Here is a 56,634-nt window from a genome sequence, read left to right on the forward strand (position 1 = left end):
GGAGGGATGAGGCAGTAAATGCAGCCTGACGAAGCAGACAGTGGCCTTGTCCCTACCACTGGGAGTGCCGCCCCGTGAGGACCAGCCCCAGCCTCGGAGGCCACCCCCACCCCCACTCCCTCCCAGGCCTGGCTGGACAACTCCAAAGGGCCAGCCCAGGGTCAGGGTCCCGGGTGAGCTGAGGCATTTTGGTGGGAATCCAGTATTCCTTCCTGGCTGGGCCTTCCAAGAAAATGCAGAGTGAGCCTGAGCTGAAAAGCAAACCTTGAAATCCCTCACCAGACCTTCCTGGAGAGGGACAGGGAAAGGCAAAGATCCCTGAAAATTCTATGCCTTTGGCAATGGCCGGATTTGGATGTTCTTTGGGAGCCAGTTTGTGCACATCTGGACAACTAAGGCTGTTTCCTCCCTGGATCCCTAACGCCCAGAAAGCGTGTCTGGATCCTCCCCCAGCTCCTGGCACACAGTAAATACACCCTCCAAGATGAGTAAATAGCACTCAGGGATCTAAGTATGAGAAGCTGCCAAATGCGACAAGCTCTCGCAGAAGCAGCTGGTGGGAGGAAGCCGTGGCGCAGCCTGGCCGGCCGTCACTGGTGGACACGAGTGGGGCAGGGTCGCACAGTGCCAGAGGGTTGCAGGAAAAATCACGTTTGCAGGCAGAACTCCAGGTGAGGCAGATACAATTGCCTTCAGACCAGAGATAAACATGGGGCTTCCAATGACAGTCCCCACTGAGGTCACTGATGGTGCAGGACGTGAGTACGTTGGGTCCGACGGGAATATAGACAGCGCACCCGGGATTGAGGATTCAAACCTTAGAAGAGAAACAGGATTTCTTGGTAGAATTTTCTCTGAGGCCAGGTTATACTGCAAGTAAGTTTATAGCATATTTTTGGTGCTTGAAAACATAAAGCAGACATTCCTCAGGCCCCACTATCACTGGCGGCTGAGTGATAAATGAAAGAACTGGTATAATGAGCTCTCCCCCGACAGAGATCCTTGGGAGAATCCAAACGTGACTCTTCCGAGAAGGGAAGCCGTCCCCGCCGGCCTCACACACAGAGGTCGGGGATCAGAGTTTTCCCGAGGTCTATCTGCAGGGGAAGCCAGCTGGGTGTCGCCTGGCCCTGGGACCATGCATGCTCTCCCTGGGCGGCCGTGTCCCAGCCACAGGGATGGCCTCGTGCCAGGTGAGTGCTCCCTGAACACCCCACCCCACGGGTGAATTGGACCAGTGGTGGAAATCTGACTCGGGCTGGTCCTAATCTGCCTCCTTCTGTCCTAAGAATTTTGCTTTGGGACTGTCAGAACTGAAGCAGCCTTTGCTTAGGGATGCAATTGAAGGAAAAAACTAAAAAATGAGTTTTCTTGCTATGGAAGTAGAGCAGTAGCTGAATCTGGCAACCCGTCCCATCACGGCTGGCCCTGAGCGTGCCCATCAAAGGGCCCTCACGTTGACCTCACTGAGGTGGTGACAGTAGGGAACACAGATTCAGCTGTGATGGGCCAGCTCGGGATTCGTATCCAAAGTGAACACCAGCCCTGTGTGTTGCCCCTCGCAAACCCACCCACTCTCTAGAGACTTCTACTGGAGCTGAAGTCCCTGTAACTCCACCAAGAGGTCATCCCAAGGTGGGGAAGGGGAGCCCCGGGAGGCTGCAGTAGCCATCAATCCTGCCCCCTGGAGCTGCCCGTGCAAAGTTAGGTCAGAAGAAGGTGGCCCACATCCTCCGTGACCAGGAGCTGGAACTAGCATGCGTGCAGGACACGATAATGTGGCCGACTTCATTTTCAATAAAAGGCGACGAGGAGACTGGGCACCAGAGCAGGCCTCCAACACTTGCTCCCTGGCCTCAAAGAACACTTGAGAACACTCAGGGAGGCGCGTTAGAGATGGAGGCGTCCGGCGGGAGCCACTTCAACGGTCAAGCCAGGTCGGGCAGCTAACACTCCAAGAAGTGTGCATTTTCACACATGGTCGGCTTGTGGTGAGGGCACATTCCTGGAGGGGCCCAGGCTTGCCTGCTAGAAGGGCACATGGGAGCAGGGGAGGTCCCAGCCCCCGCGGTGGGGGTGCCTTCCTCCTGCAGGTCAAGTCCCCCTAACAGTGGCCCTCTCACAAGGCTCGGGGACAGCTGCGCCGGGGCTGCCCACCCTCCCGTGCACCTCCTGTGACCTGGGACCTCCTGATACCGCTCTTGGGGAGACAGGCATTTTAGCCTTCGGTTAGGGAGAAGGCTTAGCCCTACTCCCGGGAAGAAATAGTCTACCTCCAAGTGCAGATGCCGGTCCTCCAACGTCCTGAGAAAGAGGAATTAGACACTGTCCAGTCTTTCCATTGGATTCGCGTGTAAACACGCATGTGATGTCACAGCCAAGCACCAAACAGGTTGGGACAGCTTTTGTTCTGGTGGCTGCAGTAGTGCTGCCCCCTGTGTGCACGGAGTCGTCAAGGTGGCGGGTTTGGACTTTGCTGGGGAGAAGCAGGCAGGCCTCGGATGGGCGCCCCACCATCAGGCATCCACGCTCAGAGGAGCCTCAGCCGGTCAGCTGATCGGAGCTGACTTCCCCCCATCTAGCTGGTTTTGGGGAGCCACACAGCTCCCGCTCAGCCACTCGACCTGAGACGGTGGCAGGGGATGGCCGGGTCTGCCTCAGCACAGGTGCGGGCGGTCATCGTGAGTGCGCTGGGGGTCATGAGGAAGTGAACCACGGTCTCATCTATGTCACATGGGGGGATCCTCACGGCAAGTCCTCTCCTGGGGGATTTTATAACCGGCTTTGTGCTCCCATGACAAACAGTTCCGTGTTGTCACTGAAAAACAACATATTTTACAAAGGACTGTGAGGTTGATGGGGGGCTTTCCTTGCTGCCCAAATCCCAGATAGATGTGTAGACTCACGGATGAAAGTGAAGGTAGGTGAGGTGGTAGGAGAAACAGGTAGCTTGGCAGTATATCCGGAGTTCATCATTTGTGCGATAAACCCAGCCCTGAACTATGCTTGCTCCCTCGCTTCCCTCATTGCCTACCAGCTAGGGAGTAACAGGGTAAACACTGACACACACACACACACACACACACGTGCATGCACACACACACACCCATACATGCCCATACATACACACATCGCCTCTCCTGGAGGCACATATGCACACACTTTCATGCAGATGTGCACACACAACACCTATGTGCACACACACATGCACAATACACATGCATATAGGTGCATGCATACACACCCATACATGCTCAAATGTACACACACCTATACACACATCTGTGTGCACACACTCATACATGCACATGCACATGCATAAACATCTGTGCATGCACACACGCATCTGTGTACACATATTCATACATGCATGCACACCCTACACATATGCACGTGTGCACACACATGTAAGTACACATACACACGTAAGCACACACATAGAGACATGAATACACACACCTATCTTTATTCTTTGGGGGTGGGTCTGAAGGACAAAAGACAAAGTTTCAGAGACCCCTCACTAAGATGAAAGAGAAGTTATAGCTGCTTAGTTATTGAAAGCGTGTGGTAATAAGGAAGAGCTCTGGTAAGCGACACCAATCCTAACTTAGGATGCCAGAAGCACAGGGGCTTGCAAAAGTTTCAATAAATTGGCTCTTCTGGACACCAGGCCACATCAGTAAATGACTTTATAGTGAAACTCACAGAATGTTCAGTCCCTTCTGGGAAGGTTACGCTCACAAGTTATGCATTCTCTTATTCTGGTAGAATCAATGTTCTAAATCCAAAAATATTTACTGCATGCAGAGTATAAACACAGGGCCAAACGCCGGTCAGACCCCAGGCCCCCTGGCTGCAGATGGCCAGACCCCGGGTGCTCCCCAGCTTCCCCGCCTGGCCCCCTGCAGAGTACCCACGGCTCCTCCAGACGCCAGAGCCCCCATGGGGCTGCAGGACGTGCGCGGACATTTCAAGCCCCTGACCACCTTGAGTGCAGCAGGGGAAGGCTTTTCTATGGGTTTATTTTAAACTGTACATCGTATTTTCTGCAGTAGACCTGGAGGACCAGAGGCTCCTCGGCACGGTGACGGCACCAGTGGGTGCTCAGTAAAGAGCTGCTGAGAAGGGGTCAAACATGCAGCTCTCTGAACACAAAGGAACCGCCTTGGGGAGGCAGTGAGAGGGCTGCTTGGCCCATCCAGTCTGCGGAGGGGCAAGGGAAAGATGCAGGTAAGAAACTTGTCTGAAGGCCAGGAGTGTGACTGCCCCTTAAATCCCTGCTCCGATCCCACTTCACAAAACAGAGCTCAAGCCATAGCCACCAGGGATACAGCAAATACCATGACATAGGCTGAACATAACATGTTTAAAAACCAAGATATTAGGTATTACTTGGAAAAACCCAATTTTGCTTGTAGAACCCCCACACAGCTCATTTTCCCAAGAAAATTCGGTCCCGAGTCCAGGGGCCGACCTGCTGTCCAGTTCAGAAGGCCAGCCGCCCCAGCACCCTCTCTCGGCTGGCTAAGAACTCTCAGGAGACGTCTCTGTGCAGAGGTTCTTGGGTTCACACCAGCTGGGCATCCTCCTTGGGAACGCCCGTCATGCGGCCCCACTGGTCGAACCCAGGCCCACGCTGTAAGCACAGAATCCTTACTCACTTTGTGAGTCACAATCCCTCCCAGTTCTCAAAACACATCATCAGCCTGATTTCTCCTCCATGGAGCAAAAGTGCACTTCCCCACCCCGTCGTGGCCTGCAGTCCCACTGCGCGTCCCTGTCACAGAGGAGCAGGAGCTGCTTCTTGACTGAACAGCATAAGTAGGGACATGGTTTATCTCCCAGACAGGGGGGCTCTGGTCCTCGGGGGTCAGAAAGCACCATCTGATCATGCCGGCCACCCCTGAGAGCAGGCCCCAGCCGTCTGGGGAGGGGGCCCTGTCTTCTCTCCACCGCACGTCTGTCTGTGGCCAGTGCAGAGCAGGACTCAGAACAGTAGCAGAACGCGGGGAGCCCTCTGCACAGCTGGCTGCCAGGCTGCCTCCAGGGGCCCAACCACACATCTCACTTCTTTTCAGCTTAGCACAGACAGGCCAGGCTCAAGGAGCTGCTGATCCCGTGTGGGACCAGCTCAGGGATAAGCGATCACGGAGCAGCAGGGTCACAGGGGCAGGATTGCCTGCTTCCAAAGGATGGCCTGCTCGGCATGCAGGGCAGGGCAGGAGAGTTAGGCTCGTTTGGAAACACAGGAAGCGTGAGTAGGGCTGCTGGCAGCTCTGGTGGTTTCTGGTGGCCTGTTTACATTTGCTTTGTAAACCACTGGCTTGGGGAGCAGGTGGGGCCTGAGAACATTCAAGAGAAGCTAAGAGGGGACTAGGTTAATGATTAAATCAGAGGCCTAAATGTAATCTGGAGTTTTAGTTTAATGTTTAGAGGGTTTTTTTTTTAAGATTTTATTTATTCATGAGACACACAGAGAGACAGAGACATGCGCTGAGGGAGAAGCATGTTCCCTGCGGGGAGCCCCATGTGAGACTCGATCCCAGGACCCCAGGGTCACACCCTGAGCCAAAGGCAGACGCTCAACCACTGAACCACCCAGGTGCCCCTGTTTAGAGTTCTTTATAACAAAATTTCTTTATGTAAATCCATTTTCCTTTAAAAATCTGCGTTCTTTTTAAAATTAAATGCTTTTTCTAAAAATACGAGAATAGTATACAGGTGCCTCCAATACAGGACACACACTCCCTCCTTCCACACTTCTATCGTCCAGAGAAGGGTTTGTGTTGTGCCCAAGATTGTGAATCTGAGAAACCACCAAGGAGCCGACACCGATGCAAGCGCACGAGGGTTTATTAGCAAGCTTGAGCTTGGGTCCAAGTGTACCCGACACAGCAGAGCAGGGACTTGGACCCCGAAGTGGTTTACAGCTGGGTTTTTTTTTATAGGCTGGTCTAGGGGATTTTCAGAAGGGGTGGAGGAATTTCTCAAGTTCTGTTTGCATTCTGATGTGGGGCTTTCAAGGGCATTGAGCTCTGTTCTCATTCTAATATGGGACTTTCTACCACGGGTGTGGGCTCTGTTGTCTTTCTGAGACAATGGGATTACCTGCTGAGGACATTGAGGACATTCTGCAGTTTTTCCCATAAAGTTCAGCTCTTATTCACAGGGGCCTAAGATGGCTGTATTTGTGCTAATGCTAAACTTTAGGTGGGATGGCCTTAATTTTTCTCGGCCTCCACAGTTTGGTGTGAGTCTGCTTGTAGACTCACTGTACGTAGGTGTGCACATGTATGTTTCTGTGTGTTTATATTCACATACACATATCCACATGTGTGTATGCTTTTTCCTTTTTTTAAACTTTTAATTTCTTAATTTTTTATTGAAGTATAATGAACACACAGTGTTATCTTAGTTCCAAGTGTACAATATAGAGAGTTAACACTTCCATATGCGACACAGTGCTCATCTCCATGTGTGCACCCCAACTCCCGTCACGGCCTCTCCCCCTCCCTCTCCCCCTCCCCCTACCCCACAACCACCAGTGTGTCTCTGCAGTTCAGAATCTGCTTGCTTTCGTTTCTTTTTATTTGTTATTTTTTTGTTGTTTCTTAAGTTCCACGAGATGACTTTTTTTTTTTCGTTGAAATGAGCTTATGCTATTTTTGTTTGAAAACTAAGACTTCAGTAGGAGTCTTTATAAAATGTTCTCAGCCACGCCAGGCTCTCTCCCAGCCTACCTTTCCAAATCTTGCTGGCAGATCTTTTCCCTGAGAGTCAAGTAGTTCCCAGATAAGCAGCCCCAGGGACTTGTCATTTGCAAACAGGTTGTGTCACTTGCAGAAGCGAAGGAGGTGTTGTGAATGATTTCCCAACACACTCACAAAAAGAGCAAGCCTGGGAAATGTCCAGCACTCTCCGAGATCTAAGAAGTCCTATGCCACAATGATGACGGGGACCAAGGAGGCACAAAACTAGGTAAAATCGACACGCGTGGCATTACTTAGTCTGGGGACGTAATTCAAGCTTTGTGGATATTTGTGTGTTGTGGGATCAAAGGCACAGAATTATCTTTGGAGATTTACCAAGGTAATTTTTAACATCCCTGCAGCATTACCTGTGCAGACAAAGTAATGGGTTGAAAACTACCCAGAACATTCAGGTGTAATAACCACTTGGCCCGAGTTGGGGAACTGAGGTCAAATGTGTGTTTGGCCCTCGGCTGCCCCAGGGACAGGTCCAGCTGTCTTAGTGGCTCCCAGGGCTCAGAGAGATGGACCCGGTTCAACCAGAGGGCGTCGGACTCTGGTCCCCTGGGCTCACAAGATGCCAGGCTGGAACTTTCAGTTTCTGTGGGGATGAGGTGGGTCTGGGTCAGCACCTGTGGAACCGAGCAGCTGTGTGAGTGGCACCTGCCGTCCCATCACCTTCCCCATACGTTCTATCATGTGAGCTGTTTTATTTGGGGGACAGTGTGCACCCCCCCCCCCGAACTCATGTGATTTCTCTATTTGCTTCGTGGTTTACTATCTGTTTCCTTCAGTGGCTTTGAACTGTTGAGGGAACAGGGGCCCCTGCCCACTGTCAGTGTGGTGGCCGTAGCACCCAGAACTGTCCCTGGCACAGGCCAGGCCCCAGCAAGTAGCTTGACTGCCTGCAGAAGGTGGCCGGGCTACTCAACCGGCAGAAGGGCCACTGGACGGAAAGGAATGTGGAGAACAGAATGCTTGTGTGCGTGTGCCGGAGTGTGCACTAACCCAGCGCCTCCCTCACCCCACCCCCTCCCAATATGCAAGTATGGCATGAGGACTTCCCCTCTCTGACTCAGTCCATGTTGCAGTGCTGGCAGGGCACGTGAAGGGCGTTCCCAGTGCTCGCCACGGCCCGCTGGTCTCCTGTTTGGGACAAGATGAAGGGGCTTGGTCTTTCCAGGTGCCCTGGCGCAGAGGGTCTGCAGATTCCTGCCACAGATGCAGGCTGCAGTCAGGCCGCTTGTGTAGCCCAAGTGGAAAAGCATGCGAGGGACCCCAGGGACAGAGAAGAACCAGGATCTCACCACGGCTCCCAGGGCTGATGTGCCTCGGGAGCACTGTGAGTATAAAAAAATTTTGGAATATAAGACCAATATTTTGGTCTTTCTCTGGGCTGATTCCACTGAGTTTGTCCTAAGGAAGGTCTGCGATCTCTCTGATAAAGCTGAAGGGGCCTCGGCTGAGGGAGGCCTGGATCCAGGAGGACTTCCACTTGCCTCCAGAGGACTGTGGCCAGGTGGATCCTCACCCGTGGGCCAGCAGGCTGGCCAGCCCCTCCAAAGCTTCAGCTACTTTGAAACACTTGCTACAAGATTAACAGAATGTTTGCTGAAGCCAGGAAGAAGAGAATATAAATTGCTCTCACTTAAAAAAAAAAGAAAAGGAACCAAATATATTAATCTTCAAAGTGTAAGAATGCCAAATGTGAGCAATAATTTGCTCCATTCCTTACATATACATTGCTCATCTTTACTAGATGAAAGTATAACTAATGAATGGGACAAATTTGAATTTGTGTGGTGCTGTTTTTATTAACAAAGATATCAGGTCTAAATGTCAAGAAAATTGATATTAATTTGCTTATCTGAGTAAGTTCTTCAAAAGAGCCGATCACTGAAGAGACTTCCCTGGAATTGAGAGTGATCTTTAGCTTCTCAGCAGGAGGTTTTTGCTGATGTTAACCTGTGATCCTCTAGAACTCACACCTCTGGGAGCTTCTGATGAGCTCAGCGTCGGCGAAACAGCGGCATCTAGTGGCTGGTACTATCCCCCACCTGCCAAACTCCTGAGTCTATCTAGAACCTTCAATCTCAGCCTTCAGCCAGACACTGGGTCTTTCACTGAATAACCAGTGAGTGGTCATGAGGATTCAAACAGATCTACAAAACCATCTTTTTTTCATCCAAGTGATAAGGTATTGATGTTAAATGTAAGGCATGAAGCGCTTATTGGTATTTTGAGCCATTTATACCTAGATCTTCAGCCATTTGAGGCTCCCGCTGGCCCAGGTTCACATCTCCAGTTAGGCGTTGCCATTAATGCTGAAGCTGGCCAACAAGTCAAGACAGCTTTCGGGTTTCTGGAATTCCCCATTCTCATCTCGGTCCCAACCACATATCTGCAGGAATGTGTCAATTAGTGGGCACACACGTCTGAGGCTGGGGCCCTCTGGTTATGAGGAAAGCATTGTGGCTGCAACTAAACTCGTCCTCATCACATGAACAGTTTGGGCACAGTCCTGGTGGACATCTCTTAAGAAATATTTTGGGAGAGTGACATCGCTAAGATGACGACATAGGTCGTCCCTGTCTTGGCTCCCTGTCACAAGAACAACTTAACAACTGTTGGAGAACACTCCTGAGGGAATCCTAGAACCCGGGGTGAGGCTGATGCACTGTCTGCTCGTCACAGGCCAGGACAGATTGCATCAGCCAGGTAAGAGAAGCGGCTACACAGCCACATGTTGACCACGTCGCCTCTTCCCTAGGCCAGCAATGCACCACGCGGAGAAGTCTGGATCATCCAGCAGGGAAAGGGAACCTGGGGTAACAACTAACCTCCCCAGCACTGTGGGTCATTTTGTGGGCATCTCTAATCTGGTTTCATACTGTGGGGATTGCAGGGAATGTGCAGGGCTGGACCACTGGAAATCTGACCGTGGGACGGGGGGGGGGGGGGGTGCGGCTTGCCACAACCAGCACTGGGACCTCAGCAGACCATGCTCGTGCGTACAGTGCCCAAGTAGCGATCTCCACAAGGGTTTTGTTCGACTGCAAAACCAGGTCAAGGGTACGGTGTGACCAGGGAACTTGGTAGGGTGCGGATCTGCGGGATTTGGAGCCTCAAATCAGGAATTCTTCCCTCCCTCAAGTCCAGTTTGCCCCTGCCCAGGCAAGGTGCTGAGTCACAGCTCCACTCACTGTGCAGAGTGCCTTCTAGCCCCATTCGAGCAGAAGGGCTGGCAACAATTCCTGGAAGCTGTGCAGGCTCGAGCCAAGAGGCGGGCAAGCAGAGCTGATGGCCCCCAGAACAAAGCCAGTACTGAATGTGGATGCTTCCTGAGCTGCACACAAGCAGGGGAATTTATACACAGCCAAGTCCCAGGGTAGCTCTCAGCCCCTGCCAGCCAGACAGCTTGTTTGGGAAATTGAGAGTAGTCTGGAGCAGCTCCTTCCCAGGCACAGGGGTTGAGACAGCCCCACCCCCTGCAAAGAGTGCCTTCTAGCCCCATCTGGCCAGAAAGACTGGCAACAACTCCTGGAAGCTGTGCAGCACAGCTCCGCATGAGCTGAGAAGCAACCAGGCAGAGCTTTTTGCCCCCAGAGCAAAGCCAGTACCAAGCACAGATCCGTCCTGCTGCACATAAGCAGGGAAATTAATACGTGGTCAAGTCCCAGGGTGGCTCCCAGCCCCTCCCAACCAGAGAGCTTGTTTGGGAAATTAAGAGCAGCTTTTCCTCTTCTTATCAAGGCATGGTGTGTGGGGGGGGCGGGGGGCAGGGCTGAGACATTGCCACATCCACCTTGAAAAGTGTCTTCCAGGCCCATTTAACCAGAAGGCTTAGTGACAACTCCTGGAAGCTGTGTGACCCAGCAGTGCTAGAGTGGAGAGAAGGGCAAGCACAACTGGTAGCTCGCAGAGCAAAGCTAGTGGCCCTGTTCTTCCAGGGAACTTGGGGTGTGGGTTGGCTTGAGTTAAGACAAGAAACAAAGAACTTAACCAGCTTTAGAGCTGCTTCTCCTACTGTTCCTGGCCATCCCTGCCACTGAATTCACAGCCCAGCTCGTCACTGAGTACAGCCTTCAGCCTGTTGGACCAAGCAACTTAACCAAAGCACCTGGGAAACCGCATAGCCCTCAATAATCCTACATATAGTGGCACTTGAATGGAGAGCCCAGTCAATGACTTCCCCGCTGACAAAATAAAATCAGGGGCCTCACATGACTGGGGAATTCTGGCCTGATTCAGGTCCCCAAATCATGAGCTATACAGGCTCTCATCCTGCTGTCCTGCCAGGACTAATTCATAGCCCTACCTAGTACTGAATATACTACCCAGTCCTGACCATCTTGTAAACCCAACCAGAGAATCCAGTCAACCGTGGAACCCATCCTACGGCTTCTTGGATAGGGAACCAAACTAGCAGCCCTATTCAACTTTTCTCAACCAATAGCACAACTTCAAGTCTCATCCGCAGAGCTGGAAACGTTGCCTTTCCAAAAATAGACCATAATATCAGGGCTCATCTGCCAAGGACATTACCAGCAGACACACCCAGAAACCCAAACTGAACTGACTGGAGAACTGTCTCTGCCAAAGCAAACCTGTGACATCTAGAAGAGGAGCCTATTTACTCAAATGTATAGATACCAACATAATGAATCAAGGATCATGAAAAATCAGGTACATAGGATAACATCAAAGGAAACTAATAAAGATCCAATAACTGACCCTAAAGAAATTAAGATCTATGAAGTGTAAGACAGAGAATGCAGAATAATCCTCTTAAGGAAGTTTAGTGAACTGCAAGAAAACAGACAACTAAACAAAATTAGGAAAACAATGTATGAACAAAATAAAAAGTTCAATAAGGAATAGCAACCATCAAAACAAACAAACAAATGAAATCCTGGAGTCAAAAAATACAATAACTGAACTGATGAATTCAGTAGGTTTTAAAAGTAGACTCAACCATACAGAATAAGGAATCAGTGACCTGGAGGAAAGAACATTGGAAATTATTCAGTCAGAGGAGCAAAAAGAAAAAAAAATGAAAGAATGAAGAAAGCCTATGAGTATTATAGAACACATTGAAGAAATAATGCTCACATTAGGGAAATTCAAGGACAAAAGAAGGAGAAAGGAACAGGAAACATATTTAAAGTGACAATAGTTGAGAACTTCCCAAACCTAGGGAGAGAAATGGACATCCAGATACATGAGGTCCAAAGGATACCAAATAGGTTGAACCCACTTAGGATTACACTGAGAAACACTATAATTAAACTCTCAACAGTCAAAGACAAGAAGAAGAAGAAGAAGAAGAGGAAGAAGAAGAAGAAGAAGAAGAAGAAGAAGAAGAAGAAGAAGAATTATCATTTTAGGAACAGCAAAAGAAAAGAGAGAAACTACATACAAAGGAAGCCTTGTAAGAGTAGAAGCAGATTTCTTAGGCCAGGAGAAAATGGGATGACATATTAAAAAATACTGAAAGAAAATAACTGTCAACCAAGAATTCTATACCTGGTGAAGTGATCCTATAGGAACGAAGGAGGAATAAAAATATTAAAGAGATTCTCTGAATGGAAGTAATGGAATGCTAATTAACATCAGTAAAAACATAAAAAGATAGTGCAAACCTCACTGGTAATGGCAGATATACAGCCATAGTTAGATTCTGCAATATGGAAGGAGTGGTGCATAATTCACTTACAACTCTAGTTTAAAAGTAATAAAAAATGAAAGTATTAAAAAATAACCATAACTATAATAGTCTGTTATTAGTTATACAATAAAAAATGTAAATTGCAATAGCAATAAGCTAAAATGTGAAGGAGAAGAGAAGTAAGAGTATAAAGTTTATGACTTTTTTTGAAGTTGAGTCATTATCATTTTAAAATAAGATGTTATAAATTTAAGATAATTTATGTCAGCTTCATGATAACCACAGGGGAAAATCCTGTAGTAATTGTACAAAAGAACATGATAAATAAATCAAGGCATACCGATATCAAAAGACATTAAAACACATCAAAAAAGATAGCAGAATAGGAAATAAGAAACAACTGATCTAAAAAGCAACCAGAAAACAATTAACAAAATGGCAAGAGTAAGTCTTTATTTATCAGTAATTACTTTAAGGTGATTGAGTTCTCCAAATAAAAGACATAGAATGGCTGAATGGATAAAGAACCAAGATCCAACAATGTTTTCAAAAAGGAATTCACTTTAGCCTTAAAGACACATATAGAGAGTAAAGGGATGGAAAATGACGTTTCAAACAAATGATAACAACACAACAAAGCAGGAGTAGCTATACCTACACTGGACAAAATAAACTTTAAACTAAAAATGTTAAAAAAGAGATAAAGAAAATTATTAAATGATTATAAAAGGGTCAATACATCAAAAAGATATAACAATTGTAAATATTTCTGCAGTCATTATTGGAGCCCCTAAATATATAAAGCCAAAAGGTAACCGAGCTTAAATAAGAAATCAACAGAAATACTATTATTATAGCTGGGGAATTTAATGCCCCCCTTCTCAACAATGGAGAGATCATACAGAGGATCAATATGAGAACAACAGATTTGAACAACACTATAGACCATATGGCCCTTAAGGACATATGCAGAGGATTCTACCCAACAATAGAATACACATTCTTCTCAGGCACATCGATCATTTTCTAGAATAAACTATCTGTTAGACCACAAAACAAGTCCTAGTAAATTGTAAATGATTGAAATTAAATCAAGTATCTTCTCTGACCACAATGTCATGAATCCAGAAATCAATAACAAAAGGAAAACTGGAAAATTTACAAACACATGAAAATTAAACAACACTCTCCTAAACAAGCAATGGATCAGAGAAGAAATTAAATGAGAAATAAAAAGTATTTTGAGACAAACAAAAATGGAAACATTACATATTGGAACCAGTGGAGTGCAAGATCCCAAATAAACAACAAAATTTTATGCCTTAAGAAACAAGCTGAACAAAAGTTAGAAAGAAAGGAAATAATAATAAAGATTAGAGTAGAAATAAATGAAATAGAGAATAGGAAACCAGTAGAAAAGATTAACCAAAGTAAGACTTGGTTCTTTGAAATGATAAACAAAATTTACAAAGCCCCACCTAACCAAAGAAACAAGAAAAAGGACCCAAATCAACTAAATTATAAATGGGAAATGAGACATTATAATGGATACTACAGAACTTCAAAGGATCTTAAGAGTCTATGATAAGCAACCACATGCCCACAAACTGGACAACCTAATAAAAATGGAAACTTTTTAAGAAACCTATCAACTACCAAGACTGAATAAGGAAGTTTAAAAATATGAACAAAAAAAATAAAAATAAAAATAAAAATATTAACAGACAAATTAGGAAGGATATTGACTCATTAATCAAAAATCTCCCGGAGATCCCTGGGTGGCTCAGCGGTTTGGTGCCCGGGATTGAGTCCCGCGTTGGGGTCCTGGCTTGGAGTCTGCTTCTCCCTCTGCCTTTGTCTCTGCCTCTCTTTCTCTCTCTCTATGTCTATCATGAATAAATAAAAAATAAAAAAAATAAATCTTTAAAAAAAAAATCTCCCAATAAAGAAAAGCTCAAGACCAGATGGCTTTATCAGTGAATTTTACCAAACATTCAAAGAGGAATTCACACCAATTCTTCCCAAGCTCTTCCAAGAAAATCAAAGGAGGGGGGCCATTCTCAAACTCATGAGGTCAGCATTATCCTGATACCAAATCCAAAAAAGGTCATTACCAAAAAAACAAAAAACAAACAAAAAAATCTTCAGGCCAATATCCCTGATGAATATCAATGCAAAAATTTTCAACAAAGTACTAGTAAACGAATTCAGCAGCACATTAAATGGACCATTCACCATGAGCAAATAGGATTTTCTGTTTGGAATGTGAGGATGGATAGTTTGACATATATAAATCAAGCATAGTGATACATCACATTAATAGAATGAAAGAAAAGAATCATATAATCATTTCAATAGAAGCAGAAACATTTGACAAAATTCAGTATTTATTCTGGATAAAACTCTTAGCAAATTAAGCATGGAAAAAAAATTTTCAACATAATAAAGGCCATATGTGACAAGCCCATAGCTAATATCATGCTCAATGGTGAAAGGTTGAAACTTTCCCTTTAGGTCAGGAAAAAGACAACAGTGCCCACTATCACTGCTTCTATTCAACACAGTACTAGAAGTCCTGGCTAGAGCAATAAGGCAAGAAAAAAGAAATAAATACATAAAAATTTAAAAGGAAGAGGTAAAATGTCTCTATTTTCAAATGACAGTATCTTATATATAGAAAATCCTAAAGGTTCAATCAAGAAACTATTAGATCTTATCAATGGTTTCAGTGAAGTTGCAGGATCAACATATGAAAATCAGTAGCATTACTATACACCAACCACAAATTTTCAGGAAAGGAAAGAATTGAAATTGGTCCCACTTAAAATAGCATCAAAAATAATAAAATATTTAAGGATAAATTTAAGGAGATGAAAGATCTGTACTTTGAAAACTACAAGAGCTTGATAAAATACATCAAAGACACAAATAAATGGTAAAGTATCCCATGTTCATGGATTGGAGGAATAAATATTGTTAAAATGCCAATACTACCATAAGCCATCTATAGATTTATGGGAATCTGTATCAAGATTCCAAAGGCATTTTTTACAGAAGTAGAAAAAAAACTTTTAAAATTTATATGGAATCACAAAAGACCCTCCAAAAGCCAAAGAAATCCTAAGAACAAAGCAGAAAGTATCATGCTTCCTGATTTCAACCTAAACTGTAAAACAATAGTCATTGAAAGAGTATGGTACTGGCATGAAAGCAGATGAATAGAACAATGGAACAGAAATGAGAACCCAGAAATAAACCCAAACATTAATTAACTAATGTTTGACAAGGGAGCCAAGAATATTCAATGGAGAGAAGACAGTCTTTTCAAAAAATGGTGCTGGGATAATTGGATATTCACATGTAAAAGAATGAAATTGGGCCCATATTTTACTCCACTCACAAAAATTAATTCTAAATTGTTTAAATACATAAATATAAGACCTGCCACCATGAAACCCCTAAAATAAAATAAAGAATAAAGCTCCTTGACATGAGTCTTGGCTGTGAAGTCTGGATATGACACCTACTACACAAGCAACAAAATCAAAAAATAAATGAGTGCAACTATATCAAACTAAAAAGCTCTACACAGCAAAAGAAACCATCAGCAAAGTGAAAAGAAAACCTATGAAAGGGGGAAAATATTTGCCAACCATATACCTGATAAGGGGTTAATATCCAAAATACATAAAGAACACGTATAACTCAACAGCAAAAAACAAACAAATGAACAAAAAACAATTCAAAAATGGGCAAAGGACCTGAATAGCAATTTCTCCAAATAAGATACACCAAAAGCCAACAGGTACATGTAAAAATGCACAATCTTTCGAATCATCAGGAAAATATAAATCAAAGCCACAAGGAGATATTACCTCACACCTGTTAGAATGGCCATCATCAAAAAGACAACAGGTAACAAAAGCTGGCATGGATGTGGAGAAAAGGGGCCTTTATGCACTGTTGATAGGAATGTAAGTTGGTGCAATCACTGTGGAAAACAACATGGAGTTTCCTCAAAAAGTTAAAAATAGGGGCACTTATTTTTAGGTGGCCACGGGGTGGCTCAGTGGTTGTGCATCTGCCTTTGGCTCAGGGTGTGATCCTGGAGTTCTGGGATCAAGTCCCACATCGGGCTCCCCGCATGGAATCTGATTCTCCCTCTGCCTATGTCTCTGCTTCTCTCTCTCTCTCTGTGTCTCTCATGAATAAATAAATAAAATATTTTTTTAAAAAAGTTTAAAATAGAATTACCATATGACCCAGCATTCTCACTTCTGGGTATATATCCAAAGAAAATGAAAACACTAAACTCAAAAATATACCTGCACCCGCATGTTCATAGCATAATTATTAATAATAGCCAAGATATGGAAACAATCTAAGTGTCCATTGATGGATGAATGGGTAGATAAGGTGTGTATATAGGTACAATGGAACATTATTCAGCCATAAAAATTTGGAACTCCTACCATTTGTGACAACATGGATGGACTCTGAAGGCATTATGCTAAGTGAGATAAGAAAGAGGAAGACAAAAATTGTATGATCTCCCATATAATCTTAAAAAATAAGATTTAAAAACTTAAAAACCAAATTCAAAGGAAAAAAGACTTGTGGTTACCAGAAATAGAGGATGATGGGAAAATGGAGAAAGGTGGTCAAAAGGTACAAACTTCCAGTTATAAGATAAATAATTACTAGGGATGTGAGGTAAAGCATGACGACTATAGTTAACACCGCTGGATTTATGTCTTGGAAATCTAGGAAAGTTTTTAAATTCTAAGAGTTCTCATCACAAGAAAGTTTTTTTTTTCTCTTTCATTTTCTTTTTATTGTATCTTATATGAGAAGTTGGATGTTAGCTGAATCTATTGTGGTAATTATTTTCCAATAGATGTAAATCAAACCACCATGCTGCATACCTCAACTTATTTTTTTTAAGATTTTATTTATTTATTCATGAGAGACAGAGAGAGAGAGAGAGAGAGAGGTAGAGACACAGGCAGAGGGAGAAGCAGGCTCCATGCAAGGAGCCCGACGTGGAACTCGATCCTGGGACTTGATCCTGGGACTCCAGGATCACACCCTGGGCCAAAGGCAGGCGCTAAACCGCTGAGCCACCCAGGGATCCCTATGCCACAACTTAGACAGTGATGTATGTGAATTATTTCATGAAAACCGGGTGGGGTGAGTCTTTTGTTCTGCTAAAGAGCCAAGGCAGATTGTAAAATACTCTTCATTTAAAAAGTCACTATTATAACAGATAAAAGGGAAGAACTAGGAGGGAAAGTAGAAGCAGATAGGATTAAAGCAATTATTTTCCAGCGAATTCCTGACTCCCAGAAAGACAGCTAGAGGGACAGGGATGGATGTGGCTTGCAAAGACGGAGCACAATGAGGCTTCGCTGCAGAAGCACAGACAGAGCAGAAGGGTAGCTCCCTGGGGTCGCTCCCCAGAGTCCACAAATCCCAGAAGACGGTTATGGTACATTTCAACAGTGGGTAACAAAAGAAAACCTCAGTTGTGTCTTGTAAGATCACAGTGGACATCAATGGCGAATAGTTGTAGACAGGCCAGAACTGAAGTAAGCTAGAATGTTGCTGAAAATAAAGAAGTCAGAATTCATTGATCTGTAGGATTGGTGTGAAAAAGTCCATGTTATGCTAAATATTATATTTTTTAAAAAACTGACGCAAGTGATATTTTCTCTGAAAGTTAAAATGTCATCTTAGCCAATTAACATTTCCACGTGATGGCTCTGTGTTAGGGATATTCCAGGGCTTTCACAATGATTAGCTTCTTGAACTTTTGCAACTCTCCTTTTTCAAGAGGAAGCAGGTTTGGAGAGTGGTGTGATTTCCTTGAGACTCCCCAGCAGAGAGGTGGCAGGTTAGTGTTTGAACCCACAGGTCTCATTTGTTTCCATGTTAGTGTCCTTTACTGGCCTCTGCTGTTTGCATGTCTGTATTAAGCATGACTATCCACATTTTTTCAGTACATAAAACCATTATTTTCCTAAAGATTTTATTTTCACAAGAATAAATTAAGCTGCAAGGGCTTTATCATGTTCTTCAAACACAATAACATGCTCCCATGAGTGGCATCACCAACACGTTATGTTCACCAACACCGCGAGGCTTTTCTTATGGGTCCAAACTAAATAAAAGTCACCGACTTCACAGAACTTAGGAAACAATCTTCAAACATAAAGTTCACTAACAATTGAAAAAAACAATTGAACATTTGATTGGATAAACCAGTGATTTGGCTTATTAGCTGTGAGATACGGGTAAGTTGTTTAAAGCCAGATGGGTGCTGCCCAATATGGTAGCCACTGCCAGGCAGCTATTTAAATTTAAATTAATTAAAATTAAGTGCAGTGATGAGTGAGTTCCTCAGTAGCACTAGCAACATTTCAACTGCTCAATAGCCACATATAGCCCGTGGTTGCCATGGATCGTGCAGAAAGTTGTCTTGAACAGCACTGCTGTCTTCCAAAAATCCAAAATCTGTGACCTGCTCTGAAGCTCAGCTCCCTGTCTGGTAATATCCGAGAGTTCCAATGATAATTATCACAGCTCTACTTTGGGGCAACACAAAACGATGCATGTAAAGTGCTTTGCATATTGTAAAATGTTATACTCAGGAGGTGTGGTCTTTTTTTTTTTTTTTAATTATTGCAGTGTTGTAAAATCATGCAGTCTTTGAGATACCCATATTTTGGCCCTTGGATCTCACAATCATGTTAAGTTGTTTTCAGAAGTTGAGCTATATATATCTTGAAGCTGACATTTCTATTTTGTTCTTTAAGACTGAAGTATATCCACATTCTGCACCACTGACCATTTCTTTTAATACGAAAAGGTACCACTATATGTATAATATAATGTAATTATATTATACATGTAATGTACTATATTGTATGTCTATAATATGAAAATCATTGTTTCACTGTAAGGATTATATCTTCTAGAAATTAATAGGGAACAAGTGCAACTACTTACAAGCTGATAAAAGTCCTAATCTTTTGCCCTGTTAGAGAGTGGTTATTGCAGGTTACAGAGAAGGTGAATGAATAACAACCTCCATGGTGCCTCATGGTGTCAGTGATAACCAGGTTTATTAACTCACAGTGGCCCTACTGACCTGCACGCCTCTCACTTAGATGAGAGAGAGAGAATGTCACTTCCTGGGACTTCTTGGGATGGATTGCTTTTCCTGTATCCCGACTGGTTTCTTTCAGGGAGCTCTGAATCTACGTGCCCACTGATGGTTGAAACATTTAATCAGCATAATGGAAAGAAGCCTGAAGAATGTCCTCGTGGTTTCTTTTGGATTTCTGCTTCTCTTTACAGCCTACGGAGGTCTGCAGAGTCTGCAGGTAAGTGAGAACACTTCTGAATGGACATTTGTCTCCTGGCCTCCAAGAATCTCCTTGGTCACAGAAGATGAGGAATGTAGGATTTCTCATTAACCAATTCACTCCCAAATCCTGTCAAACAGTGGTTTTTATGTGCGAGCTTGCAACGCACAGCCCCACCCATTCCAGCTGACTGTGTGCTTGACCCTTGGATGAGGGGTGTGGGTCCTGGGTTAGTGATGTGATAAGGTTTTCTTTGCCTTTGGACAGTTAAAGGAAGAGACACAGGATCAATCATTGTGAATTCTATGGTTTCATGACTTTGGCTTTGTGGTTTGGGTAATAATGTGAATTTATCAGATTTCATCAGACTATATAGATTTAGGCCAAACAGTGAACTTGGCCAAACTGGTTTCTGTCAGTTTGAACTCCATGGCATTCTTTCCTCCTTGGGCCTCTCTAAATGTCTGCAGCAGAGGTCACATGTGCCTACTAGAAGATTTGCTATATTTTCCCCAGACGGTTACTTTTTTTTTTTTCTGAAGTGTAGTTGCTGTGGGGCAGAATCCCAGGGAGAGCAGATGCTCCCTACCCCCTTCACACCCAGATCCTCCCCAGTGCACCTGGGCTCCTTGGGTATAGAAGCATGTGTGACCATTGCTGAGGTCCCCTCTTTCTTGGAAGACCAGAGAAGTTCGAGAACCAGACCTCCAGCTCTGGCATGGAACAATCTCACCCATCCACTTTCCCTACCTTCTGTCCCAGCCCTAACTTGCCATATTTCTTTGCTTGCTAATCCAGAATATGTCAATATGGTTTCACTGGGACAGTTGTCTCCATCAGTCAGGACTGAGCTAAGCAAAAGAAGGCAATGACGTGGACAGAAGTGACCTTAGGCCTGGCTGTGTCCCCACGATGTTGGGAGCATCTGCCTGTCCCTGTCATTTCCTTCAGCTCTCATCTGACTGGCGCACATGGTCCCAGGATCCCCAAGGTCCCAGCCAGACTCGCCCCAGGACCCAGGCATGCACTTACACAGCCTCCCCCTACAGCAGCTGGGCCCTCTCACTCCTGTGGCTAGTGACCTCCTACTAGTCATTCAGATCTCCACTTGGATGTCACCCCCTTCTCCCCTTCCCTGACCCCTGGAACCAAAGTCTCTGGATGTGTTGCCTTGGTGCTGTGGCAGGCACCGCATTATGCCTGTGTGAGTCCATGATGCTAGGAGGATGGCCACCACTCCATGACCATGTCCCCCTGACAGCACATAGGATGGGTAACTCTGTGAGTGAAAGTCATCGGCTCAGGCTAACCTCCAGTTTAACCCCCTTCCCAGGTTCTCCATGGGTTTAAAGATCCGACCCTACTCCCCAGGATTGAACTGAGACTACTCGTGCTCTAGTCTGGCAGGCTGCCCAGCCTCACTCCCCCAGAAGAGCTTAATGGCTCTGGCCAAAGCAGCTCAATGTTCTCTGCTGCCTCTCAGCTTAGGACAAGGCCCATGAAAACTCATCACCTCCCACCCTTCCTCAGGTTACCCTCTCATCCTCCAGATCTCACTTGGCCTTCACTCCCTCTAGACAGTCTTCCTGACTCCACTGGGGTGGCCCCTGAGCTTCCCTTGCAGGACTCAGGCCTATTGCAATGGCCTGTTTGCTGGTGTTACTGACCCCTGTCGGCTCCTGTCCACCATGTACTCCCGGAGGGCAGTGGCTGTCATAATTTCCTGTTTCACTAGAGCAGTGCACAGAGCCTGTACTGGTAAGTGCTTAAGGCTACATTTGTTGAATGACTTGAGTGAATGTCCTACTTGCTTATATAAGCAGGTCTTGCATGATCCAAATTCCACATGCACACATCCTTATCCTCATACATGTGTTTTGCAGGCCTGCTCCCCTAACACATGCAGATACAGGCAATTGAACGTGCCCATTTACATAGAAAAGATCTTTGCTTTTAAAATTTGATTCCCACTTTGTCTACTGAGATCTGTCTTCCTTTGCAGTGGTTTGCAGTAGAATTAGATTATAAGTGACTAACATACCTTGCCGATTTGCAGCAGCACCATGCCTAGAAGAGAAATTCCAGTGCACAGAAGTGCTGCACGGTTGTCATTAACATGGAGGAGCTGAGCTCAGTAATACAGGATTTCATACGTTTGTGTTAAGGAAACAAAAGGCTCAGGCTGAACCAACTCTCACTCCACACTTCTGGCAACAAGAATCATAAGCAGAAATTTCCAGATAACCCCCACATCATGGAAAATGAACACTCAATTTCTATCTTCTAACAAGATTTCAGAATTTTCATGGGATTAGCTGTTGTTACTTTCAGTTTCAACTAATCCACAAATACTGTTATGTACCTGCTTTGGGCAAGGCATGGGGAGAGATTTGGAAAAAACAGAACAATTTCCCATGTTCCAAGGGATCTTTGTCAGCTGGGGTGACATCTTGGGTCACAAGGGTGTGTGTGCTAGGCGTTAGATGAAATTCTAGCTACAGGATCAAAGCTGAGGTCTCCATGGACCACATTATCCATGGGCCCTTGGAGACCCTTTATCTGCACTTGAGCACCCTTTGGAAAGCGAGGACAAGAAGGAAGGTCAGGGCACCCCAAGGGGTGGGGCAGGAAAGGAAGAGAGAAAGAAGAGAGAAGCCTGGAGTGTTGGAGTGTCCAGCACCTGGGCCTCAGGCTTCCCCTCTTCGGAGTCTCTGGCAGCAGCTGACCCTCTGTTGGGACTGTGGTAGTTTCCACTCTCGCCGCACCTGTCAGCTGGGAAGCCGCAGGAAGCCTGTCGTGGCTGTCTCAGGAACCTAGTGGTGACCCAGAGCTCTTCCCCTTGGCGGCGGACCCCTCTGACCAGGGTGGTTTTGTCCCCACAGAGCAGCCTGTACAGAGAGGAAGGCCTGGGCGTGACAGCACTCAGCACGCTGTACGGCGGGGTACTTCTGTCCTCCATGTTCCTCCCGCCGCTCCTGATTAAGAAGTTTGGCTGCAAATGGACCATCGTCGTCTCCATGTGCTGCTACGTGGCCTTCTCCCTGGGCAACTTCTATGCCAGCTGGTACGGCCCACACAGCTCACGCCCTGCTTCTGGGTCATGCCTCAGGCTCAGCTGCTTGGGTGCACATGGCTGGACGTGCCCAATGACACCTTGCTCCCACTTCAAAATGAGCGCCATTCCCTAAAATTCCTCTCTGCTTCTGGGATAGGAAACTGTGGAGGCTTTCCCCCCATTTTTTCCCATCAAGATGTCTCTGTCCATTTTGCTGTGCCCATTTCCTCCCCTAGGTCCCAGCCTGCTTCCCTCAGGCCTGTTCTGGGCCTTGAGCTTCCCTCTCTGCCCCAGGGCCCTTTTGTGACCACAGTGATGAAAGCTAGATGTCCAGGGTGCATTTCAGGAGACTTAGCAGAATGTGACCAATGGACCCACCACCACACCCTCATCATCACAGAAAGTGGATGTGGCAGGGCTGGAACTAGACGTGCAGGGGCCCATGAGAGGGGTTCTCAGGGACCAAGCTCTAAGGGTACTGGCCCCACACTCTTATTCAAAAGAACACACCTGTCAAGCATCTCTTTGGAGGGATGCCCATTGACATCCCAGACATAAGATTATGGTGACTTCACATTCTTCTTTTTCTTATTGCCATAGAGTTTTCACCAACCAACCAATCAATGTTTCAATAAATAAATAAATCATTTTTTAAAGGTATAGCTGTTAGAAATACTCAGAAACCATACAGCCTTACTTGTAATCCCAGTTTATAGGTAGTTGCTTTCAAATGCAAAGTTCACAGGCATTGAATTTCTCTCTTGCAAATGAACCTGAACCAGAAATGGTGCTGGGTTTGGTCATTTATCTGAGTCTGATGGATGGTGAATCCATCAATCTAGCCAATCCATAAACATAATAATGCTTACAGGGGACTAAGCATGGTGTTTCCTTCTGCACAGAGGTAAGCATTTTGTCTTTCAGGTACACCTTGATTCCCACCTCCATACTGCTGGGCCTTGGGGCTGCCCCTCTGTGGTCCGCCCAATGCACATACCTCACAATCATGGGAAACACAGAAGCAAAGAAGGTGGGAAAAGTTGGCAGAGACGTGGTGAACCAGTATTTTGGCATCTTCTTTCTCATATTCCAGTCATCCGGTGTTTGGGGCAACCTGATCTCATCACTGGTGTTTGGCCAGACACCCACTCAAGGTAAAAGAAAACGGTGGTCAGTGATGGCACCTGAGAAGGTCCCCCATCCCATTTACACACATCTTTATTCCACGACCAGAGCAGGTGAGCCACCTGAGGACGTGATTCTCACTTGCCTGTGGCCCAGCCTCTCCTGGTTCCCAGCTGTTCTCCAGGATGGTCCATGTAGGTCTGAGGGTCTGTCGTCCACAAGGGCCCCAGCCATTCTGGTCCTGCCCTCCCAGGGCCAGGGGGAAACCCCTGAAGAGCAGAGCCCAGAGGAAACAGAGGGTCACTGCCAGTGGAACTCGGGTTCATGGAGCCATCACTATCCTTTTAGACTAAGAATGAGTTTGATTGATTTATCATCCCACTGAACTGATCCACTTTCCAGAGTCTTAAATGTTTCACATAAGACCAGTTGACCCTTAACTGATGTCAACATTTGACAGCTGGTGACTTAACTCACGTCTTTCCCTGCCCTTGGCCAGACACAGATATAAGGTGTGTATCTGTTTTATGTCTGCACCCTTGGATGTCTGAGGATTTAAACCAAGGGCAGAGGAAATAAATCTCTTCAGTGCTCACAGGCAACCTTTATTCTTAGGGGGACGGGGGGAGAAGGGGAAGGTTCTGACTCCTGACTCTCTTTTTTTCTTTTTTAGAGTCATTTATTCCATTTTTATTTTTATTCCAACTCCTCATAGTAGAAGTGAGGCCTTTGTACACTAATGCTGTTTCATCCATATGAACAGTTAGGGAACATCTATTTGTTGATGATTACTACTATTCAGCACCTTGGCCTTTCATAAAATGTCTTAGACAATACAAAATGTTACATTTATCTTTCCCATGATATCAAATTATTATAATTCTAATCTCTCAGAGTTAATAAATAGATTTGTAATGTGTATGAATATCTATAGGATTCCCAAACATGTGATTTATATTGGTTCTAATCAAAAGGATTTATTTTATTCTTTTCTCTACAATGGATTATTACTCATCCATAAAAAAGGAACAAAATCTTGCCATTTGCAATGACATGGCTGGAGCTAAAGAGTATTATGCTAAGTGAAACAAGCTAGAGAAAGACAAGTATCATATGATGTCACTCATGTGTGGAATTTAAGAAACAAAACAAACAAACATGGAGGTGGGAGGAAGAGAGGCAAACCAAGAAACAGACTCCCAATGTTAGAGAACAAACGGATGGTTACCAGAGGGGAGATGGGTAGGGATATAGGTTAAATAGATGATGGGGATTAAGGAGGGCACTGGTTGTGATGAGCACCGGGTAATGTGTGGAAGTGCTGAATCACTAAATTCTACACCTGAAACTAGTATCACACTGTATGTTGAATAACTTTCTCCCATACTGACTCCTGACTCTAATCAGGATTAGTCCTATCTCTGCATCGTGGTCCTTGGTCTTGCTCTTCCCTATAAAGTCCACCTTTAGGAAACTCCAAAATCCTCCCTCCCATTTTTCTCATGTGATGCCATCACTTGCTAAGTGCATCTGAAGAAGGGAAACCATTGGGTTGATGGATACCTGGTTTTTTACTAATTATTGCTATCAATAATCCAACAGAAACTGAGATTAAGGGTAAGTCTACAACACACCTGGCGTGAAACGGAGTGAGCAGATTTACTTTTAATGACATTCAGGCAAGTGAGCTTAATTCTCCAAGTGATCCCAGGACACAGACTCAGAGGAGTGAGGCATCCCCAGAGCCCTGCAAGCCTCCTTCGCCTCCCTCGACCTCTGACCTCCCTCCAAACCACCTCTCGTTCTTTGGGCTGTGGCTCTCACCAGTTGAGGGGGACTTTCAGAGTTCTATGTGATGAGATTTCTATTATGACAAGTGCTCTTTCTTCCATGACATCTTCCTCCCTCTCCCCAGCACCTCAGACATGGTCTGAGAGTCATTGGCAGTGCACATTTTATTCTTTCAGCAGATAGGGAAACTAACACTCAGAAGGGGTGTGAAATGACCTACCCAAGGTCGTGGAATCTGAAAGAGAACCCAGCAGTTCTGACACCTATTCTAATGTACCTTATTTCTTCTTGATTCTTCTGGAAACGTTGAGCATGTTCATTATGTCCAGAAAGTAATATAACAAGCAACTAGCATTTACTACACATTTGTCCAGGGTCTTAAAATGTGTGCCTAAGGGGAAGGGTGATTTGAGGTAGCTGGTCAAACAAACCCATGTCCCATGCTCTTGACCTATGGTCACCCTTGCCTTGAGCGTGTCCAGGCTCTTGTTAGCTACGTATTTCATTCCTCCCGCCCTTCATCCTGTCAGTTTCCCACATTCTCACATCATCTTTTTGCTTCCAACTGCACAGAGGCCATCCCAGAGGAGCAGCTTCTGTCCTGTGGGGCCAGCGACTGCCTGATGGCCACAGCGCCCACCAACAGCACCCAGCGTCCTTCGCAGACTCTAATCTACACCCTGCTGGGCATCTACACGGGTATGTGCTCACAGAGGGTGTGGTCCCCAGGAAAGCAAACCTAACTCCTTCCTGTGTTGAAAAAGAGTATCTTCCCAAAGTATAAATATTCCTGCAAAATGAGTTCAGCTGGGTTGTACTTAGGTATTTTTCGTACGAAATCCAATACAGCAGAACAGGGCTATCTGACGGTTTCCTATGATGATAGAATCGTTTTTCTCTTTTGCGAAGCCCAATACAGTGGCCAGTAGCTACATGTGCTTGCTTATATTTTTATTAACTAAATTAAAAATACTGTTCCAAAGTCACAATGGTGAGGATTGAGACTGTGTTGTGGTCTCAAGGCACAGCTCAGGCCACAGAAATGCATCTTCTGCACTCTAAGCTCCTGTGTGAGATTCCCCTCATCAACACGCAGCCCTCTGAGCGTCCCCCTGCATGAAAGCAATATCAGTCCCCCTGCGGTTCCCGGCAGCCACCCCAGACCCAGAGCACATGATACCCACCTTCTGGTTCACACAATCCAGCAGCTTAGGGGAGCGCGGTCTGGACATTTATGTGAAACAGGGACCATGCCTTTGTTCCGTGCAGAAACTCTTATTATTCAGATCCTGGCTTCCTTGCAGAGTTTCATGGGTCTTCTTTCTGCAAGCAAGGCCATGTTACCATAAAGACACACACATACAAGGAATGGAGAATCAGGGAAAGAGAATTCTACTCCCCAGGGTAATTTTCCATGATTTCCTCTGTCCTCAGGATGATATTCCTTGCAAAGCCATTCACTTTAGTATATTCAATGAGTGACACCAGCACATTCATGCCCCTTCAGCAGGTTCTGGGTCACAGGACAGCTCTGGACACACACACATTTTTACTTTTCCTAGCAAAAATGTGGTTTCTGTACCATGATCCACCCCTCGTGACTGCCTTGTGGCTCTTGTCCTGGGATAATGCGTGTCCTGAGGGCTTCGTGTGCCTGCCCACGGTGGGAGGCCATGGTCCTGAGTCCCTGGGGAGCTGACACGACTCCTCCACATGATTACGCATGACCTATGGATGGGCTGCTCTGGAAGCTGCTTCACAATTGAGGTGCTGGAGGCCCCATGAGGGCGACTCTAATGATTTGGTGGCACTTATGGCTCTCGAGAAAACTAGTGACAACGTGTGACCTTGGCACGAGCTCAGCAGACCTCCACGTGGTGTTTAATGAGCATCGTTAAAATGCAGTTGTACCGACCTGGGGAGAAGGATTGTGTTTAGCCGGGAAGACAGTGGCTGCAGGACAGCAATAAGGCTGAGAAGTCAGCTGTCACATCTGTGGGGGGAGCCTGCTGAGGGGCTATGGGGTCCGGCTTCACCAGCTCTGCCCACCACCTGGCAGAGAGCTGCTTTGTAGACCTGGCGGTCTCAGGGACGCCCGGCCCATGCGCTGCAGCGGGACGGACCTTGTGTCACATGAGCTGGTGAGATGAAGCAAAGAGAAAAAATAATTCAAGTCACCTTTAGAGACTGACAGGTCTGAGCCATCGGACTAGACATTGTGGCTGAAAGCCGTTCTGAAGGGTTTCCACTGCCTTTCAGAGAAAGAAGCATCAGGCTCTTGAATGAACCTGTGGCTCCTGGAGCGCTGGGTGTCATTCGCGTTGCCAGAGAGGAGGAACCAGGGACAGATACGCAGCTATCACGAGACCAGTAAGGAATGAGATGGTTTCTTGGTAAAGATGAAAAGGAATAAATAAACACTAGCCCTCCATCCAAATAACCAAGGGGCGTAAGGCACAGAAAGAGGTGCGGTCGCACCTCCTGGACTGTGAAGGCGCAGGGTCCCCTCTACGGGGACATGAATCTTTGCCTTGAATAAAATGTGTTTGCATCGTCAGCCCATCCATGTGGTTCAAAGCACACCCACCGTGAAAGGGAAAGCCCCCCCCCTGCATCCCTCCCCACCCTCCCGGGCCCCCAGTCGCGCCCCCCCCCGCCCCGTGGCCTGCAGTTCCTGGACACAGAGCAGCACGTGTGACTGCGCTCCCCCCTCTGCCTTCCCCTCTGAAAACAGCGCAGCCCTGCACCCTAACTCCCCAGCTGCTCCCCATGGGTGCCCCTTATAATTTAGAGCTGCTTCGTCTCCCATCTTCGAATGTGCAACATCCCCTCACGTTCGGGATGCCCCGCAATGCATGTACCCAGTTCCCACCGCAGGACATTAGGGGAAACGCATTTGGAATAAACACAAAGCTTAGCAAGGGATAACCTTTTGGGACTCAAAATCCTGAGAAGGGAGCCCGGCTGTTGCTGGAAGTTACCTGAGGGTGAGGACAAGGGAATAGCTCGGTTGAGGGCGCCGAGGACTTCAGGGCCTCGCGGGGTTTGAGCTGCAGGCCAGAGGCTCTGGTCAGGCTCGGCAGCCTCGTTTCATGGCTTAAACGAGGATATTTGAAATCGATGCCCCAAAGGGGAGAAGGAAGTAAATCAGTGCCACGTAGCCAGGACTTCCCTGCTCCTGTGAGCACCCCAGCACCCCCTCTCTGTCCTCCCTGCAGGGAGCGGTGTCCTGGCGGTCCTGCTCATAGCCTTATTTCTCGAGCCCATCAAAGATGCTCAACAGAAAAGCGGAGGAGAGAAGAAATCATCTTTCTGGTCCACCCTGCTGTCGACCTTCAAGCTCCTTCGAGACAAGCGCCTGCGCCTACTGGTGCTGCTGCCGATGTACAGCGGATTTGAGCAAGCCTTCCTCGCTGGCGACTACACCAGGGTACGTACGAGAGCACCCAACACCTGCGTTTGCGTGTCGCGGGGGCTGCTGGGGGCGCGCCAGGCCCTTCCCGGCCGTGGAGAGCAGAGTTTATGGTTCAGCATCTCAGCTTGAAGTGAAAACGTGAAACCCGTGAGTTACACCGAGTGACACTGGGATTCCTTCTCATGCTAGTTTTCAAATTGTGCATTTCAATCTGGAAATGGATGTGGCTCTGGGGCACTGTGGCCCTGTCTTTCTCTAGATGCCCGCCTGCCCACTTCGTGCATAGGGAAGGCCTCGTGGGGGCAGGCTGGCAGAGGGACACCTCTGCCGGGGCTGGCACATCAGGAACACAGGGCCACCATCCACCACTGTCCCTCGTGGCCGTGGCGTGCTCACCAAGATTCTGTTTCCACGGCTCTCTGCCCATGTGCTGTCCTTTCCTGAAGACCCTCCTAGGGTGCCATAGGAGGGACGCCATAAACTAGGCTGTTAGAGAGCAGAGATCCCCTTTCCAGAAAGTGCTACGTAGGACCTGGGGCAGCCAAGGGGCCACAGAGCCAGGACAAGTCCACTCCTCCAGGATTGTCCTTCCTTGACCAGGAAACGTCTCCCACTCCGTGCCTACCGCAGCTCCCTCCCCGGTAGACGTGCCACACTAGCAAGATGCCCAGTTAAATTCAAATTTCAGGTCGCCACCGACATCTTTTAGGACATGCACGCTCCGTGCAGGATTCGTGGGTCCTAGATTCTCTCCGGCAGCCCCTGCTCCCGGGACAGTCTTGCTGGAGGGTCTTGGAGTTCCAAAGACCAATGACAAAAATGACAAAACAGCCCTTTCGCATTTGGCCACGTCCCCTCCACGTGGAGTGGGACCTCAGCCACAGCCCCTGCTGTCCCAGAGCAGTGGGGCTTCCTGTCCAGCCTGCCCATCTGTGTGTCTGTCCTGATTCTTCCCGGGGACGGGAGCGGCCGGTGTGGTGTGAGGGCACTGGGTCCATGCAGAGGTCCGTGCCCTCTGTACCCCGCAGTCCCACGCAGGAGAACTCCTTTCTTCTTCTCTCTGCAGAGATTCCCTTCATTTTCTTCACATCTGCTTCTTTTCTATTAGGATTTTATTTTATTTGTAGAGCTCTTTCCGCTTCACAGCAAGGTTGACAAAAGGTGTCAGGAGCCCCATATGGCCCAGCCCCACACATGCACAGTCTCCCCCATTATAACGTCCCTCCCCAGAGGGGGCGTTGGTTCCAGCCGGTGAACTTGCCACGACACATCATCATCACCCCTGTGAGGGGTCACTCTGGGTGCTGTGCGGCCCCCGGGGGTTTGGACAGAAGTATCAGGACACACGTCCACTGTTGTGGGATCACACAGAATGGCTGCCTCAAGCATCCTCTGTGCTCCACCTGTTCCATTCATCCCTCCCACCTTCTGCTACCCGTCTGGTGTGCAGAACGGGAAATGACCAGCCCCACTAGGAATTGCTCAGATTAGCCCCTAATTCCTAAGGAGAGCGACGTAGGCAAAGGATGCGCAGGGACGCTTCTGTGCAGGTGTCCTTGGGGGTTCCTGCCCGGCATGAGCGTCTCCTCCTCCACCAGGTGCCGTGAGGCCACCATGAAGGTCTGGGCCCGTCCAGCACGTCGGCTGTCCCACGGCAGACCGCGTGTTAGTGTCAACCGTAACCCCCCATCCAGACCAACCCCCGGGCCCCGAGCCACCAGGTAACGACGCCCCCTGTGCTTCCTCCCGCAGTCCTACACCACCTGCGCCCTGGGCATCCAGTTCGTCGGCTACGTGATGATCTGCTTCTCCGCCACCAACTCGCTGTGCTCCGTGCTCTACGGGAGGCTGTCCCAGTACACGGGCAGAAAGGCCCTCTACGGGCTGGGTAGGCGACCCGTGGCCAGACTCGGGCGGGAATGGGGACCAAGGGGCGGGAGGAAGGCCATGCTCCGCTCAGGAGCGAGTGCATGGGGGCTGAGCGTGCATGCACCGCAGGGAGGCTTCCTGTAGGAGGTGACCCGCCCTCCTGCCTTCTACATTTTTTTATTTAAATTCAACTTGCCAACATATAGTAGAACACCCAGTGCTCATCCCATCGAGTACACGCGTCACCCTCTGTCTCTGTTGGGAAGAAAGAAGAAGCAGAGACAGGGTGAACAATGAGAAACGAGGGCATTGGCAACACAGTTACCCGGCCCCCCAGTCAGGGTCTGAGGTGTCTGCGGTGACGACACGGTGAGAAGGGAGAGCGATGAGCTGACCAGGGGCCATGTCACCCGCGTAGGTTTTCCCATCTTGTCCCTACGATCGCCCTGTGGCGTGGCCACTGCCCGCTTCACAGACACAGAAACCCAGGAACAGAGGAGTGTTGTGACAGGCCCGAGGCACACAGCGAAGGCCGCAGGCACCTCCCCTCTTCCCTGTCAGCAGCTGTTCTTGGGCTACATTGCAGTAATAGAGATCTCAGTGTCCATGGGAATCAGGCCAGAACTCATGAGCCACCGGGGTAGCATCAGGGGGGTGAGCTGGGTGCCTCTGCCCGCCCCTCCGTGCACCTCCGCACCTGCTGGGGAGCCTCAGGGAGAGGCTGGGGCGCTGCAACCCCCCTCCTTCTGTTACTCTGGGGTCTCCTCAGCTGGGGCACCATGACACTCCCTGCGGGGAGCAGGGCTCATCACCCCGAGCCCGGCCTGGATGGTGGGGGCCCAGGGGTCCGCAGAGGCTCACCCCCTGCCAAGCTGGAGTATTTCCAGGAGACACTGTTTACCTGTTGAAGCAAACAAAGGCTCCTTCACCATCGGGGGTCCCAGCCTCCTGGGGCTGCGCTCACATCCTGGTTTCTGCCCCCCCCCCCCCCCCCCCCGTGTGCACAGGTGCGGTGACCCACCTGTCTTGCATCATAGCCCTCTTGCTGTGGAAACCTCACCCCAACCAGCTGGCCGTGTTCTTCGTGTTTTCTGGCCTCTGGGGCGTGGCTGATGCCGTCTGGCAGACACAAAACAATGGTGAGTGTCCTGTCCCCGAGTCCCCTCTTGGGGGTCCCTACCTAGGCCAGCCGTGGACACGTGGTGGGCAGAGGGCCATGTGGTGGGGAAGTGTTGTGCCACCTGGTGACACTAGAGCAGGAGGCAAGAGGGGGATGAGGCTCTAGGTGCCAGCTTGGATTTGAGCGTTTCTTCAGTCCCACGATGCAAAAGGAGGGAATCACCTGCGGATACAACTTCCTTTCCTAAGAATGTCAGGTTCCTCGCGGCTTTCTGTTTGCGGAGTGTCCCTGAGCAGGGACGTGGCCATGTGCTGCGCGCTGGAACCATGGGGCTGGAGAGGCCTTCGAGGCCCCCCCGGCCCAATGGGGACAGAGGTGTGGGACCTCCACGTGGAAGAGCGAGCAGGTGCCTGTAACTGCAGCCGACTGGAGGCAGTGGGACGGGGCGTGCGGTGCCCTGGGAACTGAGCTGGGGGCGGTTGGGGCTTCGTCTGGGGTCAGGCCTGAGTCAGACCCTGGCTGGCTTTACCCCGGTGGGGCTGCAGTGTAGGAGGCCGGTGGCTGCGGGGGCACCCAGGGGAGGCCGGGGTGCTGGGAGGGAGGCTGCAAGGCTGACCCCATGGTGCAGAGTCCATGTCCGGTGAGGTCTGCTCCCTGGTTCACAGAGCTGTCTTCTCGCTGTTCCTCCTGGGGCAGGAGGGACATGGAGGTTATAAGGACACAAATCCAATTGAGGAGGACTCTGCCTCAAGACTAGATTGCCCCCAGAGACCCCATCGCCTCACGCTGTCACCTTGGGGTTAGGGTTCACCCTATGAATTTGGTGGACACAACTAATCTGGCCACAGCAGCTGGACATGCTGGGGGCACAGGCTGGGCTAGGTGCTGGGTGAGGTGGTGAGACTGGGGGCCTGACGGGGGCCCAGGCTGCCCAGGGAAGGCTCCGGCTCTGCTCAACATCGGTGCAAGCAACAGGAAAGGTGCAAGCAGGAAGAGACAAGGTCAGCCCACCGGGTTATGGGGGGACAAAGGGCTGCTGCACTAACTGTCCCCCTCATCCCTCGTCCTCCCTCATGTCCTGAGAGAAGATGAGACAGACCTGCAACGAGGCAGCCACAGCACAGAGCAGGAGAGGAGATGCAGGTGGAGGCAGAGCTCGGAGCAGGAAGCTGAGGGGCTGGTGGGTAGGTGGGACGTGTGGCTGCAGGCACAGTGTCCCCAGGATGGGGTTACAAAGGGCAGATGAGCAAAGGCAGAGAGATGACACTCAACACTGAGGCGTGGTTGTTGGTAGGGTTCACTGCTCTCCATGATTGCATTTGGGTTCAGAGTTAGGGACCATGCTAAGAATGGGGGAGGATGGCAAGCGGCCAGGGAAGGAGAAGGTAGGGGAGCTGAATGAGGACATGAGGACAAGGAATGAGGGGGCAGGATGACAGAGGGGTCACCGTTGGCCAGAGGAAGGCTGCCCTTTATATGCAGACCAAAGAGGGGAGTGGGGGTGAAGAGCCATGGGGGCCTTGTCACCATGGGGAGAGGAGTCAGCAGGGTTCCCACGGAGCGCCAGCCAGTGACAACATGACAGACGGCGTGACTGCGGTCACTGTGTGCCTGGTGCCGTCAGTCCTGGGGATTGTGCTCCCGAACTGAGCCTGCCAGCCGGGCAGCCAGTTAGGCAGTCTCTGGGGCAAACCAGGAGGGCAGAGCGTGCGTGAGCATGTGTAGAGCCCGAGACCCAGCCACCCACAAAACAGAGGACAGGAGGCTGTGACAGGGCACCAGCCAGCCTTACGGGATGCCACGTGACACGGAGGCCACCAGGGGTCAAACCACGGGTGGTGTCTACGGGCCGCAAGGCGCCCCAGGGACACGCAGTGGGAGAGACAAAGCAGAGGCGGGCAGGTGACGACAGCACAGGGGTCAGGGGGCCTGGCCCTGACAGCAGGGATGCACACACAATGCTGGGCTGCTGCACCTAAGGGTTCAGGGTAGGGTGCTGTCCACGGAGCAGCACCGTCCCACTAAGCCAGGGGCCACCATGGTTACCATGCAGCACAGAACAGCAGGGGTGGCCTGGGTTAGGGGCGAGGGGCCTAAGCCTAGGAGCAGAGGCCCAGTGGGAGGCCAAGGAGGCGGGGTGGGGATCAGAGCAGGCGCTTGGCTGCCCCCAGGGAGGCCTGCTGTGGGAGGCAGCAGTAGCCGAGCCACTGGGGTGTGTGGGGGGGCGCCTGTGTCCTCTGTGGGTCCTGCTCTCTGAGGTGAGACGAGCCATCACAGGGGGGTGTCAGAGACACCAGTAGAAGAGAGGCAGGAAGCAGGGGTGTGGGTGGCACACATACCAGAGGTGACTGATGGCTTCCATTTGGCAGGGGAGAATGAAAATGACAACCCTGAGTCCCCAGAGGCCCATCTGCCTGGGACAGGAAGGGGTGCTGGGGGCCCCAGGATTTGGCTCCAAAGAGAGCCTTGTCCCCAGGTGACATTGCCACCCAGCCCTGCTCTGGGAAACACGTGTGGGCTAAAAACTGGGTCAACCCAGGCCAACCCGGAGGCAACTCCAGGGCTGGAGGCCTGGCTGCTGACCCACACCCAGACCCCAGGGGTCCGGGCTCTGCAGCCTCCCCACCGCCTCAGCCATGCAGGTGGCTCTCATAAACCTCTGAGGCGTGTGCAAACATGTGTGCGATCAGGACCGTGATCGCAAGTGGTTGGAGCTAGGTCAGCACCTGGCAGGGCTGGGCTCGAAGTGTCACTCCAGTAGAAGTGCTGACCCCATGGAGGATTGGTAAAGACAAACGGACGTGAGCTCTGTAGACGGTCCCCAACTGTAAACCAGGGACAGGTCCCATCACACAGGTAGCATCACAAGACAATTTCTTTCAACCTCCGCATGCAGGTTGTCCCGAGCACCACACATGCACGTGTGTCCCGAGCACCACACATGCACGTGCCAGCTTGCCCCGGACAGCCGTAGCTGACACCTCTGAGCCCCTGGGAATTTTTCAAGTATTTACACATTACAAGTCAGGTAGGGGTCTGGGTAAGCGGCCGCATAATACCTGGTGCAGCAATCCCCTGGATGTTTCAGGCCACTGCAGCGAAAAGACTTGGCTTTCTCCCTCGCTGAGACACAGGAGTGATGGCTGTCACTCTCCTCATCTTGCCTAGGACAGAAGAGCCCATCAGGATTGTGCAGACGAGGTTAGGTGAGGTCCAGTGAACCCCCCTGGGACCGCTCTGCACCGTGCATGGCCTGAACGCACGGAATCAGGGGTGCTAAGTTAACATGGATTATCTCTTTTTGTAAAGACAAAAAGTAATTTTTTTTTCAAGGAAAACTCAGTTGTTGGGGAAAAGTGATCTTTGCATTATTTGAGGATTTCTTTTGCAGTCTGAGCTCACAGTCATCCTACCCCAACATTGAGCTGCATTTCAGTCACGGCATCCCCCGCAGGTAGACTGCACCAGGCTCCCTTCAAGCTTGCCACCGGCCGCGTGGCGCACCCACGGGGGCTTTGTATTTATGGAGGCTGCAAATGTTGGGGTAGCTGTTGCCACCTTGCCCTCCAAGAGCAGGCCTCCCCCATTTTTGTTTTTTTTAGATAGCGCAAGTTGGCTTCCTCGTCTTGTTCTCCCTGAACGTGTGTCTTTTTGAGAGAATACGCGAGGTGAGCCACGTCCTTTCCTAGCCAGTGAGGCTGAACACAACTCAGACCCTTCTCCCCGCCATCACCTCTCAATTGAAAACCTGGCTCAGAAGTGAACACGGTGCCACCCGAGCCACCCCAGCCCTCCTTCCTGCTGCGGGTTGTGCAACTGCTGCTCCACGATCCCCCGGGGCTCCCGCAGGCTTGGGGGCCACTGATCTGGGCCACTTGCTCTGGTCTGTTCATTCGCTCTGACAGTTCAGGGAAGCCGGGCGCCGTTGCCATGGCAACTGCGTTTGAGATTCAGAATGTCTGGTCTAAAAATACTCTTTTGCCCGGCTAGCTGCCAAAGGGACTGTTCCGGGTTGATAAACACAGAAAACCTGCCTCTCTTACGCGCCCGGTTCACATAACCTATCCTTCCCAAGCAAACGAGACGGCCTGATGACGTGTTCACACCCTCATGCAAGGACAGGAGTCAGCCTCTGGTCACTCCCACCGGTCCCTTCTTTATTGTGTTTTTTTTTTTGTTTTTTTTTTTAGCTTTTATTTATTTGTTTAAGAGAGAGTGAGTGAGCAAGAGAGAGCACAAGCAGGGGGAGGGACAGAGGGGGAGGGAGAAGCAGATGCCCCCACTAAGCAGGGAGCCTGATGCGGGGCTCGACCCCAGGACCCTGGGATCATGACCTGAGCCAAAGGCAGAGGCTTAACTTACTGAGCCACCCAGGGGCCTAAGGCTTCTTTTCTTTTTAAATAAACTTATTTTGGAGTAATTTGAGTTTACAGAAAAGTTACAAAGACAGTATAGAAAGTTCCCATATACCATTGACTTAGTTTCCTCTGATGTCAATATCTTACAAAACAGTGGTACATTTGTCAGAACTAAGAAATTAATGTTGGCACTTGACTCAACTAAACTTTTGACTTTATTTGGCTTTCTCCAGTTTTCCCATTTTGTGTGTCCCAGGGTCCCACCCAGAGTCCCACCCAGAATCCTACCCAGAATCCCACCCAGAATCCCACCTAGAATCCCACCCAGGGTCCACCCAGGGTCGCACCCAGAATCCCACCAGGAATCCCATCCAGGGCCCTACCCAGAATCCCACCCAGGGTCTCACCCAGTGCCCCACCCAGAATCCCACTCAGGGTCCACCCAGGGTCCCACCCAGGATCCCACCCAGAATCCCATCCGGGGTCCACCCAGGGTCCCACCCAGGATCCCACCTGGAATCCCATGCAGGTTCCACTGAGGGTCCCACCCGGTCCACGCAGGATCCCATCCAGAATCCCACCCAGGATCCCACCCAGTATCCCACCCAGGGTCCCATCTGGTCCCCATTACATTGAGTGGCCACACCTCCTTGGTCTGATCTGTGACCGTTTCTCTTATTTTTTGTTGTTCCTGACCTTGACAGTTCTGGAGAATACTGGTCAGGCATTTTAGAGACTGTCCCTAATTTGAGGTTGTCTGATGTTTCTCATGATTAGGCTGGAGTTATGAGTTTTCGGTAGGAAGACCCCAGAGTGAAGAGGGATCTCATCTTCTCTTCTCATCACATCGATCACTGACTCGATGATCGATCCCTGGTCAGCCTGGCATCTCCAGTGCAGAGTGCTGCTCTTCCCTTTCTACTGCCAATTTTGGGGAGCCAGCCATCATGTCTAGCCAACAATCAAGGGAGAAATAATTAATCTCCATCTGCTGAAGGAGGAGTCTGTATATCAATTATGTATAATTCCTTCATAAGGAATATTTGTCCCTTCTCCCCAGTTTATTTAGTGATTTATTTAACCACTTGTCTTCATCGCTATGGGCTCATGTATTCATCACATCCTTTAGGTCACAGTCCGGTTCTACGTTACTTACTTTGCTATTCTAATCATTCCAGCTTTGGTCATTGGGATCTTTCTGTTGGCACCTCTGTCCTTCTGACATACCCATCTATTACTGGTTTAGTACTTCCCAGCTTGCTGGCATTACAAACTATTCCAGATCCTTCTCCTGGGCCAACAGTACTATCAGCCATTTCTCCAAGGACCCTGGGTTCATTTTATTGGATAACAGTGTTAGAAAATAAGATTTGAGGGATCCCTGGGTGGCGCAGCGGTTTGGCGCCTGCCTTTGGCCCAGGGCGCAATCCTGGAGACCCGGATCGAATCCCACGTCAGGCTCCCAGTGCATGGAGCCTGCTTCTCCCTCTGCCTGTCTCTGCCTCTCTCTCTCTCTCTCTGTATGACTATCATAAATAAATAATAAAATAAAATAAAATAAAATAAAAAAGAAAATAAGATTTGAGTGCTGGGCATGCTCATAACATCTGAGATGCATCTGAGAGGATGAGGCTTCCAGGGGACAAAGCAAGGAGACCCACATGCACACACGTCTGACTATTTATTTATTTATTTATTTATTTATTTATGAGAGACACAGAGAGAAGTAGAGACACAGTCAGAGGGAGAAGCAGGCTCCATGCAGGGAGCCCGCTGTGGGACTCGATCCCAGGACCCCGGGATCACGCCCTGAGCTGAAGGCAGATGCTTAACCTCTGAGCCACCCAGGGATCCCTGTGTGTCTCTATTTCTGTATCTGCCTGTCTGTAGGTAAGTTAAGCGAAGATAGGTCCACACTGGGGTCCCCGACTCCTCTCCAGCACCACAGGTTCATTCTAGCCCTCCCTTTGCTGATCTGTGACTTCCTTCTCTGACAAGGAGAAACCCGGCTCCTACTGTGCACATCACATTGCTTATTTGTTCAAGCCTAGTCTACCTGTGAGGTGACTTCAGAATTGTTGAAATATTGTTTTATCTCGTTTCCTTTTCTCCTTAAGAGTATTTATTTTCTCTCCATTCTTCCCACCATATCCTTAAGCAACTGTTGGAATTTGACACAATTAATGTGTTGCTTTTTTTTTAAAGATTTTATTTATTTATTCATGATAGACACACACACACACACACACACACACACACACACACACAGAGGCAGAGACACACAGGCAGAGGGAGGAGCAGGCTCCATGCAGGGAGTCTGACATGGGACTCGATCCTGGGACTCCAGGATCATGCCGCTGGCGGAAGGCAGGCACTTAAACCGCTGAGCCACCCAGGCTGTCCAATGTGTTGCTTTCTTTATGTTAGGATTAAAATTGGATCCAGATTGTAATTTCCTGAAAAGGCGGACTCGGTAATTTATAATCATCACAATCTAAACTTAATCTTGAAATCTAAAGACATCAACCTATAGACCATTAACCACACATTAGCTTAAAGTTAGTGTTGCCATATTACTAGAAGTTATTACTAGAATATTCATGAAATTGGGGTGCGTTTGCTCTGGTACTGCACCTGCTAAGAGCACTGCTGCGCCTGTTGGCCACAGAACATAGAAACACCCACCGCTCATAGCCATAGTGTCTCAAACATGGATTTTCCTCACTAGCATCTCATTTATGGATCCAGTTTTAAGTGTCATACTCTAAAGAAAGACAAGACATCTTTATTTAGTCAGTTAATTTTTATTTAAATTCCAGTTGGGGGCAGCCCGGTTGGCTCAGCGGTTTAGCGCTGCCTTCAGCTCAGGGCATGATCCTGGAGACTTGGGATGGAGTCCCACGTCGGGCTCCCTGCATGGAGCCTGCTTCTCCCTCTGCCTGTGTCTGTGTCTCTCTGTGTCTCTCATGAGTAAATAAATAAAATCTTTTTTAAAAATAATAAATTCCAGTTAGTTAACATACAGGGTTACATTAACTTCAGGTGTACAATATAGTGATTCAGCACTTCCATACAACATCCGATGACCATCAAAAGTGCACTCCTTAATCCCCATCACCGATTAACCCTACCTCCCACCCCTGTCCCCTCTGGTAACCATCAGTGTGTTCTCTGTAGTTAAGAGTCAGCTTCTTAGTTTCTCTCTCTCTCTTTCTGTCTCTTATTTTCCTCTTTGCTTGTTGTCTGGTTTCTTAAATTTCACATATGAGTGAAATCATATAGTATTTGTCTTTCTCTGACTTATTTCAATTGGCGTTATCTTTTCTAGCTCCATCCATAGCATTGCAAATGGCAAGATTTTGGGGTGCCTGGGTGGCTCAGTTGGTTAAGCAACCAACTCTTGATTTTGTCTCAGATCATGATCTCAGGATTGTGAAATCAAGCCCCGCATGGGGCTCTGCACTAGGTATAGATCCTGCTTGAGATTCTCTCTCTCTCTCTTTCTCTGGCCCTCTTATCATTAACAAAATGCTGAGATTTCATTCTTTTTTATGACTGAATAATATTCCATTATATATAAACACCACCTCTTCTTCATTCATTCACCAGTCAGTGGGCAGTTGGGTTCCTTCCATAATTTGGCTATTGTAAATAATTTTACTACAAACATAGGGATGTATGTACCCCCCTTTGAATTAGTACTTTGTATTCTTTGGATAAATACCCAGTAATGCAATTGCTGGATCTTAGGGTAGCTCTATTTTTAACTTTTTGAGGAATCTCCATATTGTTTTCCAGAGCAGCTGCACCAGTCTGCATTCCCATCAACAGTGCACGAGGGTTCCCCTTTCTCCACATCCTCACCAACACCTGTTGTTTTATGTTGTTGATTTTAGCCATTCTGACAGGTGTGAGATGGTATCTCATCATAGTTTTGATTTGCAGTTCCTGATGATGGACGTCTTTTCATTTACCTGTTGGCTATCTGTAGAAAGACAAGAAATTTTTTAAATGATCTTAGGAGTTACTAAATCCTAGATCTTGTTATTAGACTTACAATGTCGGTGGACTTTTATTAAGGTGGGCACTTCTCAGACTCAGATCACATGGGCACTTTCTTCTGAGCCTTCCAAATGGTCTCTCATTTTCCCAAGAGCATGAATGTGGTTTATGATGTATATCTGATCTTACATATTTCTGATGTCCTCACCCTCCTGAGTTCCTCCCATGGTAGGCAGACAGCTGAGTAACCAAGTGCCAAGAACCTTCTGAGTGTTGAAATTTCTTTTTTTTTTTTTAAGATTTTATTTATTCATTAGAATACACAGAGAGGAGGGAGAAAGAGAGAGAGGCAGAGACACAGGCAGAGGGAGAAGCAGGCTCCACGCAGGGAGCCCAACGCGGGACTCGATCCTGGGTCCCCAGGATCACGCCCTGGGCTGAAGGCAGTGCTAAACCGCTGAGCCACCCAGGCTGCCCAGTGTTGAAATTTCTAAGCAGGGTTGCAGAGATCTTGCTGTTGGCCTCAAACCTTCCCCCCAGTGCTGGAGAGGCTCCCCTACCTTACATCCCTCCCCTGTGAAATTCAGGGAGGAGGCAAGGGGTAAAGGGCAAGAACAGGATGCAAGCTGGTAAAGGAATGTGTGAGGAAGTTCCATGTGGGCTCTCCCTCCCACAGCTGCCCATCCTGCAGGAAGGGCATTCCTAGCAAAATCCCTACATCTTTTCAGACTTCAGCTTCCTCCAGGAATAACAAGCTCTGGTCATGGCTCAGATGATGGCTGGTCCTCCTGGGGCTGGGGGCAGACAGAGGGCTCGCTGTCCATCCTTCCCGGTGCTACAGGAGTGATATCTTGGTTTACTCATTGTCTCATTCACGGGCAAACCTGGAACCTTTGCCTGCTTCGTTCTGCTCTGATTGCACATCCTGTGTTACCTCGACTCTCTCCCAGGGTGGGCTTTGGGTAATATAAATAGAAGGAAAGAAGAAGAATAAGCAGCTCTCTTCATGGTAGCTCCACAGGACATTGGCTTGGGGTTTTACCTACTGGTGCTACATTCATTAAGTCATTGTCCATCCACTGGTCCATGTGGTCATTCAATAGTTTCTTTTGCTGACACTTTGAGAGCACTGGAATTATTCTTGATAAGAATGGGACGCTTGGTGGGATGTCATCACGGAAAAATTAAATCATCACTTTTGATGATCATCGGATGTTGTATGGAAGTGTTGAATCACTATATTGTACACCTGAAATTAATATAACACTGTATGTTAACTAACTGAAGAATCACTGGCTGGAGGAGAGGGTCACTGGAGAAGCCCGCAAGGGTGCTTCACACAGGGCCTGCCACATGTGAAGGCACAAGGCACAGAAGTGGGTCAATGGGGCCATATTGAGGGGCATGCTCAACAATGACAGGCTGTGAGCTGGAGTGACAAGGTCAGGTCACAGAGGCACCTGCCCTCATGATGAGATGCTTGTTCTTCTACCCCATAGCCGGGCCAGATCACTGAAGACTTCTCTGTGTGGGAGTGACGTGACATATTTACATTTTACAAAGATTGTCCTAGCAGAAATGTGGGAGTAACATGGAGCAGGGTAAGATAAGAAAGGAGGAAATGGGTCAGTCTGGAGCTGTTGAGAGACAAGGCAGTGAACAGTCCAGATGGGACAGATGGGTCACACTGAGAGAGAATCCCAATGTTCGGAGCCCTAGTCCAGTGAATGGCCCATGAACTTCTTGAGAGCAGACATCGTGCCTTGTTCATGTCTGCAGAGCTCAGTACTGTGACTGCCATGTAGTAGGTAGACAGCCAGTGAGTGTTGGTAGAGGGATGAAGAGGACCTGAATCCAGCTTGTGTGACATGTGGGAAAGAGCTGGCTTTGTTTCTAGGCTGAAGAGGAGGTAAGAGAGTCAGGCTGAAGGTTCATCTCTGGAGAGGGGCTCCATAATGGAGTGAAGTCCCCCAAGGGGATGGAAGCAGAGTGAAGCCTCTGTGCAGGGCCCTTTCTGGGCTATGGTGGATGGAGCACACAAGGAGAGGTGTTCTTGGTGAAGAGGCAAGTCCGTTGGCTGGAGGGGAAGGTATGGTGGCTGGGGCAGCTCAGGAGAAGAGAGCAGGATGGGCCAGCACGGGGCACCAGCTGGGATGCTCAGCACGGTCCTGGGAATCAACACTTCTCTGCTGAATGCTTTCAGCTTCCTGGCTGTTAGCTCCCCTACACATGGGTCACCTCACTCAAGCCAGCAGACGGGGAGCTTGCAGTTATATCAAACATTTTACCATCTTACAAACTGGAACAGAAACCATTTACTTTCCTCTAGAAGCATTTATGAGACTGAACTAGCCTGCTAGGGCTGTCAACAGAGTACAACCAGATGGGCAGACATTCTTGTTCCTCGGAGCTCTGGAGGCGGGAGGTCCAAGATGTGGACAGGCTGGCCTCTGCTGAGGCCTCGCGTCTGAGTGTGTAGACAGCTGTCTTCTCCCTGTGTCCCCACATGGTCATCCTTCTATGCATATCTGTGCTGTGATCCCCTCTTCCTATAAGGACACCAGTCTTGGGATGAGAGCCCTCTCTAATGACCTCATTTACCTTAATCACCTCTTTAAAGGCCCCGTCTCCAAACATAGTCACATTCTGAGGTCCAGGGGTTAGGATTGCTTGTGTTTGTCTTTGCTTTTGGTCTCCAGTGAGGAGCCATGCCTCATCTGACACAGGTCAATCCTCTTAGCTCTACTTTACTTTTCTGTGCACTCACCCACCAAGTGATCGGCAGGCCTGAGCTCTCGCCAGTGCTAATATTGCTTGAGCTCTGTTTCTTTTATGTATGATGGTTCTTCGCTGCTAAAGAATGTCTCCAGACTTCCATAAACATGAAATAATTCTGCTTTTTTAAGAAGGACATGTTTCCTGATTTTGTCGAGAAAATTGGGGAGCGGGAAAGCTGCATTGTTTTCATCAATAATTGAAAAAAAAATCCTTTGAGGTTTTGTAGCAACATGTTCATGCCATGTCTCCTCTGCAGTTCTTTATGGTGTCCTGTTCGAGAAGAACAAGGAGGCTGCCTTTGCGAATTACCGCCTGTGGGAAGCGCTTGGGTTCGTCATTGCATTTGGATACAGCACATTTTTGTGCGTCTACATCAAACTCTACATCCTCCTGGGCGTCCTGAGTCTGACCATGCTGGCGTACGGGATTGTTGAGTACCTGGAGGCCAAGAACCAGGGCAGGCCAGTTGTTGCAGAACAGACAAAGCCAACAGAGGAGGCAGAAACAGAGACAGTCATGTGACGGTGACACACGCTGCAGCACAGGAACTCTGTCGGCAAGACAGCTCTACCTGAAGTGCCTCAGAGTTTATAGCTGCTTCCTCACAATGGTGTCAGCAATATTTAGCCATCCCGAAGACACAGCATAGTTACCTACCAAAATTTTTTCTATTCCAGCACGTTTTCAGTTCACCATGTCACCAGTGGAGATCGTGAGTGTGCAGGAAGGAATCCATAATCTCCGGCACAAAGGCAAAAAGTTGAGTGCATAATCAGCCAGTGGGAACTGGCTTAGGTAGAACCAACAACTTCCACCTGTTCATGTTGTACTCATCCTGCTTGTTGTTTGTAAGGGTCGGAAGGATGTAAAAATAACAAGTCTGACAGTACAATTTTATAATTGGGTAAACTGACATCCAGGCAAGTCAGCTGGCTCCCTCCCTGAGTCAGTGAGCGACAAAGCCAGACCAGAGTTTATGTCCCTTGAAATTTATAAACTACGAGTTTCTAAATAAATGCAACTATATTATCAACATTTCTCCCATTCAGATACTTTTATCCCAAATACTCACCTCACCCACACACAGCACAGGCATCAGATAAGGGAGCCAGCATGCTGTAGACTACAATCTGCAGGGCTGACAAGATGATAAGCCTGGACCCTGGGCGAATTTGTTACCTGTTACATGCACACCTTCTGATCAGAATCTACATCTACCAATAATCTATTCCCACCCTCGTCGTCTTCAGCCAGCTGCTAATGCTGGCCTCTGCCTCCTTCGGAGACGTCTTCCTTTCCCCGGAGCTCAGCACCCTCTGGCACCTCTGCTGGTGTCCCCGGGCTGTGTATCCCTTTCCCTCTTCATCGCATGGTGCCCACCTTTCATCCTCAGTCCTTGGTCTTCACCAAAACTTCTCCTTTTATGTCCCATGAATGTGGCCCTTCTGCACATTTCTGCACCTCCTACTTACCTATGGACAGCCCCCCTCTGACTCCAGCCTGCACCCCAGCCTGACACTCCTCCAGGCCTCTCAGCAAAGTTCTATCAGGTCAAACTTCTGTTTAAAACCTTTCGTGCCCTGACCCCTTCAACGAGGTGAGCTTTGTCCAGTCCCAAGGCCCACAGGAGGATGCCAGGCTCCTCTCCAGGACACTTTGCTCCAGACCTTTGCTCACAGGCTGCCTCCACCTTGACAACCTTCCTGCCCCCACACCAATGCACCCAGCTTATGTGAGCTGTCCTCACAAGCCGATGCAACTTACATTCTGTTGTATTTATTTTTTGTACGAGCATCTCCCTCAATTGAACATTTACCTTTGTAGTGTCGGGATACAATACCAGCAGGTACTTAGTGAATGTTCCATTCATGGTGAAGAAAGTCTGTCAATAATTCAAAGAATTCTTTTTTTTTTAATTTTTATTTATTTATGATAGTCACAGAGAGAGAGAGAGGCAGAGACACAGGCGGAGGAAGAAGCAGGCTCCATGCACCGGGAGCCCGATGTGGGATTCGATCCCGGGTCTCCAGGATCGCGCCCTGGGCCAAAGGCAGGCGCCAAACCGCTGCGCCACCCAGGGATCCCCTAATTCAAAGAATTCTTGACCCATTCCTTGGTCTATGAAATTCCAGCCAGACCCTGGCCCCCTCACCCCCTCCCTCATTCAATACTAGTTGAACCCATTATGCTGGTGATGTGGTGGGGACTCAGACACGGCCCTCCTACTGAGGAGATACACCGAATGAATAAAACTTTCAGGTGCTGTGAATTAATGTGTACATGACCTCTCCAATGTCACTCAGCCTCAACTAGATTTCCCCTCAAGTCCCCAGCTTCTCCTCCCTGTCTCCCAGGCCCAGCTGGCCCTCAGCGGCCTTCTTTCCCCGGTCTGTTGGACCAGGGGCAGGCCCTGTGGTTCCCCACCAACTGGTTCACCCACTCTTCCACTGCCTCTGTGTACCCATCACCTACTTCACATCTTCCTAATCTCTCCTCTACTCTGAACTGAGGGCCAGGCCTCCCTCTTGTGTCTCCATGTGAATCATTTCTGCTCTCCTAGGATCAAACAAAATTCCATAACTACTTGAGGTCTTCAATGATTTTGAAAAGTGAGTTTTTATGTTCTCTGAATCTCGTGTTGTGGTTTTCCCCTTTTCTGCCACTCACTGCAGGCTGCCTTGCATTGCATTTGCCTGTAAGGTACCTGACCATCTCCAAACAAGGAGTTTGGATTATTTCACAAAAAGTCAAAGTTCAATAGGTATTTGCATAGAAGGCCCTCGGTGAGGGGTAGATGACAAGCCTGGTCCCTCCAACTCGAGGTTTAGGATTTTGTACATCAACGACGTGTGTCTTCTGGATGCACATCAGGTTAAGATAGGCTGATTTGGAACTGATTTTGGTTACTCTCTCAGCTCAGAGCCTTTGAAAGTGAGGCAATCTCACTTCCTTAAGAATCCCTCATGTCTTCCAGAGAAGCCCTTGAAGAGTAGCCTGGAGATAATGGGCCAGATTTTCCTAACCCCACCAGGCATCTGCTGAGACACAGATGACACTGAGGAGTGTGCCCAGGTCAAAGATCTGGGAAAGGACCCTCAGGCTGAGAGCAGAGCCAGGAAGTATAAGCAAAGCCTCACAGAAACCTCTAGGGACACCTGTCCAAGCCAGCATCCAGCATCAGAGCCCAGACACAGGGGGATGCAAGTAATCCTGATATTTTACGTTATTTTATCTTATTTTGCTTTGTTTTTAATTTTTTTTTTTTTTGGAAGGCTGAGGAGGTGTCCTTGGTAACTGGTGACATTGACTATTTCCTGACCCAAGGGCAGCATGCTGTCGAGTGTTTAAGGGAGGGGGGATGGGCTGACCTGACAAACGGCAAAGGTTGGACTCTCAGTACCGGTGCTGGGGATGCTCGACCCTCCCTCCCTGAGGGGCCTGCCTGACGTGTTTAGACTCAAAGATGAGAATATAAGCAGAGGACCTGATCTTGGACTTTAGGCCCAAAGACCACCCTCACCTCAATACCGCGGGGACAGGGAAACAGTGCAGTATCTTCCAGTGTCCCCACAGCAAGGATATTGCTGCCTTGAAAAATTTCACTCAAGGTTAAGGGGGTCATCAGAGTTGGGGTCACATGCCTGAGCACATGATCCCGTTTGCTATGGTTGATGCTCACTGGAAAGTGTGCCAGACAACTCTGCTGCCAGGAGCCCAAGGCCCCTTGAGTGACAGGCGGCCTGTAGGTCAACCCTGATGCACACACAGGCTGCGGTCACTTGGGGAGCATTTGGCTGGTGCTAGTGGAGGTTCTTGGTGGGCAGCACTTGCCCATCTGCCCAACCAGCTGCTCGGCTGGGTGTCCTGGGTGTCCTGGCTCTCCCTGGAAGATCGTCTATGGCATGCGGGTCTTCTCTTTTCCCTTCATGCTTTGAATTTCTTGATGGGAAGAGTTTGTGAATATTCCCAGAAACCTGGTGCAGGGCTTGGACAGAGAACCCCCCATATATCTGGTCTCCTCTGCCTGGTCAGTGGGTGAAGGATGACAGATAGTGCTCATGGTCACACCAGTACTTCTGGCCTCGCCTGTGCTAGTGCGAAGCCGGAATTGTAGCAGAAAGTAAATGATTTAATCTTGCTGTTAGCATTCCTTCTATACAATCATCTCATTTCATAAGGAATCATTAAGACAAAGTGTTGTTGTGAAACACCATGAAGTGCTGTGTGCGATGCGGTGTCCATCCCTTGGATGAAGGTTAAAAAGACAGCACTTCCCAAGCGTCCCTGGCCTTCATGGAGTTATTACAAACCTTGATTGGGTTTGATCCAACAATCCTAACTCTCTTGACCCAACTCCAGGGCTCAGCAACAAACACATACTTCTGTTACTTGCTCAGAGTAATTAATAGGGGCAAGGCTTAAAAAAATCTATAATGTATGGATGTGTGTTACAATATATTATAAAAAAAAAAACTTCCTGAAAATTGGAGAGATAGCTGAAATAAAAATGCTAACTGTAGAAATAACATGTTAAAACCACCTAATAAAGAGCAATGTGTCAGAAATTTAGGCTTATGGCTACTGGAGAGTCCCTTCAATTTGCTAAAATGAGCCCAAGTCTACTGGCAGCCAAGGCAAAAAAAAAAAAAAAAAAAGAAAACACAGATTATATAATCATCAATCTTGGATGAAAGAAGCTTTGTCAGGGTTTTCAAAGAGAATCAGTTTCTAGGTCCTAACATGTAAAGGGATATACATGCGTGTCCCTGAATGAGGAACATAGGCAGGCACAGCCAACGGCTGATAGACGTCCAGGGTGGGGGGTGTTTTATGGCAGTTTGCTCACCGGGACCCTTGACAGAGGTGGGGCGTATAATGGAAATGGGGTCCTGTGCACACGTGGGGGAGGGGATCTAGGAGGCCCTGAGGGGGTAGGGAGGATGCTCAGGGATGGTTGGGTCACTCTGCTGCCTTCTACAGGACACTAGAATCTACTCCAGAGCCAGGGCCAAAGGCCTTCGAGGTCCTCCCCTCATCCTCACCCTGGCTGGTGAGGGCCTCCAGCCTGGGCTTCACATCTTGTGACAGCAGCACTCTGTCTGTCTGTCTGTGTGTCTTTTCTCCTCTTCTGAGAAAGACACCAAGCATATTGAGTGGGGGCCCACCCTACCCAGCCTCACTTCGTCTTAACTACATCCACAATGATCCTGTTTCCAAAAAAGCTCATATTCTGAGGTTTTGGGAAGGACACGAATTTGCAGAGGATGTTATTCACCCCAGTATGGAATTCACAAGAGAGAGGAGTGACATGATGTGCCTCAGTTTTTTTTTTAAATATATTTATTTATTTATTCATGAGAGACAACATAGAGAGGGGCAGAGGGAGAAACAGTCTTCCTGCAGGGATCCTGATCCAGGACTTGATTCCAGGACCCCGGGATCAGGACCTGGGCCGAAGGCAGATGCTCAACCTCCAACCATCCAGGTGTCCCGATATACCTTAATTTTAAAAGGCTCACTCTGGCTGTTGGCAAAGAAGACCTAGTCAATACAAGAGTAAGACAAAGAATTGTTATACTATGTCTTGGCAAATTGAATGCCAATAAAAATATATATATATACCAAAAAAAAAAAAAGACAAAGGATTAAAAGCCATTGAACTAGGAAGTTGTTGAATCTTTTGAGCAAGACAGGACAGCAGCTGGTAGCAAGGAGGCTCCCAGGGCTGTGAGTGGAAAAGGTGTGGAGGGCTCAGATGAGGGATGTGTTTGCAAGGCAGGGTCTATGAGATATGCTGAGGCAACAGGAAAAGTCCCCAAGTTTTGATCACCGAAGAACCAGAAAGGCCAAGTGGCCACTTACTTACACTGAGGAGCCTGCCAGAGGAGCAGGTTCCTGGAGCAGAAATCAAGAGCCTGGTGTTGGTATGTGAGGTCTGATGTTCTCAGACATCCAGGTGGCTCTGGTGAGTGGCAGTGGGACATCTGGGGCTGGAATCTGGGGATGTCTAGGGAGGGAGAGAAACTGGGATGTCAGCACCATAGAGAGGCTGTTAAAATCATGGCTCGGAAGGAGACTGACGGGGTGAGGGGGCCTGAAAAGCAAAGCCTTGCACCTTCCGGCTTTAGAGGTCAAGGCAAAGGGGAAGAGCCAGGAAGAAAGTGACCAGTGGGACAAACAAGGACCCCTGAGAGAGTGACACAGCAGAGTCCATTAGTGACAGTGTCCCAACAACAGGTCAGCTTTGGTGTCCACTGCTGGGGGATGTGATCAGATGATGGTGGGAAACAGATCGCTGGTTTGGCAAAACAATGTCACCTGTGTCTGTGGCCAGAGCAGCTCAGATGAAGGCCTGAACCAAGTGGCTCAACCAGAGAAGAGAAGTGAAGACGGGTGGAGGGATCTCCAGTCCTTTCCTGAGACTCTCTCTGGAAACGAAGCAGCAGCTGGAGACTGATGTGGGGGCCGAGGATTGTTACGCAGCTGAAATGTTGGGCATTAAGTTTATTCTAGTTCAAATTCCTTAGGTGATACTGATGAGAAACGCAGGAATAATTACCAAGGTTAATGACTCATCTGGGTCACAGAGCCGATTAGTTAAAGAAATGGGACAGAACTTGATTTCTTAACTCCCAGTTGTTTTTCTACTAAAAAGGGTAGCTGTTGAGAGACTCCAGATGTTATTCTTCAACTAAGATAGATGCACTTAATTTTTGCAGAACTTTCTTTTGAATTTTAAAATAAAGACAGGAAATGTACAATTATACAAGTACAGCTTGATAAAATTTCACAAACTGGATACAACCATATAACAAACACCCACAGCAGGAAACAGAACACCTGCCGCATGGAGCCCCATAGGGATCAATTTTATCTCTTCCTCTAAGGGCAACAACTTCCAAACCATGGATTCTTTGTTATACCTAACTATATGTATTTCTCTCTTGATTCCATGTTGATTGTAAAAGGATCATGTTTGTTAACGTCCTTCAAGGAGTACTGAAGTGATCATGGCAACCGATGAAAGTCCATTCTCAGTAAATATTCACCATCTTGCTACTGAACCAGGTGCTGTGCTAGGGGTAGTAGTTTCCAGGGAATCTTAATTGGAAAGTGTCAAGAGCTTGGTCCCTGCTTGGGAAGATCTGCAGGGGCAGGGAAGATTTCCAGGTTCCCGTAGATCATGCTCTTTTTCACATCGTTCTCCCTTGGGCTTGAAAGATGGAAAGATTCTTTCTCCATCAATCACATGGGGGATGAGTTTCAGTGCTCACTTGGTGGATAGGACTGAGGTATTAAAGAAAGTGAAAAGTCTACTTATTGGTTCAATGTTTCCTTAGACTCCGCCAAAGTTCTAGATTTAAACATCATAATGAACCCAGCTTATTCTAGATCTTATCAGAGGAGCTGAGTGTGTCCTGGTGCAAGGAACATTTGCACCTGAAGGTGAGACTCCATTGGCACCATCAACAGCGCACACTGCTGAGGTCCCAGAGCCTCAGATAGCAAGCCCCAAGCCCAGGGAAGAAGTGCAAGTGGTCCCAGCGGGGATGGGGTGCTCCTCTGGCTCCCTTCTCTGACCCCAAGGCCCAAAGTCCATGTGGTCAGCCACTAAGAGGCTCTCAGCTTCCCTTAGGCCTTCCATGTCAGAGGGGTACAGGATCCCACTGCAACACCATCCAAGGGAGAATTGAGCCCAGTGAGAAATTCAGAGACACCACCCATGGGAAGAATGTAGAAAAGACGTAGTTTGGGGAAATGAGTTTGCTCACGGTGTTTGTTTTGGACGAAGCCAACATGTTTCATCTAGTAAGTGCGCCCCGCATTGTCTTTACTGCTTGAGTTACCAGTAGTCTTGCAAGCTGACGTAAACATCTCGAACTGAAGGGGACAATTTTAAACGAATGAACGAATTCAGAATTTGTAGCTCTCTAAACTAGATGATTTCGGCCTAGAAATCCTAACTTGCGTCTGGATAGCCAACCCTGCGTCTGTGCATCACTTGAAATCACGGCCAACGCCACCGTCGTCGACGCTCGTGAAGACAGCTGGGGGAAGGGCTCCATCATTCTGTTTTTACATTATTTCCTGGCACATATGGCTGCAGGGTAACAGTAAATAATTAACAACGACTGAACACGTCAAACCAAAAAAGAAAAATGCCTGGTAGGCTGCAGACAATGAATTACTTTTACTCTTGGTTTGCTAATTAGGAAATCTGCGGTGTTTCCCTGCGCCTGGCACGGTGTAGCCCACGTCTCCGGCTGTTGTGTTGAGCAGTTTTATATATCACGTGAAGGAATTTATTGGTCCTGCAAGGGTGTAACAGTGTCTGTAATTAAATACTTGGCATTGAAACATTAAACATTAATCAACAGAGTAGTAAGATGCCGGAGCCTGAGTGAGTCAAGTACAAAGATCCCACGTAGAGGTGCCTCTACGCAGAAATGCTGGGCGGATTCTCTTGGTGTCGTCCCAAAGTCCACAGGTGGAGCGAGCAGGCCCCAGGGGACAGAATGAGAGTGTAGGGGCAGCGCACAGCCTCGAGGGAAGGACGGGGCCGACTGGGGTCCCAGGGGTACACTAGCTTAAAGGAACAATAAAGATTCATTTTGGAAACTCACCTGTTTTTCTGTGGAAATGACCTATTTTGAGATCCCACCAGGGAACAGCACGAGGAGATCCCAGGCAGCCCCCAGGGGAGCCCACCTGCATCTTCTCGCCACCCCGCGTCCTCAGGTCTGCAGCTGATGGGGCCCCTGAGCCCCGGGCTAAGTGTAGTCCCCACAGAAGGAAAAAAACCCTTGAGAAGAAGATAGACGAGACACAGACAAGCCCGGGTCCACATCCCAAGGGCTTCTGAAGCCCTCAGCCCCTGAGGTCCTGAGGTGATGTGCCCCCTTTGTGAGGAGAGCAGGCTTGCATCACTGAGCCACCAGCACAGGCGCTTCCAGCTCTGCCCCTGGGCTCTGCAGTGGTTGAAGGCAGACCACAGACCCCCTTGGAAGCAGGGTCTGCCTTCCTTGCACCGAGCCGGGTTCAGGGACAAGTCCATGGACGTCATGCCCAGCAGTGGATGGGGCCACAGTGTGGGCCTCCATCCCCGGACCCACCCGTCCGCGAGAGCACAGGGGGCCAGGGCCGCTAGGACCGGCCACCGTGCGCTCTGACCAGCAGGGCCCCTGCGCTCCAGACTCCGTGTGACTCCAGGGGAATAGCACTCAGTCCCTGGCTGGGTTGTGTGGCTTCAACACACTTTCAGTCCAGGAAACACGTAGAGTGCCTACTGTGTACAAGGCTGCAGCAATAAGAAGGGCAAGGCCAGCCCATTGTGTGACAGGTGGGCAGAAGGAGGGCACTTGGCGGCTCCCCATAGTGAGTGTGTGTGGGGGGATCAAGCCAAACATCCTGAGCAGCCTGAGTTTTCCAAGATCTGATGGACACTAAGGCATCGGGGCAGAGGAAGACACGTCCTGGAATGCAGATGGCTGCAATGTAAGGGGAGCAGTCTTCGCTAAGGTGAGTGTGAAGGACATGGGCCCCAGGGCAGGGGAGCGGGGGACATGAAGTAGGGATGCATGGAGGCCACAGCAGGGGCCTGGTGTGGGACATGTGCGGAGCTGGAAGTCAGGGCTGGGATGGGGTTTCAGCTGAACAGAGGCTGAGGACTCGGGGGAAGGCCTTGAATGCCATGCTAGGAAGTGTAGCCTTCAGACATAGACAGGATATTTTGAAGGCTTTCCAGTAGGAAATAAAAAAATCACCACAGGACATCGCCTTCCTATGTGCAGTTTACAAAGGGACAGGCTCAGCTCTGCAAGTCCTGGGATGATGGACATTTGCACTCTGAGTCAGTTCTGTTCCATCAGGGCTTGTTGCAGATGGATGTGATGCTTGGGACTCTGGGTGCAAGGTGTCATTGGATGTGGCCTTTGCCCCCAGGGAACTGATGGCTTTAATCATCAATTACAACCTATTATTAATGCAAAAAATAGTGCAGGGGCATTGACTTAGAATAAGGAAAAATTGTTCTGAGTTTAAGGTAATAGTAATGTATTTCCAAAAAAAAAAAAAAAATGGTTGCAAAGGACAGTCCCTCCTCCACCACCTGGCTTGGCCTCCCTGGGAGCCCACAGCCACTGCTGTTTGCTAGTCAATAAAAATGTGTGAACCACTTCTATATTTGGGCAGTGTGAAGTGTCAGTCTCACGGGCAGCACTTACACCCAGCAGGACGGCGGATGTTTCTAGATGTTTACAGTATGGCTGAAGGCTAGACCATGGATGGTAAACAAGTTAACAAAACCACATTTTCACGTGGGACACAAGGACACACAGGCTGCGTATAGCAAGTCCCCAGTAACCCCAAGTGAGGGCAGGGAAGATGCTGTTGAAATTAATTGTTGAGGTTCTGAAAGACCGAGACCCTTTTATGGCAACATGAGCGGTGTTCATTCTTTCATCCTACGTATGTGTACGATGTAAACAGACACCCTGGGGGAACCCGTGGACTGATGCTCTTAAAGAAACTGGTTCTTTGCATCGGTGGGATCTGTGTTTGCTCTTGCGGTGTCAAATTTTAGGGTCACCTGAGAAGGAATATCCTTCTCCCTGACCTCGGAATATTTCCTGCCTCCATCCAATGATGACAGCCATGCATGGTGCTCGATTGCGGGGCCTAGCACTGCTGCGGGGTCCCGGTCCACACGGAAGGCAGCCACTGGGGCTGTTGGTCCCACAAAGCAGTCAATGCGTGAAAAGATAGTGCACGCAGAGAGAACTGGCTCTGGTTGTATCTTGAGGTCCCAGGTTGCAGGGAGAAGATGGGAGAATTAGCACTCTGGTGGGTGTACAGGTGCCGGGAGCTAGCATCCATGGGAACCAGTCCTCCGGAGAAGCTGGGGGCCCACAAGGGCGTTCTCAGGGCTCCCTGGTCCTGCAGCGATGGCAACATTAAATGCAGCTGATGTCCCTCCTGTGGGGCCCCGTGTGCCTGGGGACATCCTCGAGGTCAGGGGAAGAGAAGCCTCTCCCTCCGTGGGCTGGGACTGTGTGACCGTGTGAACAGGCCTGAGCCAGACCCAGGAGACCACAAAGCCCCAGGATTATAGAAACGACCCAGTCATACGTTTGGATGTGCGGCTTCCAAGAGCCGGGTAGCTGCTGCTCCTCCGATGCTGCTGATGCTCTGGTGAAATTGGCCCAGGTCCAGCCAAGGAAGAGCCAAGAATGTGGCTTGCCCTGAGTTGTGCGTCTCCGGTTGCACATCACCAGCTTCGCTGGGCCTTTTCTTGTTCCTGCTTCACACACGGAGTCGTCAGATGGTGGTTCTGTCACAATGTGTGTTGATGTTTTCCATCCAGACGAGGGCTTGCACCCTAGGAATGTTCCAGCCACGTTCCCAGTCACAGGCTGTCCCTCTCCTAAAGCATGTAGACTTCGTCCTGAAGGCTGGGGGACCCTTCCCCCTTCGGAAACTGGCTCAGGATGTTCTGGTTTCCTTCTGGAAGTTTCTACATGGAGCCTGACCTTAACCTTGGAATGCCACACAGGGGTTCTTTATCCATCAAGCCTCATTGACAGATGCGCCATTTCCTGCGTCTGTAGATCTATGGCTGTGCACCTGCCAAGGCTGTGCCCACGTCACAAGGCCCCTCCTTGGAGCCACACCTGGAACGCTTAGAGTCCCAGCAGCAGGCGGGAGAGCATGACTCTACCAACATGACTGTATAGAGGTAACAATTTCTCTGCAGTGAACTGGCAGGGTGTACGTATTATTAGTAATTATTATTACTTTGATATAGTTCTGGGCCAATCGTGATATGTCTGCATGACTGCCCGGGGCGGAGGAGAACTGTATTCCAAATAAAGTGTTTTCAAGTTGGGAGACAATGTTAAGTGGCTTCTTTTCAGGGTGAGGAGAGCTCTTCTGACCGGCAGTCCCACCTGTGTTCAGGTTTAGAGCTGCAGCAATCGTGTTGCCAAGTGCCTCCATTCCAGCTCTGGACAACTGGCAAATATTTTTAAATATTTAACAATTTCATATTAAATTTTCATGTTATATGTTTGTATATGATATTTACACCGAATTGTACATTACTTCGCCTTTTAAATATTAGTACAGTGAACCCAACTTAATATTTTAATTATTTATTACAAGCATCAATTAATATAAATGGATGCCTTCGGGAAACAGCCAGGGCTCCCTGCCTGTGAAAATAAAATACCCAGCACTGCTGTTATTATATGAGTTATTTGTATCTTTAATTAATTTCATTATAATAACAATCATTTCAATTTTCTGCCCATACAGCTTGTGTGTCACAGTTTTCAAGTCCAAATACCCATTTAAACACATAGTTACTGACAAACACTCAGAGAGAAGGTGGAAAGGTCTAGTGCTTATTCATTAAAATGTCAGATTTGGTGATGTCGATTTTAGTCGGGAATAGAATTTTCCACTGAATTTTGGGTTCGAGACGGAGAAATGTAAGTTCGCCATAAACCTCTTGGCTTCTGACCTATAAATACGTGGGATGTTATAATGTTATAAAAAGGAAGAAGAAATCTGAGGCAGAAATGAGCAATGGAGTAGGAATCCTCTACCTGTCTGTACTCGGATTACTTACCCTCGGCTGAAAAGGATGAGGAATGCATGATGGCTTGCATTCCTGTAATTTTATAGGAAAAAATGTGACCCCCATGCTCCCCCTGCCCCAACACCGCCTGGTTTGTTGGCTCGTTCAGCTGTTCTGCAAACAGGGCAGCCGATGCAGAAAAAGACACTAAAGACTGCTCTGACCTCATGACCTCCTACTCTGCTGGATGAGGCAGGCGAGTGGCCATTTCCACATGGGGAAGGGGCAGCGAGCAGGGCCCTGTGGGGACTCGGCCAGAGACCCCAGGGTGGGGGCACTCACAGCGGCAGCACCCCGACCTCCTGGCCTGAGCGCAGACACGCAGAGCCCACGCGACCCGGGCTGGAGCACATTGGCCGCAGGTGTGCGTGGAGCGCAGGTGTGCGGACTGGGTGCCGGGGACCCCACCTCCCTGCTGGTCCCAGGGCAATGGCTCCTTGGTGTAAACAGGCGGGTTCTCAAGGCCAGGACAGATGGTCGGACGCGTGTAATGACATACAAAGCCTCCTCCCCTTACAACGGCAGAGGCTCGAGATGCTGCTTCCCTGCAGGACACACGGTCGCCCCTGCCCTGTGACCCCCATCCTGTGGCCCCCGCCCTGTGACCCGAAGCCCCACCTCCAGGCCCTGATCACTCTTGGCACCTCTGAAGCTCCTGCTCCCTGGCCTGGTCTTGGGTGTTTCTCACCTCCTCTGCAGG

The 56,634-nt window shown here is 48.6% G+C and overlaps 1 protein-coding gene and 1 long non-coding RNA gene across 2 annotated transcripts; one reads left to right on the forward strand and one right to left on the reverse strand.

The window, feature by feature from the left end:
* The first annotated feature begins 6,790 nt into the window (after window positions 1-6,790).
* UNC93A (unc-93 homolog A) lies at window positions 6,791-44,330 on the forward strand. Its single transcript, XM_026015976.2, has 9 exons — window positions 6,791-6,978; window positions 19,665-19,802; window positions 22,667-22,848; window positions 23,764-23,993; window positions 26,329-26,454; window positions 28,974-29,185; window positions 30,923-31,058; window positions 32,047-32,178; window positions 43,554-44,330. Exons 2-9 carry the CDS (start codon window positions 19,716-19,718, stop codon window positions 43,817-43,819), a joined length of 1,371 nt encoding a protein of 456 aa, XP_025871761.1. The 5' UTR covers window positions 6,791-6,978; window positions 19,665-19,715; the 3' UTR covers window positions 43,820-44,330.
* Window positions 44,331-48,541: 4,211 nt separating this feature from the next.
* On the reverse strand, window positions 48,542-49,727 carry LOC140595651 (uncharacterized). The gene is made up of 3 exons (XR_011997427.1): window positions 49,616-49,727; window positions 49,164-49,304; window positions 48,542-48,838 (listed from the first exon to the last, which is right to left on the reverse strand). It is a non-coding gene; the product is annotated as an uncharacterized lncRNA (long non-coding RNA).
* Window positions 49,728-56,634: the final 6,907 nt, after the last annotated feature.

The sequence above is a fragment of the Vulpes vulpes genome, chromosome 1, assembly GCF_048418805.1.
Source record: "Vulpes vulpes isolate BD-2025 chromosome 1, VulVul3, whole genome shotgun sequence".
NCBI lineage: Eukaryota > Metazoa > Chordata > Mammalia > Carnivora > Canidae > Vulpes > Vulpes vulpes.

Coding starts and splice junctions, on each gene's coding strand:
- UNC93A (XM_026015976.2), top strand. CDS start 19,716: ATGGAAAGAAGCCTGAAGAATGTCCTCGTGGTTTCTTTTGGATTTCTG. Junction 23,994..26,328: donor TGGCCAGACACCCACTCAAG/GTAAAAGAAAAC, acceptor CCAACTGCACAG/AGGCCATCCCAGAGGAGCAG. Junction 31,059..32,046: donor AAAGGCCCTCTACGGGCTGG/GTAGGCGACCCG, acceptor CCGTGTGCACAG/GTGCGGTGACCCACCTGTCT.